Source organism: Notolepis coatsorum (genome assembly GCF_963971535.1).
Source record: "Notolepis coatsorum genome assembly, chromosome: 6".
NCBI lineage: Eukaryota > Metazoa > Chordata > Actinopteri > Aulopiformes > Paralepididae > Notolepis > Notolepis coatsorum.
In genome coordinates, this window is record NC_140170.1 from 157,773,954 (window position 1) to 157,846,042 (window position 72,089).

Sequence of the window (72,089 nt, forward strand, 5' to 3'; positions counted from 1 at the left end):
TTGTTTTAAGCGCCTTTGAGGTGCTTTGGTACCATGAGGTGCACGCATAGTCATAGTACCCTTGAATGAGTGCTCCTGCCAGAGTCTTCAGGGTATTCTTGTTTACCAGAGAGGAGATCCGGTACAAGAATCTAGTTAGTTGGTTGACTTTTTTTATTACATTGGATGCCATTTTGTCACAGGAAAGATTTGCCTCTAGGATGGAACCCAGGTAGGTAATTTCGTCTTTCCTTGTGACAATATTGTCACCCACTGTAACTGAGAATCCGTCGGTCTTGCTGAGTTTGTTATTTGAACCGAAGAGAATGGACTCTGTTTTGCCCATGTGTAATGATAGTTTGTTATCAGCGAGCCATATGCAGATTTTGCCTAGTTCCGTGCTGAGGGTTTTTTCAACCTGCAATTTGTTCTTGTCAGAGACCAGCAGGGCTGAGTCGTCCGCAAACAGGAACAAATTGCAGTCACAGGCTGACGACATGTCATTTGCATAAATTAGGAAGAGTAGCGGTCCTAGTATGCTTCCTTGTGGAACACCACAGCTCACTGTGAGGGGGGGGGATAGAGTACCGTTTACCTCTACCATCTGTTCTCTCCCCTCTAGGTAGGATTGCATCCAGCTCACTGATAGGCTATCAAAACCAATTGCTTTTAGCTTGTCCATTAGAATGGAGTGATTGACAGTGTCGAAGGCCTTTTGTAGGTCCAGCATGACCATGCCGCAGTATTTGCCTAGTATCACATGCCTGGTGATACTAAATCCAAATTGAACTCGGGCATTTGAAAGATAATATATGTATATATAAATGTGCGAATTGGCTATAATAAGGTAATTTATAAGCATAATATTCTATATTCTATAATAATATTTCAAATTGCATTGGTCCGGATCTTGCTGGCCAGTATGACTACTACCTTACTGTCTTTATACCTGTATCACTGTACATATTATATATATTATACTACAACTCTGTACATACATCTCAGTAGAACTCATTTGTATATTTTGTACCCAGTCTAATCTAATCTATTAGAACAAGCTCTCTCTCTCTCTCTCTCTCTCTCTCACTCACCCAGACCACTGGCCTACCTCTGTCTACTTATTATCAATCCAGGTTACTTCTGATGGCAATTTCAATGCCAATCCCATGCCAGGTCATGCTAGTATATGCAGTGCCATTATGTATAGCTGCCACCTGCCTGCAGGGATATATAATATTGATCTCTAACAAAGAGGGGAAATAATGAAATAAAGAGAGATAGAAACACAGCTGTGGTAACCTTGACTTCATAATTTCATGATTTCATAATCAAAAATGTTAGATTAACCCAGAAAACTGAAAGTATCTGTAGTGATGGTAAATAGTTCATCACACAGAGACTCTCAGAGTGATGGAACAAGCAGCCATTCCAAACCCCCCCAGGAAACCGAACACCTAGACATGTGACAGTTGAGCACAGCAATAATGGACCAAACAGCGGAAATGCCTCTGTAAGAATGTGGTTGCAATAATAGATTACAAAGTGCCAGTTTGGTAGATGGGGTTTTTTGGGATGGCTCTGGTGAATTGAATAGTATTAACCTAAGACGCACTGACTATATTGGGTTAATATTATATCAACACAAACACTATTAAGGCAGAAGACACCAGACCTCATCATGTTGAAAATCACCAGGCGACACCTCTCATGACGACATTGTTTACTCAGTCACACACCACAGAAAAACGGTGACTACAGCAGTAAAGACAGTTGTCTAACCAAGATTAGAGGTCACAGGAAATATAATTGCATTATATTAGTTTAGAATGAAAAACAAGGTTGGAATAATAAAACAAGAGTATAGTAACCTATTAGAAAGTAACTTACAAAGAAGAACCATATAGAAGGAATGTTAAAATGATTGATTCATTCAAAGGAGGCCACAGTCCAACCCCCCCTCTGGCCAAAAAGGAGGGGGCTACCCATGGCTGTTACAGACACATACGACCAGGAGACACCAAATGAGGACTGCCTGTGTTTAGATACTGGTGATTGGTGGAACTAGGTTAAGAAAAGTGAGGTCATGAAATCTATAAGTATAAAACAGTGGGTTTTGGTGAGGAAGGCCAGGCCAGCTCAACACCCGCCACACACCGTTACCAGGGGGTCTGAGTCTGCGTCCTCCACCATCACCAAGACCATGGTCTACTTTGTCCCTATGTGAGTAGAAACTGTATATGGAATAATGTGATAAAATGCCTATCTTAGGCCCAGGTTTATCATGTGGTGACAGAGAAAACTATGGTCTTATTTCATTAACATAACATGACTAAAATGTATGTACAATACTGTCTTTTGATGTAAAAAGCCAACGAGGGCTATTGTAATTTACCTGCATCAAATCCTTTTGTACAAATCATGTATTGTGTTTGAAGTGTCCTGTGTGTAACCAATGCATTATTCCAATCTCGGCCCACGCTGCAATTAAATGAATATTGGACCATAGCTACCGGTTGTCTGGCTGTATACAACTTATTCTCTACTGGCTAAATTTGGGAGCCCAGATGAGGACCATTGTTTCTATCACACTGTGATCTTTCCCTTCCTCTAGTTAGCAACCTCACTACTGTGCTGTAATTAATGGATATTCATGTTGTGAATATACAACAGTTAGTGCCGTTTTTAAGACCCGTTCTGATTTGTTCACATAATGAGCATGCAGAAAAAGAACCGGGAAGTGGAAATTTGCAGTACAGTGAGAGGCTGTCTGGAGGATGAGAGAGACGTAGGGTGAATAGGAATATTGATGGTCGTGTATAGCCACAGTAGGACCCAGGGTGGATATGTGTATTGTTTGCTTACAGGACTGGTGGTGATGTTAGATTAGGATGTCCAAAACTGAACCTGCTTATTTTGAGTTGTATTACAGTGAATGCGAGCAGCGTGTTTGTGCAATGTCGTTGTGAGCAGGAGGAAGAAACTTGCGATTTTTTTTTTTTTTTGATTATATAAGAGCGGCAGCCGACGAAGAGTTATTAGTAATGTTTGAGGGGACCGGCGTAGGAGCAGTAGAACGGAGATTAGTCACAGATAGCGGGAAGTGGGACTGTGCGTGACGTAGTGGTTCATAAGAAGGGTAAAGAAACGTAGTCAGATCTTAAAGAGTAGAATAAAAGTTCCGTGGTGAAGTACGGGGGTAGCCTGGTTCCGCGAAGAGAAAAAGAGAAAAGAGAATAGAGAGTTGAGTGAGAAAACCGGGGTAGTACAGGGGTAGCTTGGTTCCACGAAGAGAAAAGAGAATAGAGTGTTTGAATGAGAAAACCGGGGTAGTACAGGGGTAGCTTGGTTCCACGAAGAGAACAGAGAACGGAGTGTAGTGTAGGGTACTGAGGACCGTGGTGTAGTACAGGAAATCCTGATTCCGCGAAGAGAAAAGAGTGATGAGGAATCCTTAGTTAGGAGGCGACGTGCAAGAGCGGCCTAAGTGAGGGACAGTGTACGAAGCAAGGGTTTAGTTTAGGTGAAATATTTAAGGAAAGAATGTAGTGTAGTGTATGTTCAGTGATCAATTTTTTTAGATGAAAAGTCGGCTTACACAAGAATCCAAGGTTAATAGCGTTGCGCCATGTGGTCGATGTCTCGGTTTGTTTGTATTTGTGTATTTGTGTAAATTGTATGTGATCAGTAGCAAGCTTGACGAAGGTTGTTACGTTTTGACGTGGATCGGATCGATACTAGTCTGGAGCAAATCGTATTGGAGGTTGGAGCTAACTGGTTTAGCTTGGCGGAGAAGATGCAGTATTCTAGAGATGTTAGAGCGCCGTTGTGAAGACATTTGCGAAACGCTGTGAGAGAAATTGTTGTTAGAAGGCGAGTCGATGCGTTCGTTGCAGTGATTGGGGTCGTTTTAGTGGTTGTATATGATGCGATAGAAATTGTGTACAAGAGTAACGTGAATGACGGAAGTCGCAGGATGATGACGTCATGGTTAGTCATGGTGAATGAAAGAAGTCGCATGTGGATGACGTCATGGTGTTGAATGGAGAGTGTGTAGCGTTCACGGCGCGTGCGACCAGGCGGAGAGACGGGTAGGAGAAATGATTAATGTTGATCTGTGTAACGGCGTTGGTATATGAGAATGTTTTTAAATTCTTTTACAATAGTTTGTTCTTTTAAAGTGGGTATTTAGACATGTGTAAGTTGTTTATTGTTAGATTGGTACTGGGCGGAGTGAATGGATGTACGGATCTTGAACGTGGCATAACTTGGGGCTTCCGGGATCGCATGGAACCTCGCGTGGAGCTGGCTAGGCTATTAGCTTGCATGCGGCGGTTTTGTGAGTTTGCGGGCGACATATGGGATGATTAGAGTATGAGAAATGGTGTTTTGGGAGTAGTATTGGACGCGGTAGGATGTCGTGCCATTTTTATGAATGTCGTGGCAGATTTTAGTTGTCGTTGCAACGTTATGGTGACGCTACTGCGCATGCGCGATACAATGTGGATCAATGCATTCGTAATTCATAATTCGCTCAGGGGACGGGGATAACGGGTGAGAGGATATTCTATATTATGTATTATGGTTATATTTGTATATTGTGCATTGTATTTGTGTACGCGGGGTAGAGATGGGTGACTTATCAGTGGTTGGTTTAAGGGAGGAAGTTGAGGATAGGTTGTGGACGTTGTCGGAGTGTAGTAGGTTGTGTTGTTGTCTTTGATACATAGGGGTATATTTTTAACCAGGGGGGAATGAGAGTAATAGATTAAAAATAATACAGTGGAAAACATGGAATTGTTCACCCGTTTTAAATACATCATAACTTTTATTGCATACATAATACACAGATAAACGGTAGTTTGGGAGAAATAATTGAAATGGGAAAAATGTTCTACAAAGTAAAATGCAGTAGGATCGGTTTGTCACGTGTGTATGTTAAGAGGGAGAAGCAAACTAACCTTTGTTTGTCAAGAATGTGAAATGATTAACGAGAGTGGTGGAAGTATATGTTTATAGCATGAAGGATGAGGTTGAAATGATCTGTGTGGCTGAGAATGAGAGAGAATGTTGGTTATTTTGTGTGATTGAGAGATTATTGAGTATGTATAAAAGGGATTTTGGTGCAGGAGTGAAGGAGTGAGCGATGTCATTTTTTTTTAATTTCAGTTCATGTCATTTAAATGAGAGTATGAGAGTTTGTTTTGGTTAAGGTAACAGCCTGTGCTCAGGATGTGTGGATAATGTTGAATTGTGAGGGTTGATTGGCTTGGGATTTTATTTCTTTTCTAAGAACTCTGATGTTCAGGATTGAATGGGTTGTGACAATGAGGAATTGGATGAAAGTGTTTATTTTATGTCATATTAATTTAAATTTGATTTTTGTATGTATGAGTAAGCGTGAATGTACATTTTTAAATTTATTTTCTAAGTGTTTTGGTCTGTAGTTGTGTGGACTGAAAGGTGTTTGAATAGGAACCAGTAGGGGTGATTGTGCTGACTTAAGAGGTGTCGAGTCTCAGGGACAGGATGCTGTTCCAATTGAGGGTGTGTGTGAGAATTGATGATGAAGGTAGATGGATGGTTTTGGAAGACCTGTTTGTTATTTTATTTCATTGATTTGCTGTTTTAGGTATGAATGGTGATTTTTTTATGTAAAAATTGCAAGGCATGTGGTTGATAGTCTCACATGTAGAAATTGCAAGGCATGTGGTCGGAGGATGTGTTATGTTTGAATATTGGGTTAATTGTTTGATTTTTTTTCTCTTTTTCTTCCCAAATGTTTTTTGTTAATGATCTGGGGAGAGGACTGAGGACTGTTGGAAGGAGAGATGCATTGGATCAAATCAATGACAGTTAAGTAGTGCCACCACGATTTGCATATGGAATTGATGGCTTCCCTTATTGAGTTGACATATTGTGTAAAAAGATTTGCTCTGTGCTTGTGTCTTCAACAGCTCAGAAAAGGGAGGGGAAAGGCAGAGCAACGCTGGGAGAGACATGAATACATTTCATTAGAAGCAGTGACGTAGGATTTCATTTTTCCCTGTTACTCTGCAGTCCAATGAAGGTGAGAGAATTCTTGTACACAGAGACCCCTGCCTGTACAAACCCCATGCGGGTGGGGCCAGGTTGTAAAAACTGAACAGATGTGGTTTGGAGGAACTTCCATGCTAAAATCATCTGACGACGGGTTGTCATGAGGTAATCAATGGCTGGACCTGGGATGACCTGGCCTGGGGGGGGCGGGGCCAGTCTGAAGACTGAGCTGACAGTGTGTAAACAAGGTTCTCTGGGGAGTTGTGGTTGGACTGCGGGGACAGGGACGAGACTGTATAGGTACTGATGGGCTTTGTCTTGTGCACATTGATTTGGTAAAATGCGCAGGCAAAGGGCGGATAGATTACACAACGCAGGGTCAGATATAGATGCATTCACATAAGTGAGGATATGGCCAGGGTGAGGAGTATGGGTGAAAGAAAATTTTCGTTGAAATTCTGCTTTCCTCTGCCAAAACTGAGCTGAGGGGACAAGGAGTGACGAGTTTATGACCGTTGTGTGTCATAAAAGGGGGGAGGATAGGTGGGAAGCAATTAATTAAATGTGCAGACGTGATTGTACTATCTTAAAGAAAAAATTAGCAGAAAGAAGAGATTATTTCAGAGAATGAATGTAAAATGAAAATATTGTGATACTAATGGATCTTGTCTCCCCTCAGATCATGTAAACGGATACTGTAATTTTAAAAAATTGTGATTGATTAGACTTTAAATGTATAAATGTTTAGATTAAATTGTTTTAATTGTTTTTAGCATATTCAACGTGCCCAGAAGAACGAGGCCTGATGAGACAGTGGTAAACACTGTTTCATTTAAGGCAGAATAGGTTAAAAAGGGATCTGGATGAATGGGTCACCAGGACTCCCGGGAGGGGCCATAGTCAGGGGAAATGCGGGAACTAAGAAAAGAAGAAGACAAGAAGGCAAAAATTGAAGATGGACCAAAGAAGAATGGAAAAAATTGAGAAGAAAAATTGAGAAAGATTTAAATTTTTATGATTTTTGTTATTATGTTAAATTGGATGGCTAGTATGTATAGAAATTAAGTCAGGATAATTGTAATATGACATTAGTAAAATGTCAAAGGGAGGAGCTGTGGTAACCTTGACTTCATAATTTCATGATTTCATAATCAAAAATGTTAGATTAACCCAGAAAACTGAAAGTATCTGTAGTGATGGTAAATAGTTCATCACACAGAGACTCTCAGAGTGATGGAACAAGCAGCCATTCCAAACCCCCCCAGGAAACCGAACACCTAGACATGTGACAGTTGAGCACAGCAATAATGGACCAAACAGCGGAAATGCCTCTGTAAGAATGTGGTTGCAATAATAGATTACAAAGTGCCAGTTTGGTAGATGGGGTTTTTTGGGATGGCTCTGGTGAATTGAATAGTATTAACCTAAGACGCACTGACTATATTGGGTTAATATTATATCAACACAAACACTATTAAGGCAGAAGACACCAGACCTCATCATGTTGAAAATCACCAGGCGACACCTCTCATGACGACATTGTTTACTCAGTCACACACCACAGAAAAACGGTGACTACAGCAGTAAAGACAGTTGTCTAACCAAGATTAGAGGTCACAGGAAATATAATTGCATTATATTAGTTTAGAATGAAAAACAAGGTTGGAATAATAAAACAAGAGTATAGTAACCTATTAGAAAGTAACTTACAAAGAAGAACCATATAGAAGGAATGTTAAAATGATTGATTCATTCAAAGGAGGCCACAGTCCAACCCCCCCTCTGGCCAAAAAGGAGGGGGCTACCCATGGCTGTTACAGACACATACGACCAGGAGACACCAAATGAGGACTGCCTGTGTTTAGATACTGGTGATTGGTGGAACTAGGTTAAGAAAAGTGAGGTCATGAAATCTATAAGTATAAAACAGTGGGTTTTGGTGAGGAAGGCCAGGCCAGCTCAACACCCGCCACACACCGTTACCAGGGGGTCTGAGTCTGCGTCCTCCACCATCACCAAGACCATGGTCTACTTTGTCCCTATGTGAGTAGAAACTGTATATGGAATAATGTGATAAAATGCCTATCTTAGGCCCAGGTTTATCATGTGGTGACAGAGAAAACTATGGTCTTATTTCATTAACATAACATGACTAAAATGTATGTACAATACTGTCTTTTGATGTAAAAAGCCAACGAGGGCTATTGTAATTTACCTGCATCAAATCCTTTTGTACAAATCATGTATTGTGTTTGAAGTGTCCTGTGTGTAACCAATGCATTATTCCAATCTCGGCCCACGCTGCAATTAAATGAATATTGGACCATAGCTACCGGTTGTCTGGCTGTATACAACTTATTCTCTACTGGCTAAATTTGGGAGCCCAGATGAGGACCATTGTTTCTATCACACTGTGATCTTTCCCTTCCTCTAGTTAGCAACCTCACTACTGTGCTGTAATTAATGGATATTCATGTTGTGAATATACAACACAGGTTTAAGCACAGGATTCCACAGATATATCATCAGCAGTTTTCGAAAACCAAAAACATGGAAGAAACCTCAGCAGGGTAATTCAGTGAAAGATCCCCCAACAAGACTGGTGAGGTATGGGTGGCTGAGGTGGGCTTCTGATGACTGGTAAAGTAATCCGAGCACAGGCCGAGCGCACTCATCAGAGACGGCCTGGGGCAGGAGGCAGGGTGCAGGCCGAGCACACTCATCAGAGACGGCCTGGGGCAGGAGGCAGGGTGCAGGCCGAGCACACTCATCAGAGACGGCCTGGGGCAGGAGGCAGGGTGCAGGCCGAGCGCACTCATCAGAGACGGCCTGGGGCAGGAGGCAGGGTGCAGGCCGAGCACACTCATCAGAGACGGCCTGGGGCATGAGGCAGGGTGCAGGCCGAGCACACTCATCAGAGACGGCCTGGGGCATGAGGCAGGGTGCAGGCCGAGCGCACTCATCAGAGACGGCCTGGGGCAGAGGCACGGCGCTGCACCACTTACACCTCCAGGGGGAAACCTGACACCTGACAGACAGACAGACAGACAGACAGACAGACAGACAGACAGACAGACAGACAGACAGACAGACAGACAGACAGACAGACAGACAGACAGACAGACAGACAGACAGACAGACAGACAGACAGACAGACAGACAGACAGACAGACAGACAGACATTTCTATTAGTGCTGTCAGACAATTATAAAAATGTATCTAATTAATTACAGGATTTGTTTTCTATATTCTATAATCATATTTCAAATAGCATGTGTCCGGATGGCAGAATTCAGTACTGTATACAAAACCTTCTGTTTAATTTGCTTAGATTTTTCAGGTCTGGTAAATTTTAGCATGCATGGTGTTATTCACAGTCAAAGATAAACAAATGTTTATTGATATTCTCATTTGGTTCATTACAATTTACTCAAGCTTAGTAACAGCCACAGTATTTCTGACACTGGGAATACATTCCCTGAGATCCATAGATGTCCCTAGAATCAGATACCAAGAACATGCAAATGGACCCTATTAAAAAAGTCTGTAAATGTGTATTCTACAGTCTTATGGAATGAATGAGATTTTAATCATAATTAAAAATCATACTTTTTTTCTCCTTTAAATACATTTTGAGTTAATTTTCATAACGCGATCATTTGCTGTGTAATTAATTAATCTAATTAACGCGATAAACTGACAGCCCTAATTTATATTGTATTGTATTTCTGGCTCTGCAGCCAGAGGAAGACCTATTGAGGTTGACACGTGTCAGGTTTTTTTGCCCAAGTTGATTAGTTGAAGATGTACATTGTAGCTGTTCAGTTACTTCGATATATTTCTTATTCTGATCCAGGAAGCACATTTTTCTTTATCGTCGTTATACATCTGGCCTGCCGAGCATGCTTTTGCCACGTTTATGAATCCTTTTAACTCCTTGTTACATACTTTACCTTTTAACTACTTGTTACATATACTCCAAGCTAGAGAAATTACTTTATGTATTTTAAAAACACACTATTTAAAAACCATCACATAGTTTGAACCACCATGGTACCCTTCAATGTTTAACCAGTCACCTATCCCTCCTGAGCTATCTCTGACAGACTCCTTGCACACAATGTTCATGTAATTATCTTTCTTCCAGGCTGGAAGAAGATGAACATATCAACCGCTGTGTAAGAGACAACGGTTGCTATGTGCAAAACAACAGTTGCTACTGTTGACCTTGTATCCATGGTGGGTCAGAGGGGGTTAAGGTTAAAAGTTAAGCTTAGGGTCCAGGTAATGGTTGTCCGGGTGGCTTCCTATCTATGTTTCGGCTTGTTAAAAAAATACTGCATTCTTGTTACAAACACTTCTACTCGGTTATACATTGTTAGCACCTCGCTTCAGAGCTAGCACTATTAGTAATCCTCAGACAGCATTAGCTCCTGAACTCCAGTCGACTACCAGACAGGCAATCATATACGATGAGTGGTGCAGACATTTTTTATTGTAATTTATATTAATAATACAGGGATGTGGAAATAACAGGCAAACAATCAAATAAAAATACGAGAGAAAAAGTTGCATTTTCATCTGCATTACAGAGAATCGTCATTCTCCCCTGGGTCAGTACAGACAGACAAGATGTTGACAATTGTTGATTTACAAGAAATATATGAACAAAAAGCAAAAACACAATAATGTGGCATTGCATTACTGGATATTGTGAATAATCCACAGTAGAATAGCAATTTCATGCTTTCCCAGTGTTTTACCTACTCAGAAATGTGGCTTTTTCTTTTGAAAGTGGTTACCAGTGGTTACATGCAGCATTCTATGCATGCATGAGTGATTGGGTCAAATCCCTCTCCCTGTGCATCCTACGTACAGTAGTTAGGTGCAACTGCCACTTAACGTGAAAGCATGACTATTGGATGCCTTACAAAGGGTTAAGGGCTGCAAGAATCTCTCTCTATACAGCAGGCCCTAGCACTATCCTCACAAGCTTTCTGCAAGAACGCTCTAGTTACAAACTAGACAGGAACGTTTTGATTATATTTAAAAGGCTTTGCCATTGTTAAACGAAATAAGTGGAATTTCGAAGGTGTAAGCAGAATACAAGTCATATGAACACGCACAATATAGTGTTCTTCCCCGTTCCTACTGTATAAGACAGAATAAAAAACCCATTGCAACGAGAACAGAGGTTATTTGTTGAGTTTATGTGTATTACAAAACCCTTGCAATAAATGTGTCTTAAATGAATGAAAAGCATACATGCTCTGGATATACAGGTAGCATATATCGTGTGGGTGATATGACTTGTATTCTACTTATTTCTACTTGAAATTCCACTTATTTCGTTTTACAATGTCAAAGCCTTTTAAATATAAATCAAAACCTTCCCGTATTTCTGCAATCTATGCGCAAAATAATAACGAGTTGAGTTCTAACAAAGAACGTATTACATGCTGGGTAGGCTGATAGAGTAAACTGTAAATGAAATAGCCTATAACATTATAAAGGATAGGCTATAATAGCAGGGTCTTCCCAACCTTTATTCCCCAGAGCCCCACGATTCCTGGGAGACATATAGGAATATGATATGATATAAGGTATACTGGTCCATCAGCGAGGAGATTTAGCCCACAGCGGATAGCCATTAAATGCCATTTGAGAATATAGGCTATTAATGCAAAACGACGGCCTATAGCCTATACATATTATTTAATGTTTTCATAAGCGTAAAGATACAGCTAGATGAACGATCAAGTTAGTTTACTGTGCAGGCTTCGCAGGGCTGTGCCATGTGCTATTATATATGCGCAAGTTACTGTTGCATAATGTAGGCTATGGCTGCTATTATAGATTGTATGCCTCTACAAATCATATTATACCCGGTAGCCAATCGAACGAAACTGATAAAGGCATTCATAATCCAGCATGGTTATGATGACACACCAACGCCGAACAGTGATTAACAGTCTTTATTAGTATTTTGAGCTGTCCAGGCAGAATTGCAGCAATGGTCTTAGGGAGTTGTTGATATCTGACATCACCGTGTACAAGCCCGCCTTTTATTTATCCCATAACACAGGTTGTGTCTTCTTGGTTCGACAGCGCCTCCGTGAACAATCTCGCTCGTGGAGTTTCTCAGAGTTTGCTCGGGTTAGTCCATTATTTCACATCCCATGGGGGGTGTTTCATTACCATATATGGATAATCATGCACAAGCATTGGCGGTAAGAACAAATGGTATTTATCAATACGGAGTGTGCGTAGGACCCGTGTACGCACGGTTGATAAATCCTGATATTTCTGTGCATACACACATTCTAAATTCCACGTGTAGGAACGGAAATAGAACACTTTCTACGCAACATTGATAAATGAGGGCCCAGGACTTCAAAAAAAACACCCATACTCCCAATAACCTTCTCAGACCAACCCATAACCCTAACTGAATCATTTAAGTTCCTCGACACCCACATCAGCAATAAACTCAAATGGGACATTAACACCACTGCCATCATCAAAAAGGCCCAGCAGCGCCTGTACTTCCTCAGGCAACTGAGGAAGTACAGAGTCCAACAACGCCTGCTGGTCCAATTCTACACCGCCATAATCCAAAGCATCCTCACCTCATCCATCACAGTCTGGTACGGTTCCACTGACAAACACACCAAACACAAACTCCAACGCATCACCAAGACATCCTCCAAAATAATTGGCTGCCCCCTCCCCTCTCTGGACTCCATCTACACCTCACGCACAGTCACCCACTCTGGTAAAATAGTCAATGATCCCTCCCACCCAGCACACCACTTATTCCAGCACATGCCCTCAGGTCACTACAGGTCAATTTCAACCAGACACACATGCTTCACAAACAGCTTTTCCCCACAGCAGTCCGAACACTAAACACCCTGCCCCCCCCTTGCACAGACGGGCAAGCATCCAAACTGAAATGAACATGAACTGAATTGAACTGACACTAACTGACACTTGTTATATGACTGTCCTGTATGTATTTATGTATTTATTGTGGGGATTGGGAGGTGGGAGGGGGGCGTTTGATGTTCCATGTTGATGTCCCAGTGCTTAAGGCCCCAGTTACACCATTGAATACAGCAACGTTTTTGTTGCTGAATGATTACGTTTGCTGTCCTAGTTAAAAAGAAACACAGTTTTGGCAGGATAACGCGTTGCCAGTAGGGCAACGCTGAAATTGTGTTTCCGTTTTGGATACTCACCAAAACTCGCAGACAATGCTGCCATGTAATCTGCGTGAGCTGGATACGGAGCCGTTGTTGCTCAACGCCCATGCGCAGTAGAGACCTGCACGGTTATTTCCAGTGTTTACAGCAGAGCTGTCCCAAGTAGCTGCGGCTACCATGTGTTGTCAAGTTATTGTTATAAGGAGCCCAGTCCAAGCTACAACAGTCTGCATTCCCTTAACAATTGTTTGTATTGAGCCGTATTGTATTGTACCCATTCTGCAATCTGTTAAATAAAGTTTACATCCATTCATTCTGCTAGCATTAACGTTACCAAGCTGCTAGCCACAATGCTATACTGTTATACAGGCATATTCCAATCACGTTAGCACGTAAGCTAACAATCAGCGACGATCTTTTTGTGAGACTAAACTCCGCTCTTGGTGGTCAATTGTGTTGAACAAATGGCCCAGTCATCTATTCACTTTTGTTTAATACATGAGGCGTTGTCTAATGTTATCTAGCTACTGATAGCTCCTGATATCAATGTCTGATATCATCAGTTTGGCTGGCTCGTTGCTCGTGAGCTAACGTTAGCTACCTAGCTAACGTTAATTTCAGACCCTGTTAGCTGCGGCTACCGTGTTGTCAAGTTATTGTTATAAGGAGCCCAGTCCAAGCTACAACTTTTGTTTAATACATGAGGCGTTGTCTAATGTTATCTAGCTACTGATAGCTCCTGATATCATCAGTTTGGTGCTGGCTGGCTAACGTGAGCTAACGTTAGCTACCTAGCTAACGTTACTTCCAAACCCTGTTAGTTGTTATAAGGAGCCCAGTCCAAGCTACAACAGTCTGCATACCCTTAACAATTGTAAAACGAAACGAAAATAGCCCTGTGTGTAACCGCAGACTAAATAACATGCTGTACCACAAACGATTACCACCAACCAGTGTTAATTTTGTTGACTAAATTGATGACGAAAGATGTTCGTCAACGAAGTTTTTTTTCATGACGACAACGAGACGTGACGTCACGTTATTGAATACCATGTGACGGTAACAAGACTAAATAGTTAATTAAATATCGTTGACCACAACTGAGGACACAAAAATGTAATTTACAAAAACCAGGACGAAATTTCTCTTCATGTATGTTGATATTGTTGACTAAAACAAGACGAGACAAAATAATTATAACTTTTCTTAATGCCATCGTCCCGAGTAGAGCAGTGTGACGGGGAGCTATGTTATTAGCATTAGCTGGAGCTATTTGAAAAGCTAGTTTTAGCTTAACGTTACCTTGGCTAAAGTTGGGACTATTCATAATCCAGCTGCAGACCTGCAAGCAAAGTACAGCAAGTTGGCAAAGGAGTATTCCAAGGTAAATAACTTTTTCACCAGTAACGTTACATTGTTTGTATTTCCATCTAGCCTGCGTTACATAGTGGCTAAGCTAGCTCACGCTAATGTGGCTAACTGATCGACCTCTCACACACAATTAATGACATGTTGTGGACAGCCATACCGGTGACAATGTTTAGCTTTTAGTGCCAAATGATAAGAGTCTGAGGCGGAGTTGAATTTTATTTTGCATTAAAAATCACAACAGAGAGCCTCTGCTACTACAGTAGCCAACCTAAACGGAGCAGCCTGGATAGGAAGTGTGCAACAACGTATAATGTCCGTGTGGAACCAACGTGTCAACAACAACGTGGGTAAAGCATAGTTGAGCATAGAACTTTTAATGATACTAATACTAATCTATACAATCACCTGTTGTTGAATAAATACCATTACTTTCTAGTTATTACTAAAAAAGTGTATATATAAAACAGTAGCTGTAAAAAAGAAAAGAAAAAAAAGTTGTATAATTTATATAATATAATTTTTTTTATTTTTATGTATGCACTGGTATTGGATCAGTATAACCAGACCTAGACCACCTCTAACTCTAACCCCTAACCAGACCTAGGCCACCTCTAACTTTAACCCCTAAGTTAGGGTTGTGACTTAGAGGTGGTCTAGGTCTGGATAGGGGTTAATAGTTGGTCTAGCCCTTTACATCCATCTATCTAAATAATAATAATAAATTATAATGAATGCTTAACTACCCCTAAGTTACCCCTAACCAGACCTAGACCACCTCTAACTCTAACCACTAACCAGACCTATTCCATGTGGCACTTTAACACTGACCTCAGAATGTGATTTTATATAATGTTTTTATGCAAGCAGATTGCAATCAGTGTGTACTACTACTAGTACTACTGTGTGTTCTGTTTACTTAGCTTACAGTAGTATCCTGTTATAGAATAAACCACTGCCAGACACAGCAGAGAGAGAGAGGACAGACATGACAGAGAGGACAGACACAGCAGAGAGAGGACAGACATGGCAGAGAGAAAGGAAAGACACAGCAAACAGAAGACAGACAGAGTTCAGCGTCTCTGGTCAGAAACAACGTTACCACATCCGTAATGCTCTCTTTGATGCATACATTGGACCATGTCTACACCAACATATACTGTAGGAGCAACAATACATTGGACCATGTCTACACCAACATATACTGTAGGAGCAATAATACATTGGACCAACATATATACTTCCTGTGTATCACTTGTGCCGCCGACTCAGATTCCCCTAGGTTAAAAAATAAATACGTAATTTAAATCAGAAAATGTTCCATGTTGACAAGTTTTTTTCCATTAACTAAAAATAGACAAAAATGTCATCCGTTTTCGTAGAGACTAAATCTAGACTAAAACAAAAAAGACAAAATTGAGACAAAAACTGACTAAGACTAAAATGCTCAGTTGACTAAAACTGACTAAACTAAAAATAAATGAAGATGACTAAATATGATAAACGAAAAAGGAGCACTTGACACATGACTAAGACTAAAACTAAAATGAAAATAGCTGCCAAAATGAACACTGCCACCAACCATAGTTATGTGGCATTAAAGTATCTTGTATCTTGTACCTCTGTGCTGAATTTGGCACTTGTAACATAAAGTGTATGGTTCTTCAATATATTGCAGCTAAATCCATATTGAAACCAATTTACTCTCAATAACTGTCAAACCTAAATTCATGTTTTCAAAACTGTTGAAAAGATAAACACCCCTAGTAAATCTGTTACCGTCCCCGTCTCTCACACTCTGTCATTATGAGCAAGTTCCTGCCGTTCCTGTGGCGTCTTCCATCAACTCATGTCGCCCTAAAGCTGTTGAATCGAGAGGACCTGTAGAGTTGGGTTCATGAACAACACATAATATAATCTCTACCTGTTGCAGTCTGTTAGTGCATCTGAGTTGACATGGTGAGAGGAGTTGTGTGTGTGTGTGTGTGTGAGAGAGAGAGAGTGAGAGAGAGAGAGAGAGAGAGAGAGAGAGAGAGAGAGAGAGAGAGAGAGAGAGAGAGAGTTATAGATGCAAGCGTGTGAGCCAGGTGGGACAGAGGTCATCTCTGATGGAGTGAATCGCTGACCTCTTCAGACGTTGCTGTCACACGGCTAAACAAATGAGCCTTGTGTTTCCTTTGCAGAATAATAAGAGTGCCCTTGACCTCCTACTCGTACTTAGAACCCAGAAGAGCCCTGTTGCCTTGGAAATATGTCTGAAGCTCACCCAGGTGGCCAAAAAGTTCCGGCCCATTAATGGCCTGTATCCGGCAGGCAGGAAGAAATTAGTCGGCCCAAGTCCGGTTGCCAGAGTCGGCCAAGTAGGCGGCAATGACTGACTGGCCGATTCCAGCCCGAGTACACTGGGCCAGGTCCGGGGTTGCCAGAAGCGGTGAGCGTCCGGAATTGGCGGAATCAGCCCAGTAGGCGGCAATGACTGACTGGCCGATTGCGGCCCGAGTACACTGGGCCATGTCCGGGGTTGCCGGAAGCGGTGAACGTCCGGTTGCCTAAAGCAGCCCAGATGCGGCCCAAACACACTGGGCCAGGTCTGGTTGCCCGAAGCCTAGCCGACACTGCCAATGCAATGGTACTACACAGTAAATTCCGCAGAGTACATTTGACTCAAACTGAGTACATTTGATTCAAACTGAGTAAAGAAATTTTACTCAGTTTGAGTGAAATGTACTCAGTTTGAGTCAAATTTACTTTGCGGAATTTACTGTGTACCCAGTATTCTGCCAGAGCTACTCCACTATCTGCCTATGACCATACATTACCGGAAATACAGTAGGAAATGGTTGATTAGTAATACAATGCCACATATTTAAGGACCCTTCCCTTTACCAATGGAGTATTGGCATGTCCCTCATTGAACAATTCAGAAGTTTACATGCTGTCTCCTACCTCACTGAAATATATTCTCAGTGTATGTGCACATTGTACACAATATACACCATTCTGCAGTGAAGCTCAAATATCAAGTAAAGTAACAATTACCCCCATACATGCTACTTTTTCCAGTTAAAAATGACAACTTGAATAGATATTTAAACATTTATTAACAAAAAAATATCACATCCTCCTCTCTGAACCCAACGACAAAGCCTCCAATGAAATGAACCCATTGTTCCCCTGCAACAGCTTCTCCCACAGGGGATCTTTGATTAAACACCTGCTATCAGAAGAATATAGACAGTCAGAAAAAAAGTTCACTGTTTACTACTTAAGTACATTTAAAAGTAGAAACTTTGACTTTTACTCAAGTGTGTACTTTCACTTAAACTTTCATGTTAGTCTAGCTTAGCAACATTTTTTAGGAGAATTAATACAAAAACAAGTGATATGGCCGTTCAGTTGTAAATGAAAGCCTGCATTTAGTAAGACGTTGTTTATAAATGTCTTTTGGTTTGGTTATGAATGAATGACAGCATCTCTATAGCACAGCTCTATTACTAGGACATAAAGTGCTTTGGAATGACTGTATACATCATTCACAACGGGTGGCCCCAGCAGGAATCAAACTCCTAACCGTGACAGTGTTAGTGCCATGCTCGGAGTGCCAAGCACAAGACCCCAATGTTATGCGGGGCTCTGCTCATAGGCGGGCGGCTCGTGGCGTGGCTCGTAGTCCTGGTTGTAGAAGCAACCGTCGCCCTCCATGGAGACCCCCCTCCTCCCGCGTCACCCCAGCGAGGTGGCGACCCTGACGAGGTGAGCCATGGTGGAGTGGCGGGGGGCCGGCATCCATCTATCTAAATAATAATAATAAATTATAATGAATGCTTAACTACCCCTAAGTTACCCCTAACCAGACCTAGACCACCTCTAACTCTAACCACTAACCAGACCTATTCCATGTGGCACTTTAACACTGACCTCAGAATGTGATTTTATATAATGTTTTTATGCAAGCAGATTGCAATCAGTGTGTACTACTACTAGTACTACTGTGTGTTCTGTTTACTTAGCTTACAGTAGTATCCTGTTATAGAATAAACCACTGCCAGACACAGCAGAGAGAGAGAGGACAGACATGACAGAGAGGACAGACACAGCAGAGAGAGGACAGACATGGCAGAGAGAAAGGAAAGACACAGCAAACAGAAGACAGACAGAGTTCAGCGTCTCTGGTCAGAAACAACGTTACCACATCCGTAATGCTCTCTTTGATGCATACATTGGACCATGTCTACACCAACATATACTGTAGGAGCAACAATACATTGGACCATGTCTACACCAACATATACTGTAGGAGCAATAATACATTGGACCAACATATATACTTCCTGTGTATCACTTGTGCCGCCGACTCAGATTCCCCTAGGTTAAAAAATAAATACGTAATTTAAATCAGAAAATGTTCCATGTTGACAAGTTTTTTTCCATTAACTAAAAATAGACAAAAATGTCATCCGTTTTCGTAGAGACTAAATCTAGACTAAAACAAAAAAGACAAAATTGAGACAAAAACTGACTAAGACTAAAATGCTCAGTTGACTAAAACTGACTAAACTAAAAATAAATGAAGATGACTAAATATGATAAACGAAAAAGGAGCACTTGACACATGACTAAGACTAAAACTAAAATGAAAATAGCTGCCAAAATGAACACTGCCACCAACCATAGTTATGTGGCATTAAAGTATCTTGTATCTTGTACCTCTGTGCTGAATTTGGCACTTGTAACATAAAGTGTATGGTTCTTCAATATATTGCAGCTAAATCCATATTGAAACCAATTTACTCTCAATAACTGTCAAACCTAAATTCATGTTTTCAAAACTGTTGAAAAGATAAACACCCCTAGTAAATCTGTTACCGTCCCCGTCTCTCACACTCTGTCATTATGAGCAAGTTCCTGCCGTTCCTGTGGCGTCTTCCATCAACTCATGTCGCCCTAAAGCTGTTGAATCGAGAGGACCTGTAGAGTTGGGTTCATGAACAACACATAATATAATCTCTACCTGTTGCAGTCTGTTAGTGCATCTGAGTTGACATGGTGAGAGGAGTTGTGTGTGTGTGTGTGTGTGAGAGAGAGAGAGTGAGAGAGAGAGAGAGAGAGAGAGAGAGAGAGAGAGAGAGAGAGAGAGAGAGAGAGAGAGAGAGAGAGAGAGAGAGAGAGAGAGAGAGTTATAGATGCAAGCGTGTGAGCCAGGTGGGACAGAGGTCATCTCTGATGGAGTGAATCGCTGACCTCTTCAGACGTTGCTGTCACACGGCTAAACAAATGAGCCTTGTGTTTCCTTTGCAGAATAATAAGAGTGCCCTTGACCTCCTACTCGTACTTAGAACCCAGAAGAGCCCTGTTGCCTTGGAAATATGTCTGAAGCTCACCCAGGTGGCCAAAAAGTTCCGGCCCATTAATGGCCTGTATCCGGCAGGCAGGAAGAAATTAGTCGGCCCAAGTCCGGTTGCCAGAGTCGGCCAAGTAGGCGGCAATGACTGACTGGCCGATTCCAGCCCGAGTACACTGGGCCAGGTCCGGGGTTGCCAGAAGCGGTGAGCGTCCGGAATTGGCGGAATCAGCCCAGTAGGCGGCAATGACTGACTGGCCGATTGCGGCCCGAGTACACTGGGCCATGTCCGGGGTTGCCGGAAGCGGTGAACGTCCGGTTGCCTAAAGCAGCCCAGATGCGGCCCAAACACACTGGGCCAGGTCTGGTTGCCCGAAGCCTAGCCGACACTGCCAATGCAATGGTACTACACAGTAAATTCCGCAGAGTACATTTGACTCAAACTGAGTACATTTGATTCAAACTGAGTAAAGAAATTTTACTCAGTTTGAGTGAAATGTACTCAGTTTGAGTCAAATTTACTTTGCGGAATTTACTGTGTACCCAGTATTCTGCCAGAGCTACTCCACTATCTGCCTATGACCATACATTACCGGAAATACAGTAGGAAATGGTTGATTAGTAATACAATGCCACATATTTAAGGACCCTTCCCTTTACCAATGGAGTATTGGCATGTCCCTCATTGAACAATTCAGAAGTTTACATGCTGTCTCCTACCTCACTGAAATATATTCTCAGTGTATGTGCACATTGTACACAATATACACCATTCTGCAGTGAAGCTCAAATATCAAGTAAAGTAACAATTACCCCCATACATGCTACTTTTTCCAGTTAAAAATGACAACTTGAATAGATATTTAAACATTTATTAACAAAAAAATATCACATCCTCCTCTCTGAACCCAACGACAAAGCCTCCAATGAAATGAACCCATTGTTCCCCTGCAACAGCTTCTCCCACAGGGGATCTTTGATTAAACACCTGCTATCAGAAGAATATAGACAGTCAGAAAAAAAGTTCACTGTTTACTACTTAAGTACATTTAAAAGTAGAAACTTTGACTTTTACTCAAGTGTGTACTTTCACTTAAACTTTCATGTTAGTCTAGCTTAGCAACATTTTTTAGGAGAATTAATACAAAAACAAGTGATATGGCCGTTCAGTTGTAAATGAAAGCCTGCATTTAGTAAGACGTTGTTTATAAATGTCTTTTGGTTTGGTTATGAATGAATGACAGCATCTCTATAGCACAGCTCTATTACTAGGACATAAAGTGCTTTGGAATGACTGTATACATCATTCACAACGGGTGGCCCCAGCAGGAATCAAACTCCTAACCGTGACAGTGTTAGTGCCATGCTCGGAGTGCCAAGCACAAGACCCCAATGTTATGCGGGGCTCTGCTCATAGGCGGGCGGCTCGTGGCGTGGCTCGTAGTCCTGGTTGTAGAAGCAACCGTCGCCCTCCATGGAGACCCCCCTCCTCCCGCGTCACCCCAGCGAGGTGGCGACCCTGACGAGGTGAGCCATGGTGGAGTGGCGGGGGGCCGGCATCCATCTATCTAAATAATAATAATAAATTATAATGAATGCTTAACTACCCCTAAGTTACCCCTAACCAGACCTAGACCACCTCTAACTCTAACCACTAACCAGACCTATTCCATGTGGCACTTTAACACTGACCTCAGAATGTGATTTTATATAATGTTTTTATGCAAGCAGATTGCAATCAGTGTGTACTACTACTAGTACTACTGTGTGTTCTGTTTACTTAGCTTACAGTAGTATCCTGTTATAGAATAAACCACTGCCAGACACAGCAGAGAGAGAGAGGACAGACATGACAGAGAGGACAGACACAGCAGAGAGAGGACAGACATGGCAGAGAGAAAGGAAAGACACAGCAAACAGAAGACAGACAGAGTTCAGCGTCTCTGGTCAGAAACAACGTTACCACATCCGTAATGCTCTCTTTGATGCATACATTGGACCATGTCTACACCAACATATACTGTAGGAGCAACAATACATTGGACCATGTCTACACCAACATATACTGTAGGAGCAATAATACATTGGACCAACATATATACTTCCTGTGTATCACTTGTGCCGCCGACTCAGATTCCCCTAGGTTAAAAAATAAATACGTAATTTAAATCAGAAAATGTTCCATGTTGACAAGTTTTTTTCCATTAACTAAAAATAGACAAAAATGTCATCCGTTTTCGTAGAGACTAAATCTAGACTAAAACAAAAAAGACAAAATTGAGACAAAAACTGACTAAGACTAAAATGCTCAGTTGACTAAAACTGACTAAACTAAAAATAAATGAAGATGACTAAATATGATAAACGAAAAAGGAGCACTTGACACATGACTAAGACTAAAACTAAAATGAAAATAGCTGCCAAAATGAACACTGCCACCAACCATAGTTATGTGGCATTAAAGTATCTTGTATCTTGTACCTCTGTGCTGAATTTGGCACTTGTAACATAAAGTGTATGGTTCTTCAATATATTGCAGCTAAATCCATATTGAAACCAATTTACTCTCAATAACTGTCAAACCTAAATTCATGTTTTCAAAACTGTTGAAAAGATAAACACCCCTAGTAAATCTGTTACCGTCCCCGTCTCTCACACTCTGTCATTATGAGCAAGTTCCTGCCGTTCCTGTGGCGTCTTCCATCAACTCATGTCGCCCTAAAGCTGTTGAATCGAGAGGACCTGTAGAGTTGGGTTCATGAACAACACATAATATAATCTCTACCTGTTGCAGTCTGTTAGTGCATCTGAGTTGACATGGTGAGAGGAGTTGTGTGTGTGTGTGTGTGTGAGAGAGAGAGAGTGAGAGAGAGAGAGAGAGAGAGAGAGAGAGAGAGAGAGAGAGAGAGAGAGAGAGAGAGAGAGAGAGAGAGAGAGAGAGAGAGTTATAGATGCAAGCGTGTGAGCCAGGTGGGACAGAGGTCATCTCTGATGGAGTGAATCGCTGACCTCTTCAGACGTTGCTGTCACACGGCTAAACAAATGAGCCTTGTGTTTCCTTTGCAGAATAATAAGAGTGCCCTTGACCTCCTACTCGTACTTAGAACCCAGAAGAGCCCTGTTGCCTTGGAAATATGTCTGAAGCTCACCCAGGTGGCCAAAAAGTTCCGGCCCATTAATGGCCTGTATCCGGCAGGCAGGAAGAAATTAGTCGGCCCAAGTCCGGTTGCCAGAGTCGGCCAAGTAGGCGGCAATGACTGACTGGCCGATTCCAGCCCGAGTACACTGGGCCAGGTCCGGGGTTGCCAGAAGCGGTGAGCGTCCGGAATTGGCGGAATCAGCCCAGTAGGCGGCAATGACTGACTGGCCGATTGCGGCCCGAGTACACTGGGCCATGTCCGGGGTTGCCGGAAGCGGTGAACGTCCGGTTGCCTAAAGCAGCCCAGATGCGGCCCAAACACACTGGGCCAGGTCTGGTTGCCCGAAGCCTAGCCGACACTGCCAATGCAATGGTACTACACAGTAAATTCCGCAGAGTACATTTGACTCAAACTGAGTACATTTGATTCAAACTGAGTAAAGAAATTTTACTCAGTTTGAGTGAAATGTACTCAGTTTGAGTCAAATTTACTTTGCGGAATTTACTGTGTACCCAGTATTCTGCCAGAGCTACTCCACTATCTGCCTATGACCATACATTACCGGAAATACAGTAGGAAATGGTTGATTAGTAATACAATGCCACATATTTAAGGACCCTTCCCTTTACCAATGGAGTATTGGCATGTCCCTCATTGAACAATTCAGAAGTTTACATGCTGTCTCCTACCTCACTGAAATATATTCTCAGTGTATGTGCACATTGTACACAATATACACCATTCTGCAGTGAAGCTCAAATATCAAGTAAAGTAACAATTACCCCCATACATGCTACTTTTTCCAGTTAAAAATGACAACTTGAATAGATATTTAAACATTTATTAACAAAAAAATATCACATCCTCCTCTCTGAACCCAACGACAAAGCCTCCAATGAAATGAACCCATTGTTCCCCTGCAACAGCTTCTCCCACAGGGGATCTTTGATTAAACACCTGCTATCAGAAGAATATAGACAGTCAGAAAAAAAGTTCACTGTTTACTACTTAAGTACATTTAAAAGTAGAAACTTTGACTTTTACTCAAGTGTGTACTTTCACTTAAACTTTCATGTTAGTCTAGCTTAGCAACATTTTTTAGGAGAATTAATACAAAAACAAGTGATATGGCCGTTCAGTTGTAAATGAAAGCCTGCATTTAGTAAGACGTTGTTTATAAATGTCTTTTGGTTTGGTTATGAATGAATGACAGCATCTCTATAGCACAGCTCTATTACTAGGACATAAAGTGCTTTGGAATGACTGTATACATCATTCACAACGGGTGGCCCCAGCAGGAATCAAACTCCTAACCGTGACAGTGTTAGTGCCATGCTCGGAGTGCCAAGCACAAGACCCCAATGTTATGCGGGGCTCTGCTCATAGGCGGGCGGCTCGTGGCGTGGCTCGTAGTCCTGGTTGTAGAAGCAACCGTCGCCCTCCATGGAGACCCCCCTCCTCCCGCGTCACCCCAGCGAGGTGGCGACCCTGACGAGGTGAGCCATGGTGGGGTGGCGGGGGGCCGGCAGGGGGAGGCCCCTGGCCCTGGGGGGGGGCTCCGGAGAAAAGCGCCAGGGGGCCGGGCCGGGAGGCGCCCCTGGGGCACCCCGGGAGGTGTGGGCATAGCCTTACGGACCACGGGGGAATAGGTGACGTGGGGGCGTAGCGTGGCGGGGGTCTGGGGGAGCTGTCGCCGGCCCCGGCGAGGCGTGCTGGTCCCCGACGTGGAGGGGACGGGACTTCCACTCACTGCCCTACACGAAAAGTGAAAAAGGCAAATAAAAAGAACGAACCACAAATTCAACGACAGAAGAGAAGAGGATGAGATAGAGAGAGAGAAGAGAGAGAGAGAAGAGAGAGAGAAGAGAGAGAGAAGAGAGAGAGAAGAGAGAGAAGGAAAGCAAGATAACAAAATACAACAAGAGCCACAGTATGGAAGCAAATGAGTGACAGAAGTATTTGAATTTGATCAGACACCGAATTTATAGCATTGAAAATAATTACTTTGAAAACATGTATCTGAATTGAATTTATAGCATTGAAAATAATTGCTTTGAAAACATGTATCTGAATTTTTTCAGACACCAAATTTATAGCATTGAAAATAATTACTTTGAAAACATGTATCTGATTTTTGAATTTTATCAGACACCGAATTTATAGCATTGAAAATAATTACTTTGAAAACATGTATCTGAATTTTTTCAGACACCGAATTTATAGAATTGAAAATAATTACTTTGAAAACATGTATCTGAATTGTTTCAGACACCGAATTTATAGCATTGAAAATAATTACTTTGAAAAATGTATCTGAATTTTTTCAGACACCGAATTTATAGCATTGAAAATAATTACTTTGAAAATCATGTATCTGAATTTTTTTGCTCCGAACTTACCTATGTGAAATAAAAATTCAATGTAAAAAATTCGAATGTATAATAAAATTCAATGTAAAAAATTCGATGCATAATTGCGGTGTATAAAATTCGATGTAAAAAACCATCATCCGGGCTACCCAGACAGGATAAGCAATCGAGTCTGGGTGCAATCGAATTGACTTCTGGCCTATCACTGCACGGCTTTGTCAGTCATGTGATCACACCAACCCGGGAGAAAGATGGCGGTATATATACATACGTTGGGGAGAGAATATACATACGGTGGGGAGGAGACTGTACATTAGGAGGGGGTGGGTGGGAGAGAAATATACATACGGTGGGGAGAGAATATATACATACGGTGGGGAGGAGACTGTACATTAGGAGGGGGTGGGAGAAAATATATACATACGGTGGGGAGGAGACTGTACATTAGGAGGGGGTGGGTGGGAGAGAAATATACATACGGTGGGGAGAGAATATATACATACGGTGGGGAGGAGACTGTATATTAGGAGGGGGTGGGAGAGAAATATACATATGGTGGGGAGAGAATATATACATACGGTGGGGAGGAGACTGTACATTAGGAGGGGGTGGGAGAGAATATATACATACGGTGGGGAGGAGACTGTACATTACGAGGGGGTGGGAGAGAAATATACATATGGTGGGGAGAGAATATATACATATGGTGGGGAGAGAATATATACATACGGTGGGGAGGAGACTGTACATTAGGAGGGGGTGGGTGGGTGGGAGAGAAAATACATATGGTGGGGAGAGAATATATACATACGGTGGGGAGAAGACTGTACATTAGGAGGGGGTGGGAGAGAAATATACATATTGTGGGGAGAGAATATATACATATGGTGGGGAGAGAATATATACATACGGTGGGGAGGAGACTGTACATTAGGAGGGGGTGGGTGGGTGGGAGAGAAATATACATATGGTGGGGAGAGAATATATACATACGGTGGGGAGGAGACTGTCTATTATATGTATATTTCTCTCCCAACCACCCCCTCCTAATGTACAGTCTCCTCCCCACTGTATGTATATATTCTCTCCCCATCATATGTATATATTCTCTCCCCACCGTTCTCTTGGTGTAAAAAGTTTAAGACCAGGGTGAGGCCAGGCTATGGATGGCTTTGAAGGTGAGGAGTAGTGTTTTGAAGTTAATGCGTTCCTTGATCGGGAGCCAGTGGAGGGAGTGGAGGACAGGAGTGATGTGTTCGCGGGACCGGGTGTTAGTGAAGAGGCGGGCAACTGAGTTTTGGACCATCTGCAGTTTATGGAGGGAGCGGGAGGTGATGCCAGTGAGGAGGGAGTTACAGTAGTCCAGGAGGGAAAAGATGAAGGCGTGTATGAGGGATTCAGCGGCAGGGGGTAGAGGCAGTGACGGATTTTGGCAATGTTGCGGAGGTGAAAATATGAAGTTTTGACAATGGAGCGGACATGGGGTCAAATGAGAGGGTGGGGTCGAGGATGACACCGAGGTTGCGGACTAGGGGGGAGGGGGTGATGGTGGAGTCATTGATGGTGAGTGTGATGTAATACAATAATTTATACTGTAGCATTACAAACCATTTGACAGCCAGGTCCTGCACCTCCGTTCTTGTCCTCTAGGAGCCATCGCAGCATGGCCAAGACCTTCCTCATCCAGCATACTGTCCGCGTGTAACTTATTGCCAGCGGAAGAGTGCAAGAATGCTTCCGCATTCGTCACCGCACGCCAGTACGGTAATGCGCCTTTCCTTTCGCCCCGCTCAGACAAATGCATGTAGTACATTGCAACACAACGCAGCATTTCCGCGGCTGTCTTTAACTAGCAGGACGCTAGTGGGCTAGTCGCTAAAATATATAATTGTACCAACACAGATATTAGGCAGTACAGACATTGTCCTGCAATACATGTACAGTGAATGCACAGCTACATTCGCCATATATTTCTATCGCTGCTGCGGTCTACAGTGAAATGCAATATTATTATTATTATTATTGTAAAGATTATCATTACAATCGCAGCCTGAAGGCAATGTTACAAGTGTACGAGGGTTGTGTGCAAAGAGCACAGCCTCTCAATTTGCACAACGTGCACAAAATAATAATTGTAATGATCTTTACAATAATAATAATATTGCATTTCACTGTAGACCGCAGCAGCGATAGAAATATATGGCGAATGTAGCTGTGCATTCACTGTATGTATTGCAGGACAATGTGTGTACTGCCTAATATCTGTGTTGGTACAATTATATATAAAACGATATATATATTTGAGCGACTAGCCCACTAGCGAGGCAACCTCCTGCACCATCGCAGCAGCGCCGAGCGTGGTGATACAAGCGGGCTGCTCTGAGGAAAGGAGCCCCTTCACGCTAGTGGGCTAGTCGCTCAAATATATATCGTTTTATATATAATTGTACCAACACAGATATTAGGCAGTACACACATTGTCCTGCAATACATGTACAGTGAATGCACAGCTACATTCGCCATATATTTCTATTGCTGCTGCGGTCTACAGTGAAATGCAATATTATTATTATTGTAAAGATCATTACAATTATTATTTTGTACACGTTGTGCAAATTGAGAGGCTGTGCTCTTTGCACAACCCTCGTACACTTGTAACATTGCCTCTCCAGGCTGCGATTGTAATGATAATCTTTACAATAATAATAATAATATTGCATTTCACTGTAGACCGCAGCAGCGATAGAAATATATGGCGAATGTAGCTGTGCATTCACTGTATGTATTGCAGGACAATGTGTGTACTGCCTAATATCTGTGTTGGTACAATTATATATAAAACGATATATATATTTGAGCGACTAGCCCACTAGCGAGGCAACCTCCTGCACCATCGCAGCAGCGCCGAGCGTGGTGATACAAGCGGGCTGCTCTGAGGAAAGGAGCCCCTTCACGCTAGTGGGCTAGTCGCTCAAATATATATCGTTTTATATATAATTGTACCAACACAGATATTAGGCAGTACACACATTGTCCTGCAATACATGTACAGTGAATGCACAGCTACATTCGCCATATATTTCTATTGCTGCTGCGGTCTACAGTGAAATGCAATATTATTATTATTGTAAAGATCATTACAATTATTATTTTGTACACGTTGTGCAAATTGAGAGGCTGTGCTCTTTGCACAACCCTCGTACACTTGTAACATTGCCTCTCCAGGCTGCGATTGTAATGATAATCTTTACAATAATAATAATAATATTGCATTTCACTGTAGACCGCAGCAGCGATAGAAATATATGGCGAATGTAGCTGTGCATTCACTGTATGTATTGCAGGACAATGTGTGTACTGCCTAATATCTGTGTTGGTACAATTATATATAAAACGATATATATTTTAGCGACTAGCCCACTAGCGTCCTGCTAGTTAAAGACAGCCGAGGTTGAGTAGTTTTTTCTGATATCACTTTCAAACTCCAAGTGATTCGTTGCAATGTACGCGGAAATGCTGCGTTGTGTTGCAATGTACTACATGCATTTGTCTGAGCGGGGCGAAAGGAAAGGCGCATTACCGTACTGGCGTGCGGTGACGAATGCGGAAGCATTCTTGCACTCTTCCGCTGGCAATAAGCTACACGCATACTGTCCTTCTGAAGCTCTGAAGTCATTAGTGGCCATGAACCTAAAGAGAGAGAGCGAGAATACGTTAGTAGATAGTCTAAGGCCAGTGATTCTCAATATTATTTTGCATATCTAGGACCTCTAATTTAGTCCATGTCATGCACATCTACATACAATATACTGTAGCATTACAAACCATTTGACAGCCAGGTCCAGCACCTCTCCGTTCTTGTCTTCTAGGAGCCATCGCAGCATGGCCAAGACTTTCCTCATCCAGCATACTGTCCTTCTGAAGGTCTGAAGTCATTAGTGGCCATGAACCTAGAGAGAGCGAGAATACGTTAGTAGATAGTCTAAGGCCAGTGATTCTCAATATTATTTTGCATATCTAGGACCTCTAATTTAGTCCACGTCATGCACATGTACATACAATATACTGTAGCATCCATCAACACAGGATGACCCTTTCCAGCTGTTGAAATGAAAGTCCCAGATTGAAAAGTATATATATACACAGTCACACACACAATAAAACATTTTATACATCACTTACAAGCATGACCACTTGAAGATCTTGAAGACTTGGTAGATCTTGACCGTCTTGGGAGAGAGAGAGAGAGAGAGAGAGAAGGCATTACAGGATGACTCTTTGAAAATGATGTCCCAGATTAAAAAGTATATATTATATATACACAGTCACACACACAATAAAAAAAATGTATACATCACTTACGACCACTTGAAGTAGTTGTTCTTGAGCTGTCTTCTGCGTTCATCTCATTGATGAGATCCAGCACTGTAACAGTATATTTGCAACAATGAAATTATATATTTTATTACAACTCTATCAGCTGAGTAACAATATTCATCAAAGTGTTGCGTGTTACAGCGTAGGTTAGTTTATTAGTGCATGACAGTAGGGTTTTACATACTGTAAAAAAACAAACACTTAACAAGTTAATATCTGAGATTTGGAAACACAGTAACATCACTACAATAAACTCAAACCGGTCTACATATAAATCAGAAAATCTGACAGGTTTGTCCAGATTATCTTAATTTGGAGGCCTAACCAAAAGTAAGCATATCTGACTAGGGGCAGGTTGGTGTAGACTGACTAGGGGCATGGTGGTGTAGACTGACTAGGGGCATGGTGGTGTAGACTGACTAGGGGCATGGTGGTGTAGACTGACTAGGGGCATGGTGGTGGTGTAGACTGACTAGGGGCATGGTGGTGGTGTAGACTGACTAGGGGCATGGTGGCATGGTGTAGACTGACTAGGGGCATGGTGGTGGTGTAGACTGACTAGGGGCATGGTGGTGTAGACTGACTAGGGGCATGGTGGTGTAGACTGACTAGGCGCAGGTTGCTGGTGTAGACTGACTAGGGGCATGGTGGTGGTGTAGACTGACTAGGGGCATGGTGGCATGGTGGTGGTGTAGACTGACTAGGGGCATGGTGGTGGTGTAGACTGACTAGGGGCATGGTGGTGTAGACTGACTAGGCGCAGGTTGCTGGTGTAGACTGACTAGGGGCATGGTGGTGGTGTAGACTGACTAGGGGCATGGTGGTGGTGTAGACTGACTAGGGGCATGGTGGTGGTGTAGACTGACTAGGGGCATGGTGGTGAATAACAAAACAACGATTGTGTGCAGACAATTGAAAATGTTGGGTTCCTTTCCACTTTCTTGAATATAGAAAAAATTTAAATACTTGTTCTAGAACTGTATTTTTTGCACTTGTTTTTTAAGTTACTGGGAATACCCTTTCCTTGTTTTTGCTCATTTTAACAGACAAAACACAACACATTCTAGTAATTCTGGTTTACACCTAACCCTTATTATTGCTGTTATGATTTCCAAAAATAAAATCTCACCAATCTTTAGTAAAATAGGAGATTTAAGTGTTTATCTGGAATTGTGAGGATAGGTATTTGCGGTAACCTGGGATCAATATGTGAAACGTAATTATCTCCTCAAATAATTGGCCACAAAAGACGAAACTCATTTTGGTTGTTCATTGGGGTGCCAAGATCATGCCCAAAACATATCATGCATCTGCCATGAAAATTAAGCCTTTTATGTTTGTTATCAATTGAAGGTCATGAACTATGTTGACTCATATCCCATACCCGGATTTTTCCTTCAGATTCAGCTAAATTTGAATTCTCTTGAGATAACTCGGGGAGAACTATGGTATTATGTTACATGATGATGATATCCCTACAAAACAACCAAAACATTTTAATTCTCTCTTAAATTGGAGGAGATAGTGAAGTTTCAAGTTTCAAGTTTCTTTAATAGTTGTCATACAGAAGTACAGAATACTTTCATACAAAATGCTTCTTACTGTTACGCTCCAGAGACTGTGCTAGACAAGATAGTATCAAATAACATAGTATAGCATGTAATTTAGAAGTAGAAAATGAGGTCACAGTGTTCAGTATAGACATATGTACAATGTTCGATGCAGAATAGACGTAACTGAGTTACCATATAATATACAATAATATGCAGTGTACTAATGTACAGTACTATATAGTGCAAAGCAGAAATGGGATGAGGTACAATTTAGGTACAATTTACAGTAAGGTGTACGAGTTGTAGTGCAATCCTTCATCAATAAATATAAAGTGTGGGGAGTGGGTGCTACAGTGTGTTTGTTTAAAGTGGGTGTGTGCTATAAAGTGTGTGGAGTGGGTGCTACAGTGTGTTTGTTTAAAGTGAGTGTGTGCGTGTGGATGTGTGTGCTATGTGCGTTTGGTGGTTGTTGTTGTGTAGTGTTCATTGTTCGTTTAGCAGCCTGATGGCCTGGGGATAGAAGCTTCTTCTGAGTCTTTCTGTGCTCGCCTTGAGACTCCGGTATCGCTTGCCTGACCGCAGCAGTTCAAAGAGGCAGTTGTTCGGGTGACTGGAGTCTTTAATGATTCTCTTGGTATTCCCGGTAACTTAGGTCAACTTTAGAGGTCCGCCATCCCTCATTACATGATGTTTTTTTTTTAAAGGTGAATTATTTGGCATCTATAACAATCATTCTTGACATGAGAAAAGATTTTAATGTTGTTTGTATAACGTCCTGGGTTATATGGCTTAGAAATGGGGCAGGTTACCGGGAATACATGCATTACCCATATAGAGAGAGATAGAGAGAGAGAGGGAGAGAGGGCATTACAGGATGACTCTTTGAAATGATGTCCCAGATTAAAAAGTATATATTATATATACATACACAGTCACACACACAATAAAAAAAATTTATACATCACTTACGACCACTTGAAGTAGTTGTTCTTGAGCCGTCTTCTGCGTTCATCTCATTGATGAGATCCAGCACTGTAACAGTATTTGCAACAATGAAATTATATATTTTATTACAACTCTATCAGCTGAGTAACAATATTCATCAAAGTGTTGCGTGTTACAGCGTAGGTTAGTTTATTAGTGCATGACAGTAGGGTTAGCATACTTTTCACACTATAAGCCCCACCTGAATGATAGCCAGTTAGCAGCTCCGGGTACAGTATAGGTACCAACGTTAGCTAGTCATACCGTTAGCCAGTTAGCAGCTCCGGGTACAGTGGTACCAAAAGTTAGCTCTCATAGTCATACCGTTAGCCAGTTAGCATCTCCGGGTACAGTATAGGTACCAAAAGTTAGCTCTCATAGTCATAACGTTAGCAGCTCCGGGTACACAGACTAAACAGCACTCATTTATATCAGCGGCACGCATTACTTATAAATAATAAAATATATGTGTTGCACACAATTACCTGAGTAGAAGATGCAACAGTTGCAATGCTCATGACGTGGTGCAGACTCTTCTGTAACGCGCTTCAATTCAAATTTCAAACCGGGATCCCCCACAATGCAACGCATCAGTGTTGCCAGATTTGAGAGTCCGCCTTCATCTGACAAACCTTTGATAATAATGGGCGGTTCGGATATTGTTAATCCGATCTGGCAACCATGCTCGGATCCTTGTTTCTCCGCACAGACTGACCACGGTTTTGATTGATTGATTGAAAACTTTATTAACAGATTGCAGAATGGGTACAATACAGTACAGCTCAATACACACAATTGTTAAGGGGATGCAGACCAGAGAAAGACTTTCGTCTTGCATTAGGGTCCCCCATTTTCAATTCATCAGGATATACGGCAATACATTTATGAAAACGTACATTATAGGTGGGGGGGGGGGGGGGTGGGTGGGGTGGGGGGGTTGGGTAGGGGTGGACACTGGACACTGTACAACTGCACAAGCAACTGTACATTGGAATATTGACAAAACCATGTTTGGTAATTGACTGTACATTGGGTTGGGTTAGGACATTTACAGGGGCCAGTTTCGAATTGCAGTCTCCCGTAGGTGTTCTTTGAGAGTGGTTTTGAAAGTGGGTAGTGATTCACATTCCTTTACAGCTTTGGGTAGGGCGTTCCACATTGATGTGGCATAATTGCGAAACGTGTTCCTGTTTGAGCCGAATCTGGGTTTAACATGATTTGTGGAGCTCCCTCTATGGTGTTGTGGTCGTGGTATTCACTGACCTTTGGGAAGTATTTTGACATGTACACATATGGGTACCTTGATCGTGTATAGTGTATCTTGTAGACAGGCCCATTGCAAGTTGCTGTACTCTGTCATCTACTCTAAGCCGTTGTCACGTGGGCAGGGGCGAGGTGGGTTCTAGGAGTAAGGTCAAGCAGTAGTCTGACCAGTTTGTTTTGAGATGAATTGTGTAGCAGGGTCAAGTCAAGTCAAGTCAAGAGTTTTAATTGTCACGGCATACAAGTATACAATGAAATGCGCGTGGTCTTGCCCGCAACGATGTGCAATACAGTGGTACAACATATAATAGAATCCAATAAAAAAAAAACATTGTGCAATAAACAGGTAACAGGTAACATGGTGTGACATCTCGGTATTTGTACATAGTTATTTACAGGGCATATAGGACATGCTAGGTAGCTTTGGTAGTGCAATACACTGTTCCTGTTATTCTAATTTAAAGTGGCCTTTCCTTTTGGCCATAAGTGTGCGGCATGAGTGTGTGCCCGCTCATGTTAAAGTGTTAAGTGGCTGCTAGTGTGTGAGCGTGCACAGCGTGCGTGTCGTGTGTTTGTTCATGTGTGCTTGTGTGTGGATAGTTCAGTGTTCTGTGGCACTCAATGTTCATTGTTCAGGGCTCTGATGGCCTGGGGGAAGAAGCTGAGCCTAAACCGCTCTGTCCTAGTATCTGGGGTTCGCAGGCGTCTGCCTGACCTCAGCAGCTGGAACAGGCTGTTATTGGGGTGGTGAGGGTCTTTCATTATCCTGCAGGCTCTTGATTTGCACCTCTTGTTGTATAGAACCTGCAGGGGAGGTAGTGCAATACCCGTGGTACGCTCGGCTGAGCGCACCACTCTCTGTAGGGCCTTCTTGTCTTGTGCCGTGCTGTTTCCATACCAGGCAGTGATGTTTCCGGTCAAGATGCTCTCTACAGCTCCTGAGTAGAAGGACTGGAGTATCTTCCCCGATACTCTGAACTTCCTTAACTGTCTCAGGTGGTAGAGGCGCTGTTTCGCCTTCTTTACTACTGTGTCTATGTGTGTTGACCATGTCAGATCCTCTGAGATGTGGACCTCCAGGTACTTAAAGCTGCTCACCCTGTCCACGGTAGCCCTGTTAATCATCAGTGGTGTGTGTGTCTCCTGCTGTCCTCTCCTATAATCCACGATCAGCTCCTTGGTTTTACCAATGTTCAGGAGCAGGCTGTTGTCCTGGCACCAGCGTTCCAGTACCTCAACCTCCTCCCGGTAGGCCTTCTCGTCGTTGTCCGAGATCAGCCCCACCACCACCGTGTCGTCTGCGAACTTCACTATGGAGTTGGAGCTGAACTTGGCCACACAGTCGTGTGTGTAGAGTGAGTACAGCAGGGGGCTTAGAACACAGCCCTGGGGGGACCCGATGCTCAGGGTGATGGTGTTGGAGGTCTGACCCCCCACCCTGACCGCCTGGGGTCTTTCACTCAGAAAGTCCAGTACCCAGGCGCTCAGGGCGGAGCTCAGACCCAGCTCGATCAGCTTGTCCACCAGTCTGGTGGGGACTATGGTGTTGAACACTGAGCTGTAGTCAATGAACAACAGTCTCACATAGCCCCCCTTCTGACGGTCAAGGTGGGAGAGGGTGCTGTGCAGTACCAGGGTGGATTATCCCTACTTTATGAGATGTACACTGTCACCAGCGGTAGGGGGGAACACAGCAGCAGATCTGAGTCCAACTGAATCCCCGACTTTAGTGCAGGAGTATTAGAGTGGAGCTATAGCAGAGGGAGTGGATGGGGCCTAGGATTTAGCTGCGGCTGTTAGCTCCCCTGTTAGCTCCCCTGTTAGCCTCTTTAGCGCCCCTGTTAGCTCTCCTGTTAACCTCTTTAGCTCCCCTGTTAGCCTCTTTAGCTCCCGTGTTAGCTCTCCTGTTAGCCTCTTTAGCTCCCCTGTTAGCTCCCCTGTTAGCCTCTTTAGCTCCCCTGTTAGCTCCCCTGTTAGCTCCCCTGTTAGCCTCTTTAGCTCCCCTGTTAGCTCTCCTGTTAGCCTCTTTAGCTCCCCTGTTAGCTCCCCTGTTAGCCTCTTTAGCTCACCTGTTAGCTCCCCTGTTAGCCTCTTTAGCTGCGGCTGTTAGCTCCCCTGTTAGCCTCTTTAGCTCCCCTGTTAGCTCTCCTGTTAGCCTCTTTAGATCCCCTGTTAGCACCCCTGTTAGCCTCTTTAGCTCCCATGTTAGCGCCCCTGTTAGCTCCCCTGTTAGCTCCCCTGTTAGCCTCTTTAGCTCCCCTGTTAGCTCCCCTGTTATCCTCTTTAGCTCCCATGTTAGCTCCCCTCTTAGCCTCTTTAGCTCCCCTGTTAGCTCCCCTGTTAGCCTCTTTAGCTCCCATGTTAGCTCCCCTGTTAGCCTCTTTAGCTGCGGCTGTTAGCTCCCCTGTTAGCTCCCCTGTTAGCCTCTTTAGCTCCCCTGTTAGCTCTCCTGTTAGCCTCTTTAGCTCCCCTGTTAGCTCCCCTGTTAGCCTCTTTAGCTCCCCTGTTAGCTCCCCTGTTAGCCTCTTTAGCTGCGGCTGTTAGCTCCCCTGTTAGCTCCCCTGTTAGCCTCTTTAGCTCCCCTGTTAGCTCTCCTGTTAGCCTCTTTAGCTCCCCTGTTAGCTCCCCTGTTAGCCTCTTTAGCTCCCATGTTAGCGCCCCTGTTAGCTCCCCTGTTAGCTCCCCTGTTAGCCTCTTTAGCTCCCATGTTAGCTCCCCTGTTAGCTCCCCTGTTAGCTCCCCTGTTAGCTCCCCTGTTAGCCTCTTTAGCTCCCCTGTTAGCTCCCCTGTTAGCCTCTTTAGCTCCCATGTTAGCTCCCCTGTTAGCCTCTTTAGCTCCCCTGTTAGCTCCCCTGTTAGCCTCTTTAGCTCCCATGTTGGCTCCCCTGTTAGCTCCCCTGTTAGCTCCCCTGTTAGCCTCTTTAGCTCCCATGTTAGCTCCCCTGTTAGCTCCCCTGTTAGCCTCTTTAGCTCCCATGTTAGCTCCCCTGTTAGCTCCCCTGTTAGCCTCTTTAGCTCCCCTGTTAGCTCCCCTGTTAGCTCCCCTGTTAGCTCCCCTGTTAGCCTCTTTAGCTCCCCTGTTAGCCTCTTTAGCTCCCCTGTTAGCTCTCCTGTTAGCCTCTTTATCTCCCCTGTTAGCTCCCCTGCAGTCTGTGTTGTGTTAGCTTGTGTTAGCTTGGGGAGCTGCGGTCCGTGTTGTGTTAGCTTGGGGAGCTGCAGTCTGTGTTGTGTTAGCTTGGGGAGCTGCGGTCTGTGTTGTGTTAGCTTGGGGAGCTGTGGTCCGTGTTGTATTAGCTTGTGTTAGCTTGGGGAGCTGCAGTCTGTGTTGTGTTAGCTTGTGTTAGCTTGGGGAGCTGCGGTCTGTGTTGTGTTAGCTTGGGGAGCTGCAGTCTGTGTTGTGTTAGCTTGGGGAGCTGCGGTCCATGTTGTGTTAGCTTGGGGAGCTGCAGTCCGTGTTGTGTTAGCTTGGGGAGCTGCGGTCTGTGTTGTGTTAGCTTGGGGAGCTGCAGTCTGTGTTGTGTTAGCTTGTGTTAGCTTGGGGAGCTGCGGTCCGTGTTGTGTTAGCTTGGGGAGCTGCAGTCTGTGTTGTGTTAGCTTGGGGAGCTGCGGTCCATGTTGTGTTAGCTTGGGGAGCTGCGGTCCGTGTTGTGTTAGCTTGGGGAGCTGTGGTCCGTGTTGTATTAGCTTGTGTTAGCTTGGGGAGCTGCGGTCCGTGTTGTGTTAGCTTGGGGAGCTGTGGTCCGTGTTGTGTTAGCTTGTGTTAGCTTGGGGAGCTGCGGTCTGTGTTGTGTTAGCTTGGGGAGCTGCGGTCTGTGTTGTGTTAGCTTGGGGAGCTGCGGTCTGTTTTGTGTTAGCTTGGGGAGCTGCAGTCTGTGTTGTGTTAGCTTGGGGAGCTGCGGTCCATGTTGTGTTAGCTTGGGGAGCTGCGGTCTGTGTTGTGTTAGCTTGGGGAGCTGCAGTCTGTGTTCCGTTAGCTTGGGTAGCTGCGGTCCGTGTTGTGTTAGCTTGGGGAGCTGCGGTCTGTGTTGTGTTAGCTTGGGGAGCTGTAGTCTGTGTTGTGTTAGCTTGTGTTAGCTTGGGGAGCTGCGGTCTGTGTTGTGTTAGCTTGGGGAGCTGCAGTCTGTGTTGTGTTAGCTTGAGGAGCTGCGGTCCATGTTGTGTTAGCTTGGGGAGCTGCGGTCCATGTTGTGTTAGCTTGGGGAGCTGCAGTCCATGTTGTGTTAGCTTGGGGAGCTGCAGTCCATGTTGTGTTAGCTTGGGGAGCTGCGGTCCGTGTTGTGTTAGCTTGGGGAGCTGTGGTCCGTGTTGTATTAGCTTGTGTTAGCTTGGGGAGCTGCGGTCCGTGTTGTGTTAGCTTGGGGAGCTGCGGTCCGTGTTGTGTTAGCTTGTGTTAGCTTGGGGAGCTGCGGTCTGTGTTGTGTTAGCTTGGGGAGCTGCGGTCTGTGTTGTGTTAGCTTGGGGAGCTGCGGTCTGTGTTGTGTTAGCTTGGGGAGCTGCGGTCTGTGTTGTGTTAGCTTGTGTTAGCTTGGGGAGCTGCGGTCTGTGTTGTGTTAGCTTGGGGAGCTGTGGTCCGTGTTGTATTAGCTTGTGTTAGCTTGGGGAGCTGCAGTCTGTGTTGTGTTAGCTTGTGTTAGCTTGGGGAGCTGCGGTCCATGTTGTGTTAGCTTGGGGAGCTGCGGTCTGTGTTGTGTTAGCTTGGGGAGCTGCGGTCTGTGTTGTGTTAGCTTGTGTTAGCTTGGGGAGCTGCGGTCTGTGTTGTGTTAGCTTGGGGAGCTGTGGTCCGTGTTGTATTAGCTTGTGTCAGCTTGGGGAGCTGCAGTCTGTGTTGTGTTAGCTTGTGTTAGCTTGGGGAGCTGCGGTCCATGTTGTGTTAGCTTGGGGAGCTGCGGCCTGTGTTGTGTTAGCTTGGGGAGCTGCAGTCTGTGTTGTGTTAGCTTGTGTTAGCTTGGGGAGCTGCGGTCCGTGTTGTGTTAGCTTGGGGAGCTGCAGTCTGTGTTGTGTTAGCTTGGGGAGCTGCGGTCTGTGTTGTGTTAGCTTGGGGAGCTGTGGTCCGTGTTGTATTAGCTTGTGTTAGCTTGGGGAGCTGCAGTCTGTGTTGTGTTAGCTTGTGTTAGCTTGGGGAGCTGCGGTCTGTGTTGTGTTAGCTTGGGGAGCTGCGGTCTGTGTTGTGTTAGCTTGGGGAGCTGCGGTCTGTGTTGTGTTAGCTTGGGGAGCTGCAGTCTGTGTTGTGTTAGCTTGGGGAGCTGCGGTCCATGTTGTGTTAGCTTGGGGAGCTGCGGTCTGTGTTGTGTTAGCTTGGGGAGCTGCAGTCTGTGTTGTGTTAGCTTGGGGAGCTACGGTCCGTGTTGTGTTAGCTTGGGGAGCTGCAGTCCGTGTTGTGTTAGCTTGGGGAGCTGCGGTCTGTGTTGTGTTAGATTGGGGAGCTGCAGTCTGTGTTGTGTTAGCTTGTGTTAGCTTGGGGAGCTGCGGTCCGTGTTGTGTTAGCTTGGGGAGCTGCAGTCTGTGTTGTGTTAGCTTGGGGAGCTGCGGTCCATGTTGTGTTAGCTTGGGGAGCTGCTAACTATAGAGGCCATAACCACAGTATTACATATACTCTTGTTAGCTTTATGAGGCTACATCAACACGCTCCTATGAGTGCAGCATGTTAGCTTTATGAGGCTACATCAACATCCTATGAGTGCAGCTATAATGTTAGCTTTATGAGGCTACATCAACATGCAGGCTCCTATGAGTGCAGCTAATGTTAGCTTTATGAGGCTCTGCCCCCCCTCCACTCCTCTAACACCCACCTCGCTCTGCCCCCCCCCTCCACTCCTCTAACATTTTATTTATAAATTTTATTATTATTATTTTATTTGTTGCCATTAAAATAATAGGCAAGCATAGGGCTAAAACATTTTCATAAACAATAATATATTTTTTTGTTATTTGGTTATAATAAGGGCTTTTCTATGCATTTGTCTGATTGATTGATTGATTGAAAGCTTTATTGACAGACTGCAGAGTGGGTACAGTACAGCTGTATTCACTTGTTGCGGTGGTCTCAACGGAACAATTTTGATTGACAGTCGATTCTGCCAATCACACCGCTGTTGTGTGTGGGGGCGGCGTCGCTTGACTGAAACTTCGGCTCTGCCCCGGCAACCATTGCCGAGCCAGAGCCGGTTTATCTTTGGCGAGCCCGAGTCGGCTCTGCCCCGGCAACCATTGCCGTGCCAGAGCCGGTTTATCTTTGGCAAGCCCGAGTCGGCTCTGGCACGGCAAGCCGAGCCGGGCCAGAGCCGGTTTATCTTTGGCGAGCCCGAGTCGGCTCTGCCCCGGCAACCATTGCCGTGCCAGAGCCGGTTTATCTTTGGCGAGCCCGAGTCGGCTCTGGCACGGCAAGCAGAGCCGGGCCAGAGCCGGTTTATCTTTGGCGAGCCCGAGTCGGCTCTGCCCCGGCAAGCCGAGCCGGGCCAGAGCCGGTTTATCTTTGGCGAGCCCGAGTCGGTTCTGCCCCGGCAACCATTGCCGGGCCAGAGCCGGTTTAGCTTTGGCGAGCCCGAGTCGGCTCTTCCCCGGCAACCATTACCGAGCCAGATCCGGCTCATCGTTGGCGTGCCGTGCCGGACATATGCCGAGTGTGCCGACCGGTAGCCGGAATTGGGCAGAGTATGCTGGCCACCTGGGTAGCTACAGTATACCATACAAATGTTGATTATTTTTTCTTACCTCCACCAGGACACAAATATAGTAAAAAAGAAGAAGAAGACAAACAGACATCATAATAATACCAGTGTTGCTTTCAGGAAACTCTACCAATGCAGAGCCAACATTGAAATGGAATTGTATTGGAAATGAATGGGGTTCAATGACAGGAATGCGCTTTATTTATGAAATCATCTATTTTATTTCTTAACAAAATCTGAGTTCAAGATCAACACATTGTAAGTCGTCATAATTATACTACAGACATATGATATGAAAATGTATAATATTTCAAAACAGAATAACTATAATACTAATACATTTTTAAATGTAACATTATCATCCTCAGTCCTCGTACAATACAATACAATACAATACAATACAAACCTGTTACCTTTGCCTAAGGTTATAAGATGTAAAACTTGCCTTGTAAAGAAAGGGGCAAAAATGTGAATTCCACAAAAACAAGGGATTGTGTGCGTGACATTTCATCTCCACTGGCCTGAGGTAAAGGTACATGTAAGTAATTATAAGAACAATGTGTTACACATAGCAACAATACAATACAACTGTTAATTATGTACCATGACCCACGCTTGACGATGCAGAACGACACGTCTGACTCCCAGGTGTTTGCCCGAGAATTTGTAACATATTTCTGCGTTATCCCATTAACCGCCTTTGGTCGGCGAGAGGGCGATCGGATGAGTGCTCCAAGAGAGACTCCCTGAATGAACAAAGAGGAATTCTGACAATGCTCTCGGTTAATGAATCGTTCAGTAATCAACCCATGGTGGGGGAGCTCTCAATTAAGGTCCAGTTTGGTGCCAGCAGAGTGTGTTCCGGTCCACCCTGAGTGCCGATTTACAAGCTCACCTGATGGTTTGACTTTGTGTTGCACCACGCGATGGGGCACAGTGCCAGGCAGCTGTCAACCCAGGTAGCTGTAAATAACACATTAATAAGTCTTCCTCTGTACTAGAAGAAGAAGAAGAAGAAGAAGAAGAAGAAGAAGAAGAAGAAGAAGAAGAAGAAGAAGAAGAAGAAGAAGAAGAAGAAGAAGAAGAAGAAGAAGAAGAAGAAGAAGAAGAAGAAGAAGAAGAACAAGAACAAGAAGAAGAAGAAGAAGAAGAAGAAGAAGAAGAAGAAGAAGAAGAAGAAGAAGACGACGACGACGACGACGACGACGAAGAAGAAGAAGAAGAAGAAGAAGAAGAAGAAGAAGAAGAAGAAGAAGAAGAAGAAGAAGAAGAAGAAGAAGAAGAAGAAGAAGAAGAAGAAGAAGAAGAAGAAGAAGAAATCTTTATTTGTAGCACACGTTGCTACATTGTCATGCAGCGAACACAAAAAAGAAAATGCAAGATTGGCGACCCACATAGGAACACACACACACACACACATGCATCCCGTCATCCTTCCCTCCAAGGGCAGCCGGGAGCAGACACGGGCTGCGGCGTGGGGCCATGCCCATGTCATGTTCCCTGTGTCCTAGTGTCATTGTCTCTGTATGGGTGTGGGTATGTGGGAAGTGATTGCAGGATTAGAACCTGTGGAGGCAGGCCCCAACGCATCCACAGCTGCTGGTGTTCGGCAATCACCTGACTACTAGTACCCAGCTCATACTGCAAGACGGCGCCAGATTGTATTCTCAGCTAACCCAGTCAGTCATCGTTTTTGCTTGTAGCCTGTTTATTCCTGTTCCCGTCCTGCCGTGTCTAACCCTGCCTGTCCTCTTTTGTCTCTAGTCCACTACCTGGCTCCCCTTCCTGCATTCGTTCTGGATCCCGTGTATGACCATCGCTCGTCGGACTACCCTGCTCCTGGATCTCCCCGTGAACTGTCTGTGTTTCCCCTCGTCTACGAACCCCCACTTTTCAGACTATACGCTTCTCCTGGATCATCCTGTGCACCGTCTGAATATCCGACCTCATCTTTGACCTCATGTTTGTCTGACTACTCTGTCTTTTATATTAAACACCCTTGGAACCAGGCGCGGAACTTTGTTCCTAGCGGTGGGGGGGACATATTATGGGGCGTGGTCTGTGACGTCGCGGGGGGGGTAGGGGGGGGCGCCTCCCAATTTTTTTTTCTAATACCAGGTGTGCAATACGCATTTTCCCAGGCGGTGGTGCCTCTTGTAAGAAGTGGTCATCGTGGAGTCAGGGCTTGTCCAGCTGCACGTCCGCTAATTTAATATAATGATACTAGTGAATTTTTTTTAACTCTGTCAAAATAAACGAGCTGCATAGGCATAATAAACTGTAAGCGACATATACATGTTTGCACTGTCTTTTTTCTATTATAAAGTGCCTCTCGAGACTCGGGTCCATAATAACACATAACAGATCAGTCATTTGATTGTAATGCAGGTGCTCGCGAGACAAACAATGTAATCGTTTTGATGCATACATCTCTGCCCAGCCTACCCCACCTGTTGCTGTTGCGCCCCCGCACAGAGAGACCCATATCCCCGCACCAGAACGCTACGACGGGGACGTCTCTAAATGTCATGCCTTTATTTTTCAATATTCACTAGTATTCGGACAACAGCCGCACACTTAAAGTGATACATCTAAAATCGCTTACCTTACCTGTCGGGGGTCCAGGGCCCTGTTTCTTGTACCTGGATAACTGAGTTAGCCGGATAACTTTAACTGGATAACTGAGTTAGCCGGACTTTCCGGTTCCCTGTACGTGGATTTTCCAAATCACCATGACAACAGATCCAAAAGTTTGAGCTTGGTCGAAAGCAGGGTTTAAGTTCAAGTTAGCCGGATGAAGCACAGCCACGCCCCCGCAAAGAAGTGACAGCCCGTTTCCTGAAACTATTCCCACAGTCTACGATCTGCATTATACCATTCTGAATTACGTTTTTGTGCTCCATTCTTCCAGAGGGGGCTTTTGAAATGTAAAATAGACCCAAAATGCTGATACTAAATTCACTTTGTCCTAAATAATGCACGTTATATATACCGTGGCGACGGTGGCGCTCGCTCGTGCGATGTACACATTATGTGGTTATTTTAATTGTAACTGGGATTAAGATGTCTGATGAGATGCGCTGTTTGACGGATTTGAGAAATTGAATGAGCCGTTGACGTCACATTAATGAATGAGGATAAAGAGATAAACTTCATTCAAAACAAAGGATATTCTAAACACGGGTCTCTCGTTCATTAATGTATAAACAATGAATTTATCCCATCTGGCACAGTGGTGCAGCGGTAGTGCTCAAGCCTGCCCAGCGACCGGGGTTCAAAATCCGGTGTTTCCAATATGATTTTTTTGAATATAATATTAATGATTATACGCCAAAGTAGCCTGGTTTTAAGTTAAAATATTATAAATCTACATGCATTGAGGATGTCATTCTTTATATAGCTCTCAACGTGCACCAAATTGAATTATTCCTATATTGCAAAAAGAAGGAGACGACTAGGGTCTCGAACCCCGGTCGTCTGTGTGAAAGTCAAAAGAACAACCCGTTAGACCACATTGGAGATAAGTTAAAGATTGACTATACATCAATCAATGGGTAAGAGAGCCGTATCGTAATTCTGTATAACAGTTAACTAATTATTTTCGCTAGCAAGATCTCATTTGATTATTCAATCCAGCAGGCAAGTTTAAAGAAATATAATCTGATTGATTGAGGTAATGAGGGACTTAAAATTAGCCTATAGATAACGCATTTAACTTGTCGGCGAGGCGATTGAGCCGTATTGCAATCTGTCAATAAAGTCTTAAATCAATTAATCAATCAATGCCGTTAGAGAATCAGGATCTCTGCCATCGATACGTGCTGGCTTTTCACCTAAAGCGGCCGCGCGCATTTAGCCTGAGTCGCAAGTCTGGCTTGAGTTAACGAGACTGAATCCACCTTCGTGGAACAGGAAAATCCCGGCTTCAAACATCGGGTTAACTGAAGCTGGATAATGACATCTTGATCGACTTAGTTGAACCACGTACAAGAAACAGGGCCCAGGACTCCTGCGTTAGAATGGGCGACAGGCAGCTCTCCACTTCCCTCTGCAATTCGTTCCCTGCATACATCGCAAAAGGTATTCGACCACCCTCCCGGGGGCTCGGATAGTTCTTGTAACTGCCTCCGTGTTCAAGTTTAAGTTAAGTATGATGTCATAGACTATGTCAAATGTCATGACTCATAGTAGAATCGGCTGGCTTGTTCGCCATCCGCCAGGGAAACCGCAGATATATTCCTTTACTGCGAATTGAGAGCGTCCCAAAAATGATTCCAGGCCGCTATTTCTTTACCAACGGATTTCCAGTTCCGCGTTGACGCTTCCAGGCCGCGTCTATTCGAATCCCAACTGGTTCATGCGTCGGCTACACGCTGCTTTAATAACACTGCATTATCGAGACAGCGCCCCTATGACTTTGAGTGGCAATGAATTCCAAGAGTAGGGTAAATCTGCAGTGCCGGCACTGTGTAGTAGCGAGTCACAGTGCTGGCCACCAGGCCGCGCAGTTGCAGCGGTTTGAAACATGGGGGGGACAAATACTGCATTCTGAAATCATGCGGGGGACATTTTCCGGGGACCCCCCCGCAAGTTACGCCCCTGCTTGGAACCCTTCCAGTTGTCTGCTCTCTCTCTGCGCTAGAGTCTCACGGTCAAACCATAACAGCCCAGGGACCAACCCGGCAACCTGGTCCCTAAGACTGATTTGAACCCAAGACCTTCTTGCTGTGAGGCGACAGTGTTAACTACTGCACCACGTGCCACTACCCATATACCCAAAGGTAGTGACATGTACATGTACATCAATTCATATGGAAATACCCCCCCCCTGCCATCCACCCACACACCATCTTCATTTCATATTTAAATGTCATCTGAGCCACAAGCTGTAACACTTAAACACTTGAGCTAGATGAGGTTCCACTCACTCGCACTAATCCATGCACTAATTCAGCGTACAAACATGGACGAGATGAGCGACTCATTCATCAACTCGGGGCTCAAAGATCTCCCCTTCATGACTGAAGTGGATTTAATATGTACAATCGACGAGGGGTTATTGTTTTCACCTATCAGCGTATTTCATATAGAAATACAAATGTTTATACAACCCAGCATTACAGAATTCTTTATGTCCTGGTTTGTTTGGGTCTAAATGGGTCGTTGGCCTTTTTCTGGCGGGTCCTCACATGTCAACAGTAGTACAATGTGTGTAATGGGATGTTTCAATGGCCTGCGTCCCACAACAAGAAAATCAAATCAATAAATCGAATGTGGTTCCCTTAACACTTCCGGCGCCAACAGCAGAGGGCGCTATGACCCTTCAGTGCCAGTGCTTTATCCAATGTAGGATAGGACTTATTTGCGAGTGCTTAAAATATATCAAATATAATAGCAATAGATCTAAATAACACAGTGATCGTCAATAAGTTGCTTCCAGTCAACATGCACGAAACAGATAATTTTTTCATACATTTCCGTTTTATACCTTGATGAATATGAATATATTTCTAGAGCGTTCTGTCTCATCTCAATAAACTCCAGCAAATCGAGCTTCAATGTATTTAGTTAGAAATCGTGCCATTTGTCGCTTGATTTATGAATAGTTTTCAAATAAATGCTAGATTATTGATATTATGTGTCCTCATGGGCGAACAGAAGCGGGGTCTGAAAAATCGCTTCTCCGTACGGCGCGAACCTCACACACACACACACACACACACACACACACACACACACACACACACACACACACATGCTCCGATTGTGGTAAAAGGAACATCTGATTAACCCAAGATTCTTTCTTTTTTTAATCTACTTTTTCTCCCCATTTTTTTATTTTTCTCCCTTCCCCAATTTCGTATTGTCCAATTCTACCCTCCCCTGTCTCGAATGTTGTTAGGCCATGCCTCCCACAAGCCGGCTGCAATGTGGACGAAGCCTTGCATCATGTGTCCCCTCCGGTACACGAGGAGGCAGCCGTCGCATCTTTTCACCTGCACAGCGCGATCTCTCAGCGGCGAGGGTCTGCGTGGGAGAGACACGCCGCCCCCGCCGCTTCCTGATTCTACTGTGCAGGCGCACCAACCGACCTGTAGGAGTTGCTGTCCACAACGTCCGATCCCCACCCACCAGCTTCCCACCCCCTAATAATGCCAATTGTATTAGTATGAACGACCAGCCAAGCTGGTAGCAACGCAGAGAGCTGGGCTCAAACCCAGCATCTCCTGCGTTGGTGGCGAACGCCTTGCCCACTGCGCCACCTAGCCGCCCTATTAACCCAAGATTCGTAACATAAAGTCCTTACCTCACATCTGATGTTCTGCAAAAATATGAATCCAATTCCTGATCGCCATTCCAAATATTGATCGCGTTTATTGATCCAACGTTATATATCCAAAACACATAATCCACGCTGCTCCGAGTGTCCCCAAACCGTGTGTTATAACGTTACAAGATACAAGATACAAGAGTTTTATTTGTCACGGCATACAGGTATACAGTGAAATGCAGGGGGTCTTGCCCGCAACGATGTGCATAATACAATAGTAATAATATATAATAAGAATCCACCAAAGAGCGACATTGTGCAATAAACAAGTAAACAAAGTAGGGCATATCGGTATCTATACATGAGTTATTTACAGAGCATGGTAGGACATGCTAGGTCCTGTGGTAGTGCAGTACACTGTTAGCTACGGATGAGGCACTGGGTCTTTATGTACACTGCTATACAATGCTATATTATACAATCTCAAGCTCTACTATACTATTCTTAAAGTGACCTTTCCTTCTGTAAAGTGTCCATAAGTTTGATCGTGTGCAGCATGAGTGTGTGTGTGCTCATGTTAAAGTGGCTGCTAGTGTGTGAGCGTGTACAGTGTGTGTGTTGTGTGTGTGCTCATGTGTGCTTGTGCGTGGAGAGTTCAGTGTTCAAGGCTCTTATGGCCTGGGGGAAGAAGCTGAGCCGAAGTCTCTCTGTCCTCGTTACTGGTGTTCGCAGCCGTTTGCCTGACCGCAGCAGCATGAACAGGCTGTTGTTGGGGTGATGAGGGTCTTTCATTATCCTGCAGGCTCTGGATTTGCACCTCTTGTTGTATAGGACCTGCAGGGTTGGTAGTGCAATATCCGTGGTACGCTCGGCTGAGTGCACCACTCTCTGTAGGGCCTTCTTGTCCTGTGCCGTGCTGTTGCCATACCAGGCAGTGATGTTTCCAGTCAAGATGCTCTCTACAGCTCCGGAGTAGAAGGACTGGAGTATCTTCCCAGATACTCTGAACTTCCTTAACTGTCTCAGGTGGTAGAGGCGCTGCTTCACCTTTTTTACGACTGAGTCTATGTGTGTTGTCCATGTCAGGTCCTCTGAGATGTGGATCCCCAGGTACTTGTCCACGGTAGCCCCGTTTATCCTCAGTGGTGTGTGTGTCTCCTGCTGTCTCCTCCTAAAATCCACAATCAGCTCCTTGGTTTTACCAATGTTCAGGAGCAGGCTGTTGTCCTGGCACCAGCGTTCCAGTACCTCAACCTCCTCCCGGTAGGCCTTCTCGTCGTTGTCCGAGATCAGCCCCACCACTGTGTCGTCCGCAAACTTCACTATGGAGTTGGAGCTGAACTTGGCCACACAGTCGTGTGTGTATAGTGAGTACAGCAGGGGGCTCAGAACACAGCCCTGGGGGGACCCGATGCTCAGGGTAATGGTATTGGAGGTCTGACCCCCCACCCTGACCGCCTGTGGCCTTTCGCTCAGAAAGTCCAGTATCCAGGCGCTCAGAGCGGAGCTCAGACCCAGCTCGATCAGCTTGTCCACCAGTCTGGTGGGGACTATGGTGTTGAACGCTGAGCTGTAGTCAATGAACAACAGTCTCACATAGCCCCCCTTCTGGCGGTCCAGAACACAGGGGCTAGCTGGTTAGCACAGGACTTAAGTATGCGTCCTGTTATTCCATCTGGGCCAAGCAGCTTTTCTGGTGTTCACCTGCATAAATGCTCTTCTCACACTGTGTACCGACAATGAGAGAGCGTCCCCGCCCCCCCCGCGGATGCCCCCTCCACAACAGCCGGCACGCCAGTGACGTCACTAGCCGCTGAGCTAGCGGCGCCACTGTCTGCACCAAACCGAGCGTAGAAAAAGTTGAGTTTGTCCGCGAGAGAGGCGTCGTCGCTCCCCATTGAGGGGGCGCTGACTTTGTAGTCAGTTATCGTCCTCAGTCCCCACCATAAGCCTCTTGTGTAATTCTGTGCAATTTGTGTCTCCATTTTGTCAGCATACGTCCGTTTTGCAAGTTTAACAGCCTTGCGTAGAGTATAGACTGTACCCTTATACTCCTCCATGTTTCCTGACTCTCTGCCCAGGTTGTAGGCAGTGGTGCGAGATTTCAGAGCTGCTCTGATAGTACTGTCCACCCACGGTTTCTGGTTTGGGAAGACCCGCACCTTTTTTGTAGGGACAATACTGTCGGCAAGTGATGTTATGAAGCTCACGACCGTGTCCGCAAACTTGCTGACGTCACTGCCGCTTCCTTGAAACATCCCCCAGTCTACGTCCTCGAGCGTCCTAAAGCGTGGCCTCTAATTGGTCGGACCATCTTTTTGCCTCACGTGACACGACGGCGTCACGTGATCTCTGTCTGTAAGCAGGGATCAGGAAAATGGAGTCATGATCGGACGTGCTAGTAGCCCCCGCTAATGGCCGGTACGCGTGAACATTTAAGGCAACCAACTTGTGTTCAGCTTTTCGTTCAGCGTTTCTCTGATTGGCCACACGGCCACGTGACTGCGCTAGCCCTGCCGCTCTGTGTGTTGTTGTGCCGCCCGCGGCAGAGAGTGACGCGGCAGAGAGTGACCCGTCGGCCGCGCATGCGCATGAGGCTCCCCCAGGTGCTCTGAGAGGTGCTCGTTGTGTTGTTGGTTAATGCCAGAGGTGCTCGTTACGCCGTTGTGTTGTTGGTTAATGCCATATCGCCATATCAGCAGTGTTCGCGCGGTTGCTTAACGCCATAACTAACTAACTAACTAACTAACTAACTAACTAACTAACTAACTAACTAACTAACTAACTAACTAACTAACTAACTAACTAACTAACTAACTAATTCAAGATGGACCCTGCCGCCAACGTGCAAGCTTTTGGCATGCCAACGTGCAAGCCAGCACAGAAAAAAATATTGTATATCACTTAATTTTGCAATACAGGGTTGAGGTTACACACATGTGCGTTGTGCATGAACCTTCAAGTTCCCTGGTGCAAAATATAACATTTTGGCAGCCCATGAAACAAGACAAACAATACAGTAACAGTAATAATCAACAATTATTTGTAAATAGATGAAAATTCATTCATTGTCCTTGTGTTACATAAAACCCATCTGTGGCCTCGCGTAGAGGAAGGGCGTTAATACATGTTAAGGTATTCAAAATCGTCATTCAAAAAAAGTTTGTTTATACTTCAGAAGTATGATATTTGAACATGGTCCCCAAAATGAATGGAAGCGAATGAGGAGCCTGACGCCTGACACCTGGGAGGAATGGGGGTGTTGCAGCGTTGGGGATGTTTAAAAAATATAATTTAATATATAATATAATATAATAATAATCTGGTCAGCAGCCTCCACTGATGTAGCGTGATTCAAACCCCCTCAATGTTCAGTTTCTAGTTAATCAGTCAGCAGCCTCCACTGATGTACAGTGACGAGTGAATCTGGTAGTTGATTTATGACGTTAAAAACGCGAAATAACATATAACGTTACAGCGTACAGTTTCTAGTTAATCAGTCAGCAGCCTCCACTGATGTACAGTGACTCGTGAATCTGGTAGTTGTTTTATGACGTTACAAACGCGAAATAACATTATACATTATATAAGGTTACAATGTACAGTTTCTAGTTAATCAGTCAGCAGCCTCAACTGATGTACAGTGACGAGTGAATTGCGTTATTGTTTTGATAAATGCGTTGTGTATTCGCGTGATTCGATTCGGACAAAGATTACAGCTCCGCATTTCATTCATTTCATTTGGGACCTCTGCCGCTCGCAGGGACCTCTGCTGCGCTCGCGGCAAAAGGGGGCGGGGGGTCGTGGCCAATCAGAGAAAAGCTGAACACAAGTTGGTTGCCTTAAATGTTCACAAAGCCGGTACAGCCTTGTAGCCGGCTCTGAACGGGGTGTAGCAGTGGTCGAGCGTGTTTCCCCCTCTGGTGGAGCAGGCGATGTGCTGAAAGAAGGATGGCATCACTTTTTTTCAGATTTGCCTGGTTGAAATTGCCGGCTACGATCATGGCTGCGTCTGGATGTTTTATCTGGTGGATGTTGAGATGCTCCGCCAGCTCCGCCAGAGCCCTGACGGTGTTTGCCTGGGGAGTGATATACACCGCGGCCATAATGATGGCCGTAAACTCTCGGGGGAGGTGGAATGGGCGGCATTGAATGGCCAGATGTTCCAAATCCGGCAAGCATGAACGGGAGAGTATCTTGATCTCCTTGGGGTTAACCCAACTGTTGTTGGTCAGAAGGCATACCCCGCCGCCGATGCTTTTGCCGGAGGCTTCTGTGCGATCCGCTCGCAAGACTGTGAAGGAGTCCGAGGGAGAGACACTGTGGTCCGGAGTCGCTGGTTTCAACCATGTCTCCGTGAAGCACATAACGTTGCAGTCCCTCATCTCTCGCTGGAATCGGACCCTCACTCTCAAATCATCCATCCTACCCTCTAGCGAACGTGCATTCGCCAGAAAGATGGATGGGATCGCCGGGCGGTAAGCAGATCTTTTTAATCTCAATCTGATTCCTCCTCTCTTTCCTCTGTGCTTCTTCTTGCCGATTCCTTTGTCCTTATTCCGCCTAATCTCCGATGGCCAATCTTGGCATAAAGTGTCTCTAAACTCCTCTTTAAGTCCGGAGTTTAGGTCAATAAGTGACTGGCGGTCATGACGTCCCCGCCAGTGCTGTTTCCATGAAAAAAGTAGTAAAAATAAACATAATGACCAAAATTGTGCACAATCGTTGCGGACCAAAACCGACGGCGACTAACCTGAGCCGCGCCATCTTCAGTAAGGACAATGCTGTTAGTCATGCCTGAGAAGGAAAACACGGACTGGACTTCTTAGATCGATGCACAGCCCCAGCCAGAGGGATTCCAATGATGTGCAATACCATCTGGGAGACGTTAGGCGGCGGTATTTGCCCTTTGCGAGCTCAGACCCATTCCCAATGATAACATCAGGCTGGATGGATGACAAATTAATGGATATAGCTAATAAAAGAAATATCGATTAAAACCCGAGATATCCAGCGACTTCTGGTCATTTAGAAGCACTATATAAATTAAATGTATTATATCTCGGGTCTTGGCACCCAGAGCATGGCGAGTTAACCCGAGAAATCTCAGGGTTGGCCTCCAAAGTGTTAATGTTAACACATTAATTGCCAACAACGAGTAAACTCGTTTTTATTATCGTTATTTCTTTTATTCGCTATTGGCATTCATAATTCATCCAGGAAGCCTCCGGGAGCCAGCTGGACCCTGTCTGATATTGCAACGCTTCAATACCGCCGCCTGGTGGATTTCAGGCAAGTTACACTCCACTCTAAATCGTGAGTGGAGTCTAAAGTGGCGCTCTGTGCTTCGGGGAAAAAGCTCTGCCAGAGATATCTTGTAACGTGGATCAATATACACACCTCGAGTGCATGGGATCGCTTTCGAGACGCAAGAATCAATATGCTTTCGGCGTTTATTGCGTCATACAAACGGAAAATGGATCTAGCAGATCAACATCAAATAATTGGAAATATTTTTCTCCAGACGCATCGGCCAGAGGTAAGAGGAATCTAACGTTATTTCCAGCTCGATTGTCCATTTATTTCATTGCAATCCATCTGATCAACGTATGGTGTCTTACTAAAGAAAGCCGTTACTGACAATCAAGGAATCATAAACGCCCCCCCCCCCCCCCCTTTCCTTGATGCATGATAGAGCATAATGTATAGCGATCATATGCATTTGAAAATTTGTATATAGCGTGTATAGGGACGAAACGCCAATCGATAATGTATAATACGCGACGCGTCCTATAACGTGCGTTCTAGGAATTACTGCTATACACTCTAAAAGCATACTTATATTCTCGACGGTACTAACACGACAATGTATGAATGGAAAAATATAACGTTCCAACATCCGGAACGATAGATACCCGATGTTGAATGGGCCATAGTAATGTCGATATAGCTATAATATTTAAAAAGTTATAAAAAGTTATAGCCCTGCAAAGAAGGTGATCCACTCCATAGGGTTACAGCACTGGCAGAGAGTGGTAAAGATGGGCATACTGCGTGGCACCCAATGTGTTAACAGGCACCGACCTGCCGGCAGGACCTCTTAAGGACGATTTGCCCACCGGCGTACTTCTAGAGTGCATGTTTTTAAATACATATATATATATCGAATTAAAGCCCTATCTGTTGCCTGTCAAGTTACATGCTGATATGTGAGGCATGCGCCAAAGTACATGGCACAGTTAAAAAAAAAATCAAATACCACTCCCGACTCCAGAGGCTCTAGCTCCGTCATGTAGCACTGTCGTCCGACGTCTTTTGTTTTGTGCCTCGTTTTGGAGACTGTGTGTCTTTTCTTAGTTTTCCCCGTTTTACCATATAGCTCAGTTTATATGATAACATGTTTTGAAGACTGTCTTACCTTTGTTTTCCCTATTTTGGAGACAAGATCAGTCTCCCGTTTTCCCTGTGCGTCGCTATCGGCGTTTATGACTTTTGCCATCAAACAATAAATGAACAGTCCATTGTTTGAGAACCAACACCTGCCTCCTGTCTATCCTCTGCCTGTCTGCATTTGGGTTCTACATCCTATAACCCCACCATGCTGTCCAAATGTACCCATCCTAACGCCGTGGAGACTAATCAGGCGCAATGCGGAACAGCTGGATGCATCCTACTCCTGAGACAGAGGCACCTGACAACTCATCTCTCAGTGCTTGATCGTACTGACCATTGTGGTTAGTGTAACTAAACGTATCTTCAAGTCTTAGCATATGTCTCTCTCGTGTTTTGATTATTCCCGTTCTCCGTTGTTTGCTTTTTCCCGTGTTTCGTGCTTGGACTAACGCTTGTTGTATTCTCCTCTCTCCCCATCAAGGAACCGTACCTCTACCCCGGAATTCCCCGCATCGCTACCCGTTCATTTAAGATAAGATAAGATATTCCTTTATTGATCCCCTTGGGGAAATTCAGGCATCATAGCAGCATGGGGGAGGGGAGGTACAGGTAGTAAAAACAAGCAGTGTAAACAATATAACAAGTCAATATAATTAACTAACTAATTCACTGAAATATAGTTCAAGTTTCTTTATTAGTTGTCATACAGAAGTACAGAATACTTTTATACAAAATGCCATAAAGTGCTTTGAGAAGCTAGTAAAGGGCTACATCTGCTCCTCCCTCCCCATCAACCTGGACCCCCTGCAATTTGCATACCGCCCCAACAGGTCCACGGAGGACGCCATAGCCCATGTGCTGCACACAGCAGCATCACACCTGGACAAGAGGCAGGGGAACTATGTGAGAATGCTATTCATCGACTACAGCTCAGCATTCAATACCATAGTCCCCTCCAAACTCATAGCCAAGCTCAGGGACCTGGGCTTGAACTATGACCTCTGCCAGTGGGTCTTGGACTTCCTGACGGGCAGACCCCAGGTGGTGAGAGCAGGCAACTGCACCTCCTCATCCATCACCCTCAACATAGGGCCCCCCCAGGGCTGTGTTCTGAGTCCCCTCCTCTACTCCCTGTACACACATGACTGTGTGGCTCAGCGGAACAACAACACAATCATCAAATTTGCTGACGACACAGTAGTGGTGGGCCTGATCTCTGCAAACGACGAGAGGGCCTACCTGGAAGAGGTCAAGGTCTTGGCGGGATGGTGCCAGGAGAACAGCCTCTCCCTGAATGTCAGCAAAACAAAGGAGATGATTGTGGACTTTAGGAGGTCGGGGGTCTGGGACTACAGCCCCCTCAGCATCGACGGGGCACCGGTTGAGAGAGTGAAAGCAGAAATGGGATGAGGTACAATTTAGGTACAATTTACAGTAAGGTGTACTGAGGTATGGGTTGTAGTGCAAATTCTTTGCCAATAAATATAAAGTGTGTTTAGGTGTTCTAAAGTGTGTAGAGTGGGTGCTGCAGTGAGTTGTTTGTTTAAAGTGAGTGTGTGCGTGTGGATGTGTGTGCTGTGAGTGCTTTTGATGGTTGTTGCATAGTGTTATTGTTCGTTGAGCAACCTGATGGCCTGGGGATAGAAGCTTCTTCTGAGTCTTTCTGTGCTTGCCATGAGACTCCGGTATCGCTTGCCTGACCGCAGCAGTTCAAAGAGGCAGTTGTTTGGGTGGCTGGAGTCTTTGATAATTCTCTTAGCCTTACCCATGCACCGCTTGTTGTAAATGTTCTGGAGAGTGGGAAGCCCCCCTCCAATTGTGCGTTCGGCTGAACGGGCCACTCTCTATAGTCTGCTGCGGTCTTGTGCGGTGCTATTCCCAAACCAGGAGGTGATATTGCCAGTCAGGATGCTCTCTATTGTGCATGAGTAGAAGTTATTAAGGATCTTCTGACTGACTTGAAACTTCCTTAGGCGCCTGAGGAAGTAGAGGCGTTGCCATGCCTTCTTCACAACATTGTCAATGTGTGTGGTCCATGTCAAGTTCTCGGATATGTGGACTCCTAGGTACTTGAAACTGTTCACTCTCTCAACTGGTGCCCCCCGTCGATGCTGAGGGGGCTGTAGTCCCTGACCACCGACCTCCTGAAGTCCACAATCATCTTTTTTGTTTTGCTGACGTTCAGGGAGAGGCAGTTCTCCTGACACCACTGCGACAGATTCTCTACCTCTTCCAGGTAGGCCCTCTCGTCGTTGGCAGAGATCAGGCCCACCACTACTGTGTCATCAGCAAATTTGATGATTGTGTTATACAGTATTCACATAAGGTGCAGTATGCATAAGGTAGTGTTATTGTCCTTTTTAGGTTCCTAGTACGGTAGTTGGATGTCTGGCAGCAGTCCCTGCCCAATGTTGTGGAGCCTGGTGGCCGCTGGTATGAAGGACTGGCCGAGGCGGGGGGGTATGAGTCTGTGAATGAACGTGCTTCTCATCTTGACTAGCTCGTCGTAGAGGGGGTGGGAGGGATTCTCCAGGATAGCAGCCAGCTTCCTTCTCATCATTTCCCACTCATTCTTGCTCCCCTGGACTGGTTAATACACGCACATGTAAACAACATTTATATTTAACACCACATGAGTTTTTGCACGCTAGACACACGCACCCATACAATTGAAACACACACATCTCATTCACATGGACCGTGGGCACACACACACACTTCCCCCACTAGTTCCTCCATTCGTTTATTACGTTTGATTTTTTTCTTTTTTACTTGTCTTTATTTATTAAAGTCTCATTATTGTATTACGTCTGTCTCCTGTGTCTGTCTGTCCTGGGTTTCTACCACACTTGACTCTCTTTAGTATTAGCGTAACAAGAGGTTTACATATTTTACTTTATTTGTATTTATTTGATTCTATTTAGTCTTTATTTAATTAGGCAGGTCAATTAAGAAGAGATTTGTCAGACAGACTGGACAGACTGCGTTACACATTTAAATAGAATGGGAACCTTTGTACTCTGAGTCCATAATATCATAATAGACCAGGAAGTGTCCTTTATATTCTACTATCATTTTCTTCTCAATGCTTTTTTGATAGCAACTAATTTGTTTACAATCAAATTACAGATTGAAAGAAACATTCAAAAAATAAATTATGTATTGGCAACATCATGGGAAATGTGCTTACCGTCTTCTCCAGAGTCAGACAAGAAGTCAAGTCAAGTCAGCTTTATTTATATAGCCATGAAGTGCTTTGAGAAGCTAGTAAAGGGCTACATCTGCTCCTCCCTCCCCATCAACATGGACCCCCTGCAATTTGCATACCGCCCCAACAGGTCCACGGAGGACGCCATAGCCCATGTGCTGCACACAGCAGCATCACACCTGGACAAGAGGCAGGGGAACTATGTGAGAATGCTATTCATCGACTACAGCTCGGCATTCAATACCATAGTCCCTTCCATACTTATAGCCAAGCTCAGGGACCTGGGCTTGAACTATGACCTCTGCCAGTGGGTCTTGGACTTCCTGACTGGCAGACCCCAGGTGGTGAGAGCAGGCAACTGCACCTCCTCATCCATCACCCTCAACATAGGGGCCCCCCAGGGCTGTGTTCTGAGTCCCCTCCTCTACTCCCTGTACACACACGACTGTGTGGCTCAGCGGAGTAGCAATACAATCATCAAATTTGCTGACGACACAGTGGTGGTGGGCCTGATCTCTGCCAACGACGAGAGGGCCTACCTGGAAGAGGTCAAGGTCCTGGCGGGATGGTGCCAGGAAAACAGCCTCTCCCTGAACGTCAGCAAAACAAAGGAGATGATTGTGGACTTCAGGAGGTCGGGGGTCAAGGACTACAGCCCCCTCAGCATCGACGGGGCACCGGTTGAGAGAGTCAACAGCTTTAAGTACCTCGGAGCCTACATATCCGAGGACTTGACATGGACCACACACATTGACAGTGTTGTGAAGAAGGCACGACAACGCCTCTACTTCCTCAGGCGCCTAAGGAAGTTCCAAGTCAGTCAGAAGATCCTTAAGAACTTCTACTCATGTACAATAGAGAGCATCTTGACCGGCAACATCACCTCCTGGTTTGGGAATAGCACTGCACAAGACCGAAGCAGACTACAAAGAGTGACACGTTCAGCCGAACGCACAATTGGAGGGGGGCTCCCCACCCTCCAGAACATTTACAACAAGCGTTGCAAGGAGAATCATTAAAGACTCCAGTCACCCGAACAACTGCCTCTTTGAACTGCTGCGGTCAGGCAAGCGATACCGGAGTCTCAAGGCGAGCACAGAAAGACTCAGAAGAAGCTTCTATCCCCAGGCCATCAGGCTGCTAAACGAACAATGAATGAACACTACACAACAACAACCACCAAACGCACATAGCACACACATCCACACGCACACACTCACTTAAACAAACACACTGTAGCACCCACTCCACACACTTTATAGCACACACCCACTTTAAACAAACACACTGTAGCACCCACTCCCCACACTTTATATTTATTGATGAAGGATTGCACTACAACTCGTACACCTTACTGTAAATTGTACCTAAATTGTACCTCATCCCATTTCTGCTTTGCACTAGATAGTACTGTACATTAGTACACTGCATAGTATTGTATATTATATGGTAACTCAGAACATTGTACATATGTCTATACCGAACACTGTGACCTCATTTTCTTCTTCTAAATTACATGCTATACTATGTTATTTGATACTATCTTGTCTAGCACAGTCTCTGGAGCGTAACAGTAAGAAGCATTTTGTATGAAAGTATTCTGTACTTCTGTATGACAACTATTAAAGAAACTTGAAACTTGAGAAACTTGAAACATTTACAATGACTAAAAGCCACCAAAGTGCTTTACAGGTAGAACACAATAAAAAACACGTACAGTACAGTAACAAATAAAATACACAAAATTATAGTAAATAAATAGTACACTAAGAAACAAGAGCAAGGTGCAAAGATGTTATGGTTTGTAACCGACCTCAAACGCAACGGCACAGACAGGGAGTTCAGAGTTAGCCAAATGCTAGGGCGTATTTATTCACAGAGTCAAAAGAAGGGTAAAGTACAATTATCAAACAAACAGGGAGACTGCCTTCGGCAGAGTCATCTGCCGCTCTGCAGAATCCTCGTGGTGATAGTGGTGGGGAATTGGCATGTGACGTTGTAGCGCCTCTGCAGATACTCCCAGCTGATAGTGGTGGGGAATTTGCATGTGACGTTGTAGCGGCTCTGCAGATACTCCCAGCTTTCACTCAAGGTGGAAAACGGAGAGAGAGAGAGAGATATCAGAAACAGTCCAACGAAACACAGAGGCAGTGTGGTTCCCTCCTCCCTAGCTGGGTCCAGAACCAATTGACAGTGACAGTCTTCAGTGTTCCCCACAACACACAATTTAGCTGAGTTAGTGCAACAAAACGAAGTCTTCAGTGTCTCTTCCAAAACACACAATCAGAATAATCCAGAACCAATTGACAGTGACAGTCTTCAGTGTTCCCCACAACACACAACTTATCTGAGTCAGTGCAAACAAAACGAAGTCTTCAGTGTCTCTTCTAAAACACACAATCAGAATAATCCAGAGGGGTTTGGTTCCACTCACCCAAGCGCAACGCGTAAAGCGGGCAAAACGAGGCGCAGCTCCAAACGGGGAACAAGGTTCTCAACAGCGGTTCTCCACAGAACGGTCCTGGAGAGAAAGTAGACCAGGAACAGCAACGGGGAAAAAACAGGCAAATGCAGTTGTATTCCAGAACGACCCGACAACGATAGAAGGAAGGTCCCGGTATATAAAGCCCTCTGGGGCGCTAATCACAAACTATGACAGCTGCGTGATGAAAGTGGCAATCGCTCAAAAAGCGTGTGGCGGGGAATGCACCAATCAGCACCATACCTCAGGAGAGCGTGTGGCGGGGAACCAACCAAACCTCACACAAGAAGTAATAAAATAGATAAAGAAAGTCCAGAGTAACAGCAAACGTAGTTGACAGGTGGCAGGCTAACTCTGATCAAAGGCCAGGGAGAAATGGTGCGTTTTCAGCAGCGGTTTAAATGTCTCTAGGTTCTGGGCAGATTTAATGTGGGGGGGGGGGGGGGGGGGGGGGGCTGTTCCAGAGCTGAGGGGCTGCAGCAGCGAAGGCTCTGTCCCCCCTGGTTTTGAGCCTGGTCCTGGGTACCTCCAGCAGCAGCTGGTCAGCAGACCTTAGGGCTCTGGATGGGGTGTGGTGGTGAAGGAGCTCAGCCAGGTACAATGGAGTCAGCCCATACAGAGCTTTAAAAACAGTCAGTAGTCATTTAAAATCAATACAGAGACGGACAGGGAGCCAATGGAGTGAAGCCAGGACTGGTGTAATGTGGTCACGCTTTTTGGTACTGATGAGAAGACGAGCATTTTGGACCAATTGTAGGCGACAGAGCAGTAACTGGTCAATGCCAACATACAGCGCATTGCAATAGACTAGCCAAGTTGTAATAACGGGATGGATTACTGTTGAAGTGCCACAAAACAACAGTGACCCTTTTTGAAATTGACATCCTGTTCTCTCTCTGTCCCTTGTATGATGTAATACATTAAGCATTATAAAGGATTAAATATAAAGTATGTATTATAAACTTGATAACAGGACGAGTAGGCCTCTGATATGACGGATGTCTTTTTGTATTCTTATATAACCTGTATAAACTATATACACTATAAAACTATACTACAGTTAATGGAATACGCAGTCAGACTGGAAACAGAAACCTTTTGATAATGCATGGGGCTGCTCAGAGTCCATTTCTCTGTTAGAGTGGGTAGGAATGTGTAGGGAGGTGAGCACTGACCACAGAGCACTGAGCTCACAGAATTGACCTTGGCAGAGGAGAGAAAGCCATGCAAGCATGAGGCAAAGAACCATTGTACACTGGAGACTACAGGATACATGTATTATGTTTGGGCATGTCAATCAGTGTTTAAAGTGTATGGGTATTGAATACTACAGGTATATATATATATATGAATATATCTGTATGTATATATATATATAAGCGTATAAGCTATTCATGCTAGAAGGATGTATTGTATTGTGTATTACACAGGGCAATTGCTTCCATTTCAATACTGCTGGGCCCCTTAGGAATGTGCCTACGACCTTGGGGGCCTCTGCTCCTGCTAGAAACAGATAACAGACCTAGGGTTTTTCCCAAAAGATGTGATCCGTTGCTTCCCCGGTTGCTGTGGCAACTAGAAGGGGAGGGGAGTTCATCCTTGCTGAATTGTGTGTTGATTGGATGGTAGAAATGACATCACTGTATTTGGACCAATAGCGAAGAGATCTTGGGTCCTTTATAAGGGCCAACTCGCTGGATCACAGACAGATTTTCAGATTTTCACGCAGACTTTTGACTTCAGACACCAGGCGTATAGGCTATGCTATCCTAGAGAAGATGATGTTTTGTTCTATAATTCTTTTAACTGAATTGGACATTTCCAATACAGTCTCTTTTGTAAACTTGCTTTTTTTCTAATTAAAATAACTTTGTTTAAATACTTCGTGGACTGCTTTTCTGCCAGCAATGGGCCACGATGCGAGCCGCGCCCTGCATTCCTTTGAGGTGACTATGTTACAGATTGAATCAATTGCTGGTTAATGCTTTTCAGCTAAAGTTATATAATAGATTATATATATAAATACTTATTAAAAGAGTAGTAATACATATATATATACTATTGACGGTAGTAATGCTTAGTTTCACTGTTTGTTGTTTGCAAGCGCCGGTGGCCTCTCTATCCTGACGGGCTCCATTGGGTTTGTGGGAAACTGATGTTCTAGTACTGCAGGACTGGATGGTCGGTGTCACGGACAGATGGGCCTGTCGGATTGATAAGGGGTACTGGGGCGTGCAAATAATAATTAAGTGTTAGTACGCTAATATTACACTATTGGCAGTAGTAAAACTTATTAAACGGTGACCAGACTTTCAAATGAGTAACATTACAGACCATTCCTCACAAATGAGGATATTGGCGGTGATGACGGTGACGTAATATCACCAGACTTTCAAATGAGTAACATTACAGACCATTCCTCACAAATGAGGACGGTGATGGTGGTGACCAAGCTTTCAAAGAAGCAGCATAACAGGCATTTCGTAAAATGATGATAATGATGATAATAATGATAATAATAATATTATTGTTATTATAGGCAATAAGAGTTCTCCCAGACATACATTCGGTTTATTACAAACAAAGAAGAGGTTAACAACTCTTCTATGCTTACATTTCATATCAACTGGATATAACTAAACTAGTGGCGATGAAGTAAGCTTGATAGAAATAGTAATTGACCCGAGAACTTAGTGAGTTTAGCACCTCGCTGGGGGATATCAGGCGGCCAAAGGGTTATATCTCAAGTAAGTGATCTGAGATAGATAAGAGACATCCCAACAGGCTTTCAACAATTACCCTCTCCAGATCCCTCTGGGAGAGATACGCTTTGATCTTACTCCAAGATTTCTGACTGAGGAGTGGATATTGGAGCCCAGAGGACCTAGGGCATCGGCAGTAGGGTCAACAGAAGTGTTTCCAAATAAAATAATTTCAGCTTTGCGCTCATTTAGGTTGAGAAAATTGGCACTCATCCATGTTTTAATATCGGCCAAGCAATCTAACAGTGGCTGCAGTGTGACCTTACCTTTTGCCTTTAGGGGTAGGTAGATCTGCACATCGTCTGCAAAGCAGTGGAAGGACATGTTGTGCTTCGCAAGGATTGAGCCTAATGGCAATATGTACAATAAGAAAAGGATGGGGCCTATTATCGACCCCTGGGGCACCCTACAGGTAAGAGGGGCCACAGATGAGAAAAGTTCTCCTAGCTGAACTGAAAAGCTCCGGCCAGTCAGGGTGACACCTGTGATGCCAACATATTGTTCAGGCCGTGACAGTAGGACAGTGTGATCTATGGTGTCGAATGCAGCTGTGAGATCTAAGAACATGAGAATGGTGGGATTGCCAGAATCAGCACCTAGAATGAGATCATTAACAAGTTTCAAGTTTGTTTATTAATTGTCATAGTAAAATACAGAATACCTTTCCATGAAATGCTTTTTCTGTATGAGCTCCTGAGAGTGTGCTAGATAAAAATAGATAAAAAGTCAAAAGTACGTAAAATAAAGTGTTCAGTCAATATGCATAGAATATTCAATACAGAGTAAAAAAGAGTAACAGTGAGGTACAATGCAGAAATGGGATGAGGTACAAACTTAGGGAAGGTGCAATGAGGTATGAATTGTAGTGCAAATCTCTTTATTAATAAATATAAAGTGTGTTAAAGTGTCTAAAGTGAGTAAAGTGGGTGTTAAGGTGAGTGTTTATTTAAAGTAAGTGTGTACGTGTGGACTACTATCTAACACTACTATCACCGACATCTAAGAAGGGAGATTCCCCCTTGAACGGCCCTTCTAATGTTTCTCCCCCCTCACATTGCCTGTAGTGCTTTTTTCCTATTGCTAGGTTTTTTGTCAATCACCGCGCAGGTGATTGATTGATTGAAAATTGTATTAACAGATTGCAGAATGGGTACAATACAGTATGGCTCAATACACACAATTGTTAAGGGGATGCAGACCAGAGAAAGACTTTCGTCTTGTTTACATCAGGGTCCCCCATTTTCAATTCATAATGAATTATAAGTAAGGGTGCAATTAGCACCGTGCAATCCATTCTTTGTGGATCCCGCCCATAGTGTTGTTTTCTGTTTCTGATGAACAAAATGACAGGATGTACTCCCTTCTGCTTCAGAGAAGTGGGAAGATTTTCACTTGGTATTGTCCTTCCATATCATTTTGCCTCTGCATGCATGTGATTAATAAATCAGCAAACACTTATAAAGTACTGTTGTCTGACTGGATCAATTACGGGGGCATAAAACCTTGCTTCTACATGTTCACATACCCTGCTGCTGCCGCTCGTTGCGGGGTTCACCTCAGGTAAAGGTTATGTTGTGCTGACTGACACTTATTGTATCATCAAAAGCCTCACTCAGTCACTGCACCGGAAAATTATTCTCTCAATGCTTTATAAGCTAGCTTCACTGGGGTAGAAATGGAATAAGTACTTTTACTCGAGCGCTGTACTTCTGTACTAACCAGCTGAGCTGAAGGGTCAGACCCGCTAGCACGGACCTGGGCATCCGGCCCGCGGGATGATTCTGACCGGCCCGCGAAAGATACATGATAATTAAAAAACATTTTATTTATTTATAATATGCTTTTATTTTGAAGCCCATTTATTCTCACAGTGCACGCAATTGTGCACGTCAACTGTGCACATGAAATGCGTGTGATTGACAACGTCAACCTGTCTACCTTCCGTGTCACCGCTGAAAAATGCGAACATGTCAGCTCAATGTCGAGTCAAAAAGAGGAAAGTGGATGTCGAAAGCAGAATTTTCAAACGAATATGGACTACTAATTTTTTCTTTACTGAAGTCAAGGGTAAACCTGTGTGTTTGGTTTGTGGGGAGCATGTCGCCGTGTTTAAAGAGTACAATTTGAAACGGCATTACGAGACGAAACATGCTGAGAAGTACAAAAACTTGACTGATGCCGAACGAGCGCGGACATCAACGGATTTACTAGCAAAGCTAGAAAAACAACAAGGCTGTTTTCCAAAGCTGCATGCAGCCAGAGATGCAGCGACCAAAACCAGCTTTGTGATAGCCCACAAAATCGCCCAGAACAGTAAGCCATTCTCGGAGGGGGAGTTTGTGAAAGAGTGCATGGTCGAGTCTGCAGCACTGCTATGCCCAGAAAAAAAAGAAGCGTTTGAAAGCATCTCGCTGTCCCGCCGCACCGTGACGAGAAGGGTGGAGGATATCGCAGAGAATCTCGAGTGTCAGCTGCAAAGTGAAGTGGGAAGCTTCGACTTCTTTTCTTTGGCGTTGGATGAGAGCTGTGATGTCCCTGACACAGCCCAGCTGCTCATATTTATCTGGGGGATAACGCGCAACTTCAAGCTTACGGAGGAGCTGGCAGCGATGCGGCCAATGAAAGGAACCACAACGGGGAGTGATCTGTTCACCGAGGTAAAGTCATGCATGCACAAACTGGGACTCGAATGGGACAGACTGGCAGGTGTCACTACGGATGGATGTCCGAATTTGACATGGAAAAATGTTGGGCTCTTGAAAAGAATGCAAGATAAAGTGAGTGAACTCAACGCAGAGCAGAAATGAGTGTTTATACATTGTATTATTCATCAGCAAGCGTTGTGCAAGTCAGTGCTAAAACTTAGCCATGTGGTTGATGTTGTTACTACAACAGTTAATTTCATCAGAGCGCGAGCATTAAATCACAGGCAGTTTGTTTCACTATTGGAGGAGCAAGAGAGCGAGCATGGTGATGTCAGGTACCACACAGCTGTCAGATGGCTCAGCCTGGGCAAAGTGCTAAAAAGGTTTTGGGTTCTGAAATCAGAGATAAAAGAGTTTTGTGAGATGAAAGGCAAAACCATCCCAGAGCTGTCTGATAAGGACTGGATTGCAGATTTAACATTTGCTGTTGATGTGACTGCAATGATGAATGAACTGAACACACAACTGCAGGGCAAGGGCCTTTTTGCTCATCAAATGAATAGCCATGTGAAAGCCTTCATGACAAAGTTGGAATTCATTTCAAGGCAACTAGGCAGCAACAATCTCGAACACATGAAAACCCTGAATGAAGTCAAACCATCAGCTGATCACCGGCAGAGGTACTCATCCATGTTAGGAGCACTGCATGATGAATTTTCAAGGCGTTTTCAAGATTTCAAAGAGGTTGAGGATGAAATGCAGCTGGTTTCCTCTCCCTTTACCTGCAGTGTTGATGGTGTACCCACTGATGTGCAGCTTGAACTCATTGACCTGCAGTCTGATTCACTACTGAAAGAGCACTTTAAGTCAGCATCACTGCTAGAGTTCTACTCTGCTCTCAAGGAGGACCACTTTCCAAACATGAGGAGACATGCTCAGAAGATGTTGGTTCTCTTTGGATCCACCTACATATGTGACCCCGACCAGTGCTATAGCCTACATGTCTATTTTTTCATTTTCCAGATTTTTCCAGATTGTGAAAGTACAGAATGTAAGCTTTCAAATGATGTGTCATACTTTGAAATCTGAGAATGTTATTATTGTGATGTGCTAATTTTAAATCTTGTAGCAGTCTTTTTTCCCCAGAGACCTAAGCAGAGAAAACAGCTCTTAAAGATTTGACACCTTTTGCCAGGATTCTGCTGGGCGTAAACAATACCTCCCAGCCACACCTCTCCCCTGAATAGTATTAACATAATTAAGTGCTGTGACAGCCATGCTGTCATGACAGATCAGATACAAAATCAAACATTTTGTATTGTAGTAGTAATATAACTACTAGTCTGAATAATGTATATTTCAGTTATTGAATTGAAAACCTTTATTTATTAAATTAAATTATATTGACCTATTTGTTTACACAGCTTGTGTTGTGTCCAATCTTTCGCAGCATTATTCATTAGACACATAGGCTACATAGTGTATTCCAATATCTGTTTTATTGATTAATGATATATTTTGAAAGAATGCAGGTTATAGCTGTATAAAACAAATGTCTGTCCCATTGTACCAATCAATGGGATATATTGCATGTTGGCTATAATGATTTTATAAAAAAGAGAGAGATTAAATGCATGGCCATATATTTATACATTCATGTGACATCACAGCATATTCTTTGTATAGCCCAGTGTTTCCTGAAAACAGATATGTACAGTGTTCAGGTTATACATCTATCATTACACAATTACAACCAAAATAGGAAGAAATTATGTTGACCGCAGGGAATTTTAATGCATAGTTGGTAGAACTGGCCAGCGGAGTGATAGACACAAGCCTTTTTTATACAGAAATGCAATAAATAATAATGCATTAAAGAAGACCCCTCATTCTGCCGGCTTTGCTTATTTACACTGAACCCAGCAAAGGGTGGATAGAAGCATTGTGGGTTGTGGTTCTGAAACAGGTCTCCAAGGAGGGAAGCACGAGGTGATAAACATGGAATATCTTCTAGTGTGGCATTACCTCTGCCCCCATTAAATGTTATGTCGTGTAGCCTACACAGATAAAGATTGCATCTTCTCACATTGCTTATTATATTAATTGGACCTAAAACAGGTAGCCTATTATCATTATTATTGTTATCATTATCAGTCTTTGTTACCACCTTTCATGTGACAACTGGACGAAAATCAGCAGACAATATCAAATCAATTCAAGAGGTTTATTCGTCACATACATACCAGGGCATACAGTGAAATGCGGGTGGTCATGCCCGCATCGATTGTGCAATAATACTAATAATAAAATACATAAACAGGTAATAAGAAGGCATAAGATGTGCATGATAAAAATAGACATGCTAATACAGTTTCAACTCTGTCATTATGCTATACTACAATAATCTAAACTATACAAGAACCACATCGGTTCTTTCCTTTAAAGTGACCTTTCCATTTAGTTTAAAGTGACATTTTTTTTTATTCATTGCATATCATACCAGGGCATACAGTGAAATGCGGGTGGTCATGCCCGCATTGATTGTGCAATAATACTAATAATAAAATACATAAACAGGTAATAAGAAGGCATAAGATGTGCATGATAAAAATAGACATGCTGTCATTATGCTATACTACAATAATCTAAACTATACAAGAACCACATCGGTTCTTTCCTTTAAAGTGACCTTTCCATTTAGTTTAAAGTGACATTTTTTTTTATTCATTGCATACCAGGGCATACAGTGAAATGCGGTTGGCCATGCCCGCTACGATTGTGCAATAAAACAATAGTAATAAAAATATAATGTACATGTATGATGTACCGGTACAACAATACAATTCTTCTATGTCCCTATGCTATACTAGTACTACTATACTATCAAGTCAAGAATGCAATAATAAGATTCCAATAGGATGAGAATGCGACATTGTGCAATAATACAAGTAATAAGAACAAGTAATAAGCTTTTACTCTACAAGAACCACTCCTGTTCTTGTTTAATTTTTTTAAAGTGACCTTACATTGTGAGCGTGTGCAGCATGAGTGTGTGTGTGTGTTCATGTTAAAGTGACTGCTAGTACAGTGTGTGTGTGTGTGTGTGTGTGTGTGTGTGTGTGCTCTACATCCATGTGTCTAACATCGTACAGTCTTCTTGTTCTGAGGTGCTCTAGATGTTGGGAGTGGGCATGTAATGTCTTTTGCGTCATCAGAACAGTATTGTCTTATCTCCTTATAAAGATATTCCTGTCGGTCATTGTCTAGACCAGGTGGGGTGAGGACAGGAAAACCAGAGATGGTTGGGTAGCGTTTTGGGTCTTTCAACAGCTGAAACGTGAATGGCTCTGTATCGTCACAGTGTAATTTCGCCGTCACCATGCCAGGACTGTTGGCATCGAAGCTGAAGTGCTGGTATTTCTTTATTTGTGGGAATCTTTTGAAGAAGCCTCCGAGATGTTGCTGCCAGTCGTGGCTTGGAACATAAACTGTGCCATCTTCGCGACCGACAAGTTGGGGGATATTGACTCCTTTCACTGCAGAGCTTTTCCTGACGATGTCTGCGATGCCTGCCAGGGTGTCGACCGCAGTCTTCCTGTAAACCTGCTTTATCAAACCAAAGCACCAGTCGGGGCCAAATTTAGTGTGGCCTGCAATTAGGAAGTGGAGAGCAAGCTGCAGGTGAAGTTTGTGAATAGTACGCCACGCAAAATACCACAAGACATAATTGTTTTTATTTTGCCCGGAGCAATTGTGGCAGTGCAGGTCCACTGATTTTTCTCCAACTCCATAGTTGGTGAAGAAATGATCCACATAGCTGATAACGGCATTGCTGCCTTTACCAGTTGACATCCCTTCATCAATTAGGTAATTCACTTGCTTCGTCAGCCCTTCACAGTGGACACCGAACAGGCCACATTTGCGCGGTGTTTGAAAAAAGATGGGACCCACTTGAAAAGGGTGAGATGGAAAATGAACCTGCAGGACAGAGAAAGAAGAAAAAGAAAAAAGGACATTGAAATAAGGGAACAGGGGAGGAAATTAGGCCACTTTACTAGCCAAATGCAAGTATTTTTTATGTTTGGCGAGTGATTCATGAAAAAATACTGCTAAAACTATAAGGAACTATTTTTACATAAAAAATTCTCCTCTCTTTTCCTATTCTCTCCTCTCTTCTCCTATTTTCTCTCTCCTCTCTCCTCCCACTCTCATCTTATCTAAATACACTCCAAATACAACTCAAACGTTCCTGTAAGTTTTCCTTTAACAACAAAAAGCAACATTATATTGGATATTCACCTGCTGTGCGTAATCAAAGCTGTAGTGCATCGTGATATCTCTGCTTGCAGGTGGGGAGGGGCCTAGCGACAGATCCATGTTCTCGGCGCATGTGCGCTTTGTGGCGACAGTCATCTCCTGCAACAGCTCGCGTTCTCTGTCAACAAGGGCCAGATGTTTTAACTGCACCTGGATGAAAGCATGAATGAAAGAAAACGTTATTTAACAGATTGCAGAATGGGTACAACACAGTACGGCTCAATACACACACACACACACACACGGCTAATGAGGTGGCAGTGCTCAGTTATCCTCAGGTTATCCTAATGTCATGTGTGTTGAAGCTAGGGCTGGGCCTAAATATGATATCACGATATTTTCTGACCTTTCGGCGATACACGATACACATCGCGATGTTTTTCTTTTTTTCCCCAAACAATTCATTATGAGGCTTACCAAGACAGTATTCGAGTTTGCAAGCTAACATTAAAGACAAAATAAAATACCCATGCATTTAGCATTTTTATATTATATATTAGATTTAGATTATTGGATTATTAGATTATATATTGCATATATTTAGCAATGAGATATTATATGATTTAGATATGAAATATGATTAATTGAAAATGGGGGACCCTGATGTAAACAAGACGAAAGTCTTTCTCTGGTCTGTATCCCCTTAACAATTGTATGTATTGAGCTGTACTGTACCCATTCTGCAATATGTTAATAAAGTTTTAAATCAATCAATCAATCAATCAATCAATAAATAAATAGCATTTTAGCATTTTTATGAAACTACTGTATATTTGTATGTCTCTAAATGTTTTGATGAATTGAAAATGGAGGACCCTTATGTAAAAAAGGCGAAAGTCTTTTTCTGGTCTTCATCCTCCAGTCCACTGTTGTTGTATTGAGCTGTACTGTATTGTACCCATTCTATGTCGTCATCGGACGTTGCTATGTTTGGGTAAATACTGTAAACAAGCCACTATGGACGGGGGTACAGGGGAATAGATGGTGGTAAAAAACAGTCTGTAGTGTAGTAGTGAAAGTAGACTGTACACACCTGGAGTTTCTCCACCTGCAACTTCTCTGGCCTTCCCGCGGCTTGCTGTAATTGGTTATTGTTGGAGTAGCATTGAGAACACAGATCTGTCCTGGGTTTTGTGATCATTATCTGCGGAAGGAGTGCTTTCCACAACCGAAGGAAGGATCTCTGACCAACAACACGAAATCCTGAAAAGACAAGTGTTTTTGTTAGATTGGTAGAATAAGAAAAAGTGGGAACCATGTGTGTGTGTGAGAGAGAAAGAAAGGGGTGGTTTTATGACATACCTTCTATATCGCTGTAAAGGCGCCACAGGGCAGCTTTGGTCAGATTGGTTGGCAGTAACTTTGCAGTGAAATCCTTGTGACCAGCATGACGGCCAGGCAACACAATCGCATGTAGGACAGCAAAGTTGATCAGAAATTTCACAACCCTTTTTACGTCAAAAAGAGACAAAAAACGCTTGTGATTTCTCGGCTGTTTCTTCCTCTCCCGCGGTGTGAGGCCATCTGTCTTGTAGTGTTTGAAAAGGCTTTTGAGAAGCGCATCGCTGATCCTAAACAAAAATGTTAACAATAGGGAAGAGAATTAATGAATGAAATACACACATTGTACACACTGTATCTGTATGTCATATATTATGTTATGATGAATTGAAAATGGGGGACCCTGATGTAAACAAGATGGAAGTCTTTCTCTGGTCTGCATCCCCTTAACAATTGTATGTATTGAGCTGTACTGTACTGTACCCATTCTGCAATCTGTTAATAAACTTTTCAATCAATCAATCAATCACTCTTGTTTACATTCAGGTGTAGTTTTTAAGAATCCCTATCCTAGCGATGTGCATTACAAAATGGCCGCACAAAAACTACACTACCCAGAATATCCAAAATGGACGCCCTCGCAGGGTAGAATAGGATTCGACGACTATATCTAGACTTTAACACCTATTTAAACCTATTTAAACCTATTGCTAAACATACATATACGTCCAATACAATACATCTACGTCCAATACAATATACAAGCATAAAAACACTTACCCATAAATGAAACAGAACGTTGGACGACAGACAACAACGTCGTGGAATCTGTACGTTGTCCTTGAAGCCAGGCGTATAGCGTTGACTTTCTTTGTACTTTGCGTCATCTCTGAAACATTTTGGCATGTTCCAATAATGGACAACAGACACATGTCCCTTTCTCTTGGTGTCAACGACGCGGTGTCCAATCGGTTTTGGTAAATTAGCTCAACCGACAGTTTTTTTTAACAAGACAGGGCAGATCGTTCTGAATTTTCCTTTCGGCGCGCCTGGCACTTGCAGTGGAAAGAGTTTATCTTTCCGAGTTCCTCTTCTATTTCGCCCTCCACCGTTAAACCAGACATCTTTTCAACTGATCGCATGGTCGATTCAGCTGAAAAGCCCAATGCTACAGTTTCAACGCAAAGGTCTCCGTCTTCCTCTGTTTCACCATCGTCGGCAGGTTCGATTGGATCTGGGACAATTTCATCTGCGTCTTCATCTGCGTCTTCGGTCTCATCGTCGGATAAAAGAGCTGGTGGCGGCTCACCTTCAGTGATGACCATGTAGTCCGTGATGTGGTCACTCATCGTCGCCGAGGAGTCTATACTCATTCCATCTCTTCCTCTATTAAGAGCAGCTGATAATTTTTGTGCGGCCATGTCGATGTTATCTAAGCAGCAAAAAAGTGTTCTCTGCTACAGGTGCTGTGAATATAAACACCACACCGTGTGGGGGCGTACCTCACATCAACAGCAGCCTTTCACATGCAAAAATGGGACAGCCCGAGGGAACTGCCCCCACAGCTTCGTGAGAGACGATCAGAGTATGTCTCAAGGAGCCATTTTTAAACACAATTTAAACACAATTAGAGTTATTATATATGTTCGCTGTTATACTAAATATGTTCTTCAACCCTCGAACTGTAAGTATATATATATAAAAAAAAAAAAACGGAAATGAAAAAAAAAATAAAATAAAAAATTCTTTCTCTTCTCGTGAGGAACCTGGGTCGCCGAGTTGTAGGCGCGCACGCTGGGCGGAGTCACATATGTGAACAGACATTCTCAGTCATGCCGTTTACAAAGTCCAGGTACAGATCCTCTCTCACTGATGAACATCTGGCAGCTGTGCTTCGCATCTCCACCTCAGACATGCAACCTGACTTTGATGGACTTGTTAAAGCTCAACAGAGACTGGATTTATCACACTGAATGAAAAAAAAAAAAAACTGAAGAACACTAAAATGTGGAAATATAACAAGTGAAATGGGACACTTGATATTTTTCTTTCTTTTTTCTGCACAGTTCTGAAAACATACATTTTTTAATATAGGCATGTAAAGTAAAAAAGGCTACAAAACTGGGACACTTTTCTTTACACAGTTCAGTGACATGTCTTGTTTATTTTGGCTATAAGATGATGTGATGTCTTTAGAAAGCTAAGAAAATCCTTGTTTAAATAGTATATGAAACTCAAAATAATAACTTTATTTGTATAGCACTTTTTCATACATGCCCTTTGTTATTAATGTTTCACATTTTGTTTATAATTTTGGAAATAAATTCTATTTGAATAAATTATATTTTTGAAAGCTAACCTCACCTTTTAATTGCCAAATAATAACATACACTCTTACCAGGGGTCAAAACAATGCCATTTACTGCTTTTTATATAGAAATAAAATG